The 72,089-nt window shown below is 41.7% G+C and overlaps 2 pseudogenes; both read right to left on the bottom strand.

Annotated features, from left to right (window-relative positions):
- Positions 1-42,683: 42,683 nt before the first annotated feature.
- LOC147439881 (uncharacterized) lies at positions 42,684-43,823 on the bottom strand (annotated as a pseudogene).
- A 582-nt stretch (positions 43,824-44,405) lies between these two features.
- On the bottom strand, positions 44,406-44,976 carry LOC147439880 (uncharacterized; annotated as a pseudogene).
- Between the last annotated feature and the right edge of the window lie 27,113 nt (positions 44,977-72,089).

Below are 72,089 nucleotides of genomic sequence, written 5' to 3'. Positions count from 1 at the left end.
TAGATCGTACAGAGTGAAAGCGATAGAAATGATCATCATGTGGGTTATTCATCTAGGATAGTATGTGAGAAATGTAGATATGAGAGAAGTGAAGAGATGAGAAGTTTCCCTCCCAAGCCCTATTCTTGCCCGTAGGCAATAAGGATACTGCGGGGAGAGATGTACCTGTAGAAAAGAGAACCTAGAATTTGCAAAGAGGATGAATTACTAAGAATGAGAGAGATAGGTTTGGTTAAGGAGATGAGATTAGATACATATATATATATATATATATATATATATATGTCGGATTAGAGATGAAAAAGAAAACAACAAGAAATCAAGAAAACATCAATCTAGAACACATCTTACTTGACAAACCCTTCGGCACCATTATTGATGGAGAGAGAAGAAGAGAGGAGCACTCCACTTTGATTGATATACCAAGTACAACACCTTCTTTGATTAGAGTTGATCTTCCAAGGATAGCGTACAAGAATGGCTAGTCTTCCTCTAAGAGAAAGTGTAGGCTTGGGCTTATGTTAATGGGGCTAAGTACAATTAGGCATTACTACTCACTCCCTCAAGAATTCCTCTCATCAATGGCTTGAATGCTTGAGTTCTTGTTTAAAAGATGGATTCTTACTACTATTCTAGCCGCTGGTAGTATTGTATTGCATGATATCTACCGCCTTTTTTGTTACTTGGAAAACCTGTCGTATTGAGGTAATGCTAAATTGTTGCATTTTTCGAACCTATGTACTGGGTTATGTTGCTTTCATGGGTTGGAACATGTTACGTGACTTACTTTGAACGACCTGATCAATATGGCATTTACATTCAAGCAATATTTTTTGTTTTGGATGAGCTAGGCCTCTACCTTTTGGCTAGCCATTAGTGGATGACTAATTTGATTAAAATTACATTGGACTTCATTACAACATCAATTCTATAATTAGAAGGAAATTTCTTTTAATTAACAAGAGAACCTCACTACTATAACGTTTGTAAAAAAAACTCATGTTGTTTTGGATTCTTGGGGGATTATACCACTCTGATTAGAAGGTGGAATCTATCACTTAGATTGGAAGTAATAATCAAGACTATAAAACATAAAAGTTTTACTAATGACCTAGCTTGTTTAAAGTAAAAAAAATCTTTAAGATGGACATGGATAACAACTGGTATGGTCCATTGATACGTGTAAAACACATCCAAAGCTAACTGAGTTGTTGTCTTGTTTGGATGGATGCAGGTAAGGAATCTATCTTATCTTGGAAGGTTTCTTTACTTTGGCAAGCTACCCTACTTTGGATAGAACACTCACTGATGACTTGGGAAGTTCTTTTACTTTCTGCATACTAAAAGGGGATCTCTTTCCTACAAACATCGTACTTAAATAATTCTAATTCTGAGTTGTTTTTGTACATATATAGTCCTTGATTCCATGGCTAGCTGTCTTTTGAATGTAAAAGTTCAATTATGTCTTATTAATTAAGATTTAACAGCTACACACACATCCTATACATAAGGTTTTTCTTTTTTGAGGGAAACTGGGATGCTGGCCTTGGAAATTCTCTTCGAAATTGAGTTCTAAATTGGGCCCACAGTTTGTAATCCCTTGACCGGTTGACTAGTGTTAGGTGGTCCCTTTTAGACTCTTTTTCTGGTTCCCTACTCACGGCTACTATAGTCTTTGACTTTTTTGATTGAAGGTTTGCAGGCCCAAAAAATATTAGAATTTGTGTTATACTTCTATTTATGTTGACTCTATTCCTTTTCAGGACCGTTCACCTTATAGAATGACAGCTCGCATGAGCACTAATCACCACCCTGAGAATCATGCAAAGATTCTTGAACAGATTAAGCTTTACCTTAAGGACCGTAAACCAAAGAATGCCTTGGCAGTTAGATCTAGACCTTTCCTCTCTAGGAAGGCCAAAGATTGTATTACCTACTATGGCAAATATAAGTGAACCTCACCTTACTGTTTTTGCAGACTCTTGCTCTCTCACAAGGATTGGAACTAACCTCGGAGCCCCTCTCAGTGGCCTCTTCTCTTGTGCTTAGATGTATTAGCAGCTTGGATGCTTCGCAACTAATTTATGATTCGGCACTTACCTCTGACAAAAAACTATATGTCTTGCATATGCTGTCGTTTAATGACTCGGTTAAGATTTTAGCAACTTTGGACAAAGACTCCACGGAAGGAGTAAATTTAATTTCCCAATATATTTTCCAACTTCCTCTTTTATCCTCAGAGTATCACCAAGAGCTTGCTTTGTTCTTCTCCTCTGGTGCGGATCTAACTAACTTCCTTAGAAAGTTATGTGGGCTTAATCCCTCTTTCGTCTGTGCACTAGCCACTCCTTCTATTCCTCAAACTGGTGGTATCTTTTGTCGAGATACTACGGCCCTTGAAGCTGTTAAGGAATTTCAGAGTAATCTTTGCTCCCTCAATGACTCAAACCTCCTTGAAATGTTGCTCAAAATCTCTAAAGTTTTTCCTGTCTTGCCCGTGAGACAAATTGAAATTGAATCCCTCGGGGTTGACCATCAACTTTGGGTTCTGCCTAACAAAGCTTTCTTAGCTCCTATTTTAAGTGAGACCTGGGTTTACCTTGCCAACCTCCCTGCCTCTAATGTGGAAGATTGCATACTCAAGATTATTAAAGGTGGGAAATTCTTGGATAAAGGTGAGCTCATCAAAGCGCCCTTCAACCTCAATCTCATCGACCACTCCAAGTGCCCCTCAAATACAGGCCTGTACATCCGTACCAAAGGAAACATGGAATTCGTAAAGAGTAACCCTGATTTTTACACAGAGTCCATCTGGAATGTCTTTCATCCTTATGTGAAATATCCTTGCAGATTTCTTGACGCTAAAGCCTCTTCTGAATCCAACATCATGTGGTTTGATCATGCCATCTGGTTCATTCTCAACCATTTGGACTTACTGTTCCCGGAGAAACCTGTGGACTTTCATCTTTCCCTCATTTGCTCTTGGTTAGGTGGCCAGGCTAAGCAGATTGTAATTGCACAGATTGCCTTCAATATCTTCCGTGGACTTATGCATGATATCTTGAAGGAGTTAAAAGCTGATGAACCTGGCCTATACTTAACAACTTATGCTAACTTTAAAGGTGTTAAGCTCATCACTAGTCTTCTTAAACCTTGTATTGATGAGGATGACTCCCATGCTCTCAAACGGGCTAACTCTTTGATCACTCCCAACTCCTTCACTTCCTTCTTAACACCTAGTTCATCCTCTAACCGACGAAAAGCTCGTAGCTTTACAAGAGGGAGAGGCATATCTCCTCCCATTAGAAACGTCCCTGAATTTTAACCCCTGGGTGTATTGCAGGTCGCTACAAGCCCTTGTGGAAGAAGAAATCTCAACAAAGAGGATCCGGAATATGGTTTCGTCTACATACACTGTCTCTTTCACAATGTACTCCTCGATTGGATTCAACCTAAAAATCTGTTTTGTGAGTGCTTTGATCTATTTTTTGGTAATCACAAGCTACTCAACAATATACTCATAGGATGGAAATATCATTATCCCATAAAAAGGTTGATCTATAATAATGACTTTCTTCGGCAGGACTCTGTCCCTCATTGTACATGTGTTCAGTTTACCACATTTTGCAGAATTTTTGAGGATTTTGGTAACCATGTTTGCACTTGTGATCTTAGCATTATTAAAAATACTAAATACGTAGACTTTTGGCCAAAGGGCTCAATCATATACCTAACTTTCCAAAAAACCCTTACCTTGCCTTATCAGCTATACTAAGCTGTCTTACTGACCTTGTCAGTGCTCTCCGACTGGAGATGGCAGTCCTACCGGACTTAAGGGAAGTAGTGAATGAATGCTTCCTTCGTAAAATTTCACAACTTCCTAATAATTGGCTATCATCTGAAGACTCTTGTCTTACTTCTCAGCTAGCTCTTGATTTTCAAAGCAACTTTGATAAATGGTTTGTTGTCGAGCTTGAAAAAAGCTCTAACTGTCCCACTATTATTTGCAAATACCTGGCTTGGAAAGCTGCTCGTAATCGAGTATCTGGTAAGGAGTTCTGTCATATTAACAATACACCTCAAACTATTTCCAATAAAATTTCTAAACACTTAGGACTGCTTGGCTACTCAGTGCTGAACACTAAGCTACCAGTGCTTTTTCCTACTTATAAAATCCATAAGCATAAGTTCAGGTGGATATCTGATGCCTCCAATTGTATCTTTACTGATATCACCAAGGATATTACTCTTTGCCTTGACCTTATTCTATATGAATTTGAGCTCATTTGTGCCACTAAAAAAAATATTTGCCAGAACTTCTTAAATGTCCAGTATAATCCCTTCTGGCTTACTAAACACTCTACGGAGGTTTCACTTAACCTTCCTCAACATATCTTCCACATCTTTACTGCTGACATCACACAATGTTACAAAAATATTCCACTGAATGGTGATCTTGGCCTTAAGACTGTTCTGGCCAAGGTAATAAATTTGGCTTTTACCTATGCTAAAAGGGAAAAGCTTTTTTACATCTCTCTTTCCAAAAAACCTACGTGGATTCACTTATCTCACTCTGTGCGCACCCCCTACACTTTAATGAAGCAAAGCTTTGCTCTTATATCTCCTGGCTGCTGAATAACTACACTATTGTTTCAGGTGGCCTTTGCTTTAACCAATGCCTTGGCATCCCCATGGGTTTTTCATGCTCTCCGCTTATGTGTAATATTTACCTTGCCTTCTTTGAATACAAGTGGTGTCTCAAGACCATGGAAACCTACAAAAATAAACTTCCACAATTCAAACATGCTTATAGATACATGGATGACTTACTAAGTATCAACAATAGGGAATTCCCCAATGAAATTTGTCTGATTTACCCTCGCTGCCTGAAAGTGGAACCTACCTCTCTCCTTGAAACCTCCACACCCAATGGGGCTTTCTGCACATCTGTCCAATTTCTTAACCTCTTTATATCCCTTCATACCCCATCTATTGGTGGGTACGATCTTAGGTTTGTTTGGAAAAGGGATCTCCTGAATCTGCCTCTCATTGAATTCATTAAAAAGAATAGCAATAGGCCCTACAAAGCTGCTATTAGCTCGTGTGTCTACCTACTACACTTAATTTGCTATTCTTCCTCTAGCCCTTCCCTTGCCTGGGAGGAGGTCTTTTTGCTAATAAAAAAGTATTACCTTAACGGGTTTAATAGGAATTAGATCTGTAACACTATCATACAGGCTCTCACCCATCATAACTGGCTGGGGTTACAATTTAAAAAAGAGAATCTCATTTCTCTTATAAGGTAGTAGGCCCATACACAATGGGCCTACTACCGACCCATTGTGCATGGTGCTTGGGATAGGGCGCGTACACACACACACACACACACACACACACACACACACACACACACACACACACACACACACACACACACACACACTACGATACTATATGTATCCTGAGTAGAATTTATTTATTTTTCCACCCCACACACACTCCCCCAACCCCCCCCCCACACACACACACACACACACACATTGATATGATAGGACACTTTTTACTGCTTAACATGCCATATAATGGGACCCGTCCCTTGAATAATTAAACGTGTAAGCTTCTTCTCGAGTGTCGAGCTTGAGTAACTCCTTGTTCACATTACACTGAGAAGGCGGCCTCTTCTTCTCTCTGGCTATGGATCTCCCCTCGCGAGGGTATCTGCGTGCCGCTTGATGATTTCACACAATCAAGGGCGGATTGGCTCACTCATTACTCAAGCTCAAAACACGTGTAGTGTAGCCTATTTAAACAAGGTGAGGGCGCACCTTTCCGCTCACTTAGCCTTTGATTTGTTTTGTTGTGTGTTGTTACTGCCTACTTGACGGATTGAGCTATGGAGCTCGCTACTCAAACTTCTCAGGTGCTTTCTTTGGCCTTTACTTGCCTTACTGCCAGTTCTGTTTAAAAATATAAGCAGTTAGCAGTACCCTGTCATTTCGTTGATTTGCATGATTAGGAATAGGGTCGTCAGAAGCTTTGTGGGGTTTGTTTTTTTATGCTTATAGATGTGACTGGTTTTTTCGACAGTCGCTACACCAAGGCTCTTGTACACTATACTTATTGCTCTTGAACATTAATGGTATGATGGTACTTAGCATGGGATTTGGTTGCTAAAAGTAGTTGATATCCACTGTTGGATTACAGTCGAGGGGTTTTTGCCTACTGGTTTTCTGGAATGAGACTGCGTGCAACACATGCATCTCTCTACTATGTATTTTTTAGGCTTTTTTCAAGCCACTGCAGGTCTTTTCGACTATTGTCTAAACTGGTTTTTGGCTTTAAACTGGTTTGCTTGATTAAAAGAGGTTATTCTTTGGCTTTGTAGCATTCAAACCATTGGGTACCTTGTGTTACTATGCGGGAAAAGATTGACATCATGCACATTTGACAACATGGCTGGGGTTCTGAAGGTAAGTATATGGCAGTAACTTTGGGCTTGGCATATGGAAAGAACCCGAACTATGGCTCTTTATATGATGTGCCTCATTTAAAAGATGGATTCTTACTACTATTCTAGCCATTGGTAGTATTGTATTGCATGATATCTACCGCATTTTTGTTACTTGGAAAAACCTGTCGTATGGAGGTAATGCTAAACTGTTGCATTTTTTGGACCTATGTACTGGGTTATGTTGCTTTCATTGGTCGAAACATGTTACGTGACTTACTTTGAACGACCTGATCAGTATGGCATTTACATTCAAGCAATCTTTTTTGTTTTGGATGAGCTAGGCCTCTACCTTTTGGCTAGCCATTAGTGGATTACTACTTTGATTAAATTTACATTGGACTTCATTACAACATCAATTATATAATTAGAAGGAAATTTCTTTTAATTACCAATAGAACTTCACTACTATAACTTTTGTAAAAAAAACTCATGTTGTTTTGGATTCTTGGGGGATTATACCACTCTGATTAGAAGGTGGAATCTATCACTTAGATTGGAAGTAATAATTAAGGCTATAAAACATAAAAGTTTACTAATGACCTAGCTTGTTTAAAGTAAAAAAATTCTTTAAGATGGACATGGATAACAAATGGTATGGTCCATTGATACGTGTAAAACACATCCGAGGCTAACTGAATTGTTGTCTTGTTTGGATGTATGCAGGTAGGGACTCTATCTTATCTTGGAAGGTTTCTTTACTTTGGCAAGCTACCCTACTTTGGATGGAACACTCACTGATGACTTGGGAAGTTCTTTTACTTTCTGCATACTTAAAGGGGATCTCTTTCCTACAAACATTGTACTTAAATAATTCTAATACTAAGTTATTTTTGTACATATCTAGTCCTTGATTCCATGGCCAGGTGTCTTTTGAATGTAAAAGTTCAATTATGTCTTATTAATTAAGGTTTGACAGCTACACACACACACACACACACACACACACACACACACACACACACACACACACACACACACACACACACACACACTTATCTAGCTAACAATTCATTGGCCAACCCTTGGTTGACTGCTTCCCTCTTTGGTGATCTCGCTCTCGCTATCTGGATGACAGGGACTTGGGTAAACCTTTGCTGGCTATAGATAATGCTTGAATGCATTGGTATACGTTATCCACAATCTGCTCAGTTTGAAAAAAAAATGACTCATGACACACCAATACCGACAAAAATACCTCATTGGACTTTTCCATAATTCTATGACTCGTCCACTTGAAATATATCTGATGATAATATTAGTACTTGGATTTATTTCTATCACCCTTGTGTGGTAGATTGGGTATGCCATTTCTCTCTTGAATAACCAGTCTTGAGTTCAACTCTTGTCAGATAGAGCCTTGTGGTCTCTTGGGATATTTTAATACGATGATAAAATCCTATTCTTCTTTTTCTTCTTTAATGGGATTAACTGAGTTCCCACTTGTTAGCTTGTATCGATAATACTGTTCACACATGGACTCCTTCATGGTGGTCTCCCACTCCAATTGGTTGATTCTAATGTGTGGTTTACAAACACTTACCCTCACATGCACCTACCCACATGATGGGTGCGTGGTTCTTTGAAATGCTTAATGCTCGCCACACCTTATCTCTACAATAGATAGCCTTGCATACATTAGTGCAATCAAACATGCAGCATTGTGCACACGGCCTCTGTCAAAGCTTGCTCTTGGCTCGTCACAATCTCCTCTCAGCAGCGATCGTTCATCCCTTTGCCTCTCTGCGCATCGAGATCACATGCCTATTTTGAAAGGATTCTTGCCTTTGCTGTGCTGCGAATGTGGCTATGAACCAAACCCGGATGTTTTCTTCACTGCAAGCATTGCTCATGGTCGTCCATAACCGGCAGTCTTGGTTCGTGCTTCTCACCACCTCTATGCATCTGTTATGATTTGATAAGCAACACTCGCACGCACACACACACTCACTCACTCACACAGGCAGATCCACTCAACACACACACACACACACACACACACACACACACACACACACACACACACACACACACACACACACAGATTGTAGAATGCTTTTAGAATACACTCACCCTTTGGGGAGTATCAACAAAGAGAATACAATCATCACAGAGTGTTGATTATCAGTCACAGATTTGAGTAGCAAGCAAGGTAGCCCGTGCGGCTACTATGGATCAGGATTCCATGATACACACTAGTCCTTGCCGGATATCGACATCTGCTAATAGCTTCCATTCTTGCAATAATCAACCCAGTGGAGTCAACGACATAAGAATCAATCATCAAAGGCATTCTCGCTTTTGTAATCCGTTCGAACACATGACTCAAGCTAGCATTCAGCTATACAGGTAGGTGTGCATGCACCTACTTAGAATCTGGTGATATTTTAAGTCTCCAAGACAAGCATGCTAAGGAAATCTTGTTTAAAGTTTTTTTATATATAGATCATTATGCTGGACTGTTTGGTGGCTTTGTCTGAAGAAAAAGCATTGAAGTTATAAATGTTTCACACATTACATTGCAGGACAGAAAAAGATGTGTTGACCTGGCCTAAAAATCTGTCTTAGTGTGTTTTGAGAAAGATAGCAATTTGGCCTTTTGTACAACAGTTAATTTTGCAAAATAAGATGCATAAACTTATATACTTAAATGCATTGAGAAATCTATGGTTTAACGACTTTTGCTTTCAAAAATTAAGAAGGAATTTGGGCATAAGCCATGAATGGCGAGCCGTAAACCTCTCGTGGAGGGTCCCATTGTGAGATGGCAAAAACTGAAATTTTGAAAATTTGTTTGATTTACAAACAAGATGCTGCCCAATTTTTGCCAGGCAGGTAATGGTAACCGTACCTATTGAGAACTTGGTCTCTTTGATTCAGTGACATAGTGACTCTTACTTAGAAAAGCATAGTGTCTCCTGCTAAAGTGACAATGATGGGTAAGTTATATAGATGGTGGCAAAGACCAGTCGTAGATAGAATCTTTGGTAAATATGATATTGCTTATGATTTTTTAACCTTATCCTCTTGTTGAATGCTTTAAGAGAGGTTGAGTTCATAGAGCTTTGAGAAAGCTATTTCAAATGGCACAAAGTGATGCCCTAAATTGGTTAGAGTTGCTTACATAAAACCTTTGGAACAACAAATACACACTTAGTTTTTTAAGCATTAGCATAGTGAACATAAATAGTTTTTGGTTGAACATTTGTATCTCATTGAATTTGCAGTCTTTAAAGAAGATTCTGGTCTGTAATAATACAAAAAAATGTTTGAAGTTTAAAGTGGAAGTTGCAACTCGAAACTGGTAAAACATGTAGTTTTTTTTGCCATGGTATGAGACAAAGGAATAACATCTATCTATGTTGTTGAATGCCTTAAACCTCTCGTGAGGGTCTCCTTGAGATGGTGATAGCTGAAATTTTTGTAAATTCGTTAAGAATACAAACGAAATGCTGTTCGATTTTTGATAGAATTACTTATATTGTTTGTAAGACAAATGCCGAAAGTAAGCTTCTTGAAACTCTGAGACTGACAGGGAATGGAGATAGGTTCGGGGTTTATGTGATTCATAAAATTCCGAATTGGTTTCATAATCATGACTATCACTTGTTGCTATGGGATGCATAGCATCTAGCATGCTGTAAACACACTCTTAAATGATAAACCCCGGGTTTTTGGCATAAAAACACATAGATAGGTACCTACGGAGAATTAGGTTAATTTTTGTATCATGCATGGTCGTAGATACTAGCACTACTTTGAGTCTACTCAGTGAATATTGGGATACACATGACTATACACTCAGAGGTTACATTACTTATATTCTCAACTTAACAGTTAATCCTAATGGTAAGCGGTAAACTAGGTCTATAGGTGTGACATGGATGACAATTGGATCCAGTGTCGACACCTGCAAAACGCATAAACATAGCCAGTTCTAACTGAGTGTTTTTGTATGGATGCAGGTAACAACTGGATCCTTCTCCATGTAGAGGTAGTGGAAGCTCATCCCAAAGGGTGGACACAGAGAGATACAACACTAAGATATCAATTTGTAATAATCAAAGATCAATTTTTTGATCTAAATGACTGTATTATCCATTCAAAACGGAATGTTGTATTGGTGTATATGAAGTGATAGTTGAGGTTTATGACATCTTGTTGTTATTTAATATATTATTTAATACAATTGTCTAAGTATGGTTCAAATATGAGGGGATTTTCATACTTAAACACACACACACACACACACACACACACACACACACACACACACACACACACACACACACACACACAAAAGAGAGTTTCTGTTAGAAGTGGAAGCAACCTTTGCACTTCTTCGCCCTGTCCCTTTCCAACATTCGGATGATAAGCGTCTGCATATCTTCCAGGTCGATGATCCCTGGTTACATCTAGAACGGCATACAGGTAGGTGCTTATGCACCTACTCAGTACATTTAAAATTTTTGGATTCTCTAAAAATTGGTATGTCTTCATTATTAAGCATACAAGTATGTATTCTAGAAAAGATTGTGTCGATATTCAAGGAAATTTTTTCTTTATCGGATTGCATTTACCTGGCTACTTACCTATACATAGTTCATAGCATAGATTCCATGCCATGGTATTGAACATTGTGGTGACTCTACCATACTTTAGGGTTTGGAAGCGGATTTGTGTAACATTAGAACTGGTTTTTTGATGCACTTTTTGGGTCCTATAATGCATTTGAATGATGTTCTACTGTTATTTTTGGAAAAATGGTCATGCACAAGCAAATTGCTGGCATAATTCGTGCTTAGTTGAAAGTTAATAAAAACTATTTTTTTAGTTACTCATTTGGATCTACATTCAGTCATAGAAGGATTTGAGAAGTCTCAACGAAAAGTTAAGGAAAAGGTTTTTTTACTCATTTGGATCTATATTTAGTCATAGGAGGTATATTCCTAATACTGGTGTGTATTCCCTCTAAGCCAAAAATGGTACAGGATAATGATAAAGTTTGCGTATTTTCACTTTCGATGCACTTTCTGATGCACTTTCTGGGTCCTATAAGTCTACCTCTCTTTGGTTTTAATAATAATTGCAGGCTTTGTATGCTGACTTTACAGATCAATTTAAACATCCGCCTCACAACATGGTTTTGGTAGGCCTGATTTGGGGATCCATTGGCATTGGTGTCTGCTTGGGTTGCTAACTACGTTAGTCATTTGGTTAATGAAAGATCTTGAGCAAGATGTTACTACCTGGTTCAAACTTCTTTTTACTACATGGTTTTTGCAGTTGATGTTGGCCTTTTTCACATTTATGGTGGTAGGTGTATGACTATAGCTGTATGGTTGTAGCTGAGTATATTCACTTTAGTAAATTCAGTAATGGGAACTGCTTTTCAACACTTTTCTCTTTGTTGAATAGATGCATAACTTTTGAAATTAGTGTTAGTGGTTTACTTTGAATATACTCCAATGGTTTTTAAAAGATCCTTAATCCTTACGTGAGGATCTCAGATGAGATGGCATTGGACTGGACTTTTGAAAATTGATTCAATTTACAAAGGAGATGTTGTCCGATTTTTTTTGGAATTAAATAATTTAAACATTATCGTAAATAAATGGCTGATTCTTTAAACTTAATATTTGATCTATGTTATGGTGCTACTTTTTGTTGTAATTTTTGACACCAATAACAAGGGGAGGGAGTCGTTGACACCTGTCTTCCCAAGTAATGGCAATTTTGACAGGCTTGTGTTTCTTGGATGGTGATAGGTAAGAGATTCTTTCCTTGGGATTACAATGATAACTGCAACAATAACAAAAGATCATCCACTGTTCGGTTATTTTTATTATTGATAGATGACGCTTGTATATGATTCTTTGATAATAACATGTAATACACTATATGTCAGTATCAAGTCTAAATGTCAATTGTAGTCTTAACTTTATCTACTTGTTATCTAATGTATACATAAGGTTTGGTTATTTACATGTTGACTGGTCTCTAGTCCCATTGTATGGTTCAAGAGTTTGTGAAATCAAACTATTGTTAGGTAATCTTCCTTAAACACACACATCAAACTATTGTTAGATAATCTTCCTTGAACCAGAATTTGGAATGAGAGCTTTCTATCTCATTCCAAATTCTGGTTCAGATTCCCTTATCAAACCCTTGAGCCTCTTTTGACGCAACCCACACATGTATTTGGTATATGTATCTTCCTCGGCACATATTCTCTAATGATACTTGCATACACTTTGATGTCTCTCTCAAGCCTGTATCGGTTAAATTGGATATTGAATCTTGATGCATCAAGGACTTTGACATATACATAAGTTTTATATAAGTTTATTACTCTGCAAAAAATGTTGGAACTCTATGAGAAGTGAATTCCATGTAACTACCCCACCTACCTTTCCTTTGGTCCTAGTTGTCTAAGGCCTTTTTTGGCACTTGGCAGATAAAAACAAATGCTCATTTACTTCTCATGTGCATGCATCTACACACACACACACACACACACACACACACACACACACGCACACACACACACACACACACCCTCCACAAGACTCACAAGGAGGATTTAAAAATGGGAACTCAGTGTCTCTCCCTATCTTTTTTTGTGAACCCTATCAAGAGCGGTTTTTGTCCCTGGCTACACATGCTCATCCTTTTAATAGCATCACATTCTTTGTGATAGCCTTGTACACACATACACACATGCATTGACCTGTGCTCTCTGTACACACATGCACACTCTGTACACATGCACACCCTCCCATCGGCTACACATAGTGGTAGATCTTGCTCTCTCTCTTACACAGATCTACACACACACACACACACACACACACACACACACACACACACACACACACATACACACACACACACACACACGGGCCATCGCTCATGAGTTATGCTTTACCTTGTTGCTCACATCAGTGGAGAATAAAACCACACAAGTTGTCCGCAACTACCTCAACTTCTCATGCTCGCATCCTGGCTTGCCATATTGTATGAATATTTCATGCAAACAGGGTTGGAATATTCCTCCATCCTTACGTACTCGGAGCATCCTCTACACTCTGTTGTTGAGCATGACAATAATGCATGGAAGCAGCCTTCTCACTTCTTTGACCTGTCCCTTTCCAACATTTGGATGATAAGCATCAGCATCTCTTCACCAGGTCGATGATCCCTGGTTACATCTGGAACGACATACAAATAGGTGTTTATGCACCTACTCAGTACATTTAATATTTTTGGTTTCGCTAAAAATCGCTCCGTCTTCATTATTAAGCATGCATGTATATATTCTGGAAAAGATTTGTGTAGACATTCAAGGAACTTTGACCTTTGTTTGATTGCATTTACCTGGCTACCTACCTATACCATAGCATAGATTCCATGCCATGGTATTGAACAATGTGGTGACTCTACCAGACTTTAGGGTTTGGAAGCAGATTTGTGTAACATTTGAACTGGTCTTTGAGGCACTTTTTGGGTCCTATAATGCATTCGAATGATGTTCTACTGTTATTTTTGAAAAAAATGGTTAGATGCACAAGCAAATTGCTGGCATAATTTGTGCTTATACCCGATCCCCCAATGCTGGGTTGTTAATACATTACATTATTGACATAATCTGACAATTTCTTATCACTGCTCATTTGATTTGGAAGCAGGGCACGTAGTTTATGGTTTGACATCTAAAGACGACTCTGCTGAAAATTGGTGAAAACTGATCTTTTAACTACTCATTTGGATATATATTCAGTCATGTGTACATAGGACGATATGATGCGTTTTGGCATTGAGTAATATGGGTTGCTGAACCCTGCTGAGAATGATAGACACAATTGAATATTCTATACTAACTATAGAGTCAGGTAATTATGCACATTAGGCACAATTATGGTGTTTTTTTTGATAGGCAACATACGAGCTATTTTTGCATATATTGCTTGATTATAAATATAGATACGTGGCATTTGGAAAGTGGGACACATACATGTTGGGAATAATTTTCATGCTATAGTTGATCTATAGACCTCCTTTGTGACATGGCTATACCTCAAGGGATTGATATCAATTACTTAGAAATGACTTTATATGCTGCTTCAATTCATCGTTTTGAATGCTTCAAGGCAATCTTTTTACAACTGCATATGGTACTATCTTTTGGATATCTCAATTATAGCTACATATAATATGGCTTCTAGGAACGGTTTTGGATTGGGTATTGACTTTTTTAGTGGAGAATGCAATGAGGCAGAATTAAAACTCTAATGGTTTTAATGGCATTGGACTGTACTTTTGAAAATTGACTTGAAATACAAAGGAGATGCTGTTCGATTTTTTTTGGAATTAAATGATTTAAAAATTATTGTAAATAAATGGCTCATTCTTTAAAGTTAATAATTGATCTATGTTTTGGTGTTAGTTTTTGTTGTAATTTTTGACATCAATAACAAGGGGAGGGAGTCGTTGACACCTGTATTCCCAAGTAATGCCAGTTCTGACATGCTTGTGTGTCTTGGATGGTGATAGGTAAGAGATTCTTTCCTTGGGATTACAAAGACAACTGAAGCAATAACTGAAGATCGTCCACTGTTCGATTATTTTGATTAGTGACAGATGACCCTTGTATATGACTCTTTGATAAAAACATGTAATACACTATATGTTGATAGCCGTTTTTCGGCTCTCCATAATTTCCATAGTAAGTTACTCCACCCTACCAAATTCACCCAAACGCTATGGCTATCCCTACCATTTCACTGTACATAGGCGTGTGTGAGTTAGGGGGCTTTTCCCATATCTTCTTAAAAACCCTCAGCTAGCTAGTCACTGGGCTAGTTGAACCAAAAAAATAAAAAAATAAAAGTATATTATGGCCTCTTTGTGTGTAAATATTTCATTGTATATATGGCCTAAATATAGGGATTTTTAATAATTATTTTGGTATTTTATTTAAATATTTCTACTTAGGTGTGTGTTTTATTAAACCTATGTACACCTTCTTTCATCCTCTTACACCATAATTATATTTTTTGCCAATATGTACATACTCTAACCTCATATTTTTCCTTTATACAAATCACTCCCACATTTTCACCCTCACCCTCGTGAAAACAAAAAATTGATTTCTACTCATTGGTTACGTTTATTATATTATTTACTTGCATACCTTTTCCTCTTTCACCCAAAATAATTCAAGGAGGGACCATATCATATGATTCCAATATCTTTCCATATCCATAACTCCTCCATATTTTTATTATTATTTTTACTCATTATTCTAACACCATGTGCTCATTGAGCTAAAGTCCATGAATAGTCCATACATTAGTCCCACCATGTATATATTTCTTTGTTCACCAATAATCCTCCTCCATGCATGGGTCAAGGGCAACTTGGATGCTTTGTATTATAATATGACAAAGGAGGGGCTCACTCTTGGATGCATTGTACAAATTCAACAAAGGAGGGGGCCACTAAAAGACTTTTGGAGCTACCAGCGGTGAGCTATGATTTTTTGAGTGGACCCCAGTCTACCCACTTTTCTCACAAGTAGCCCTTAGTCTTCTCTCACCCTTCCACACACCTACTCACTCTTACACATCCCTCCCTCTCCTTCCCTCACTCAAACCTGCAATTTCCATGGCTTCTCCCACCCTCTTCACCATTACTCTTCTCTCTCATCCCTATAGTTCTTTTATGAACCTCTACATACATACACCCTCTCCATGTCTCTCTCTATTGCTTCTATGTTACAATTTCATTTACCTCTCCTAAAAATATCTAAAATTCAGCATCTTAACCATGATAACTTGTGCAAATTGAGGATTTTTCATCAACAAATCCTCTTTTCATCGTGGTGGTCAACCGTGGCGGCGGCGTAAAGAAGCGAAGAAGAAAACCAGCGGTCATTTTTTCCACAATCTACACAAGGGTGAGTTCAAGCTTCTTCAAAGCTTCACCATCTCAATGATTCTCTTTTAATTCACCCCTCTTCCTTCATCAAATCAACTCATTCTACCCATTGTAAATGTATCACTAACAATTCTAGTGATTATTACCACTAACAACTAACTTCTCTTGTAAAAATGCACCCACACTATCAACATATGGAGTAGGCAACCGCACAAGTAAACCAAATTCACTCACTCCCATGGAAGTTTCTCTCCTTTCACCACATCAATAATTCTCTTACTTGAGCCCACATCCATGTGACTCAAGAGAAAAGAGAGACTCCATTCTCATTTGAAATTCATAAAAATTCATAATCCTTGATCTTTCCTAATAAAATTGATTAGACTTAATCCTAATCAAGGCTTCTAAAACCTATAAATAGAACCCATTCCTCCTTGTAAAAGACATCACTATACCATTGCACACTAGATTGAGCGTACCACACGCCAGTTCTATCTTGGTTGTAAAGAGAGAGTAAGCTTTCTATACACCATCACCTTGGTGCATAGAAAAGCTTGAGCTAGTTTGAGTGAGTGCGAGTAGAAGATATTCTTCCTACCATTGTTGTATCTACCCCAACATCAATGAATTGGTAGTTTTGGGTGCAATTCATGTCCAAAGGCTCACACTTCTCCTCCAATTTGGCTTGGCAAACTCATTCAGCTTCATAAGGTGACTTGTTTCATTGAAGGTTGTTGTTTTGTTGCTTGTGATTCATTGGCTATTGTTTGGCTACCATTGTAAGAGGGTGGATGGTGAGAGGGCTCCCATAAACCTAAGACAATGTGCTAGTGATGCTATTACCAAATCTTGTCACTTGATTCCGCAAGCTCTAAGTTCCTTTTTGTGCAAAATATAAAGTTGAAGCTAAGTTGTACACCATCTCTCTCTCTCTCTCTCTCTCTCTCTCTCTCTCTCTCTCTCTCTCTCTCTCTCTCGTGTTTTAGTGTGTGAGAGTGTTTCATTGGTGTTAGGGTTAGTGTAAATTCCTTGCTTGTTTGTGGGTTGCTCTAACGATTCTCCTCTTTTGCGTCCTAGTTCGCTCTTAAACTAGGTGGTGCCCCTTGTGTAGTTGGGATTTGGCTGTGGTTTGTTGTTTTGGTTTGTGTTGTGTTGTGCCCCAGCCCCATTGAGCAGCACGGGAGCCTTGAAGGGTGTCTAGAGGTTGCTCTTCTTGTTGCCCGCCCCAGACCGCCTCAATGTCTGTATCTAGTTGAAATGTCAATTGTAGTCTTAACTTTATCTACTTGTTATCTAATGTATACATAAGATTTGATTATTTACATGTTGAGTGGTCTCTAGTCCCATTGTATGGTTCAATAGTTTGTGAAATCAAACTATTGTTAGATAATCTTTCTTAACACACACACACACACACACACACACACACACACACACACACACACACACACACACACACACACAATCTATATAGTAGAGAACTCATTTCTTTTTATCATTTGATATCCTTGGAGCATCTCTCCTAATGGTTAAGATAGTACAATTAAAATCTAAAAGGTTGCAGGTCTTTCCTACTCTCACAATCATCTCTTAATCATCTGGCATATGAACACTAGTGGCTAATAGTATGCCGATTTTACTTTTATATGACTTTCATAAGCGTTCAATGCTACTTGCCAGATACCACCTTCCATCATATGTTCAGTCCAATAATATAATGTTATTTAATTATATCCCTAAAATGGGGTTCCACACTTGGCTTGTAACATGCTTGAGAAGACTATGGCTATTTGGCAGGCTTACCTTTTGTGGAGGCTCTCCAACTTGATATAGCTTGATGTTTTTATTGCCCACCATACTCCTTGGACTTTGTTTTCCTAAGCTGCCGGCTTACTATTTGTAGTGGTCTCCAACCTAATTTAGCATATGGTGTTTATTGTGTACCAAATACACCTTTGCTCGATGCGGCTCTCTCTTGACTCTCTCTACATAAACACATGCCAAACCCTCTGACATTCCTCTGCTCACCCATCTTGGTAGAAACCATCACAGGCTCTCTCCCCCCTTGCTGTATCACATGTTCTCTCTCTCTCTCTCTCTCTCTCTCTCTCTCTCTCTCTCTCTCTCTCTCTCTCTCTCTCTCTCTCTCTCGATCAACGAGGTTCTTTAATGAAGGCTTGCCATCATCTTAAGAACACCATGCAGCTTTGTGTCTCTAACCTTCTCAACACCTCGAATTATGAGAGTTGCGTTTCTACGCCTGGCCTGACATAGCTCTCGGATTTCATCATTTGCTTACTTACTCTATTCACAACATTAATGGTTCTCCAAGTGCTTAGTTGGTTTTTTTTCCCAAATGGGTGGTTCACCTACTTTCTTTGATTAAAGGTGAGCATATTGAACTCACGATATATTTTTAGATCTATGGCCTATGGCCGCAACTATTGTACTGGCATGATCTGTCAAAAACTACATAGTGATGTTGCCCTTTATCTTGGCGAAAACAGCTAACTCTCTTTCTCTCTCTCTCTCTCTCTCTCACACACACACACACACACACACATACACACACACATACACGCTAGCGTGTGTATGTCTTTTCCTACTCGCCATACCCTGGTGCCTTGCTTGCTTATCATGGACAATCCTCGCAGGATCAGGGACAGTCCTCGCATGAACATAATCAATTAGCAAAGGTGGACATACTGTGGCGGACATGCGAGCTCTTTGGATCGATTTGCTCTTGCATATTGAGCACTTTATCAACCCTTCTCAGGTAGAAATTTTCTCTCTTTTTGGGATCAAGGAAGTGATGGCTATTGCTTGCCCCTTTCCAGCATGAATGCCCACAATTCCTCGAGCTCACTTGCACATCATGTTTGCCATCGAACCCTAAGTAAGAACCCTCATTAAAGGGTTGAAACACACACACACACACACACACACACACACACACACACACACACACACACACACACACACACACACACACACACACACACAAACACAAGAGAGCTCCTGGCAGGATTGAACACCCACTTAAATTTCCTCTTATGCATGAACTTCCAGCATTTCAGACACACAGTTATGTCGGCATCACAATTACCTCGGATCATAGTAACCCACATTAGGGATCCCATCTTCATTCTCTCTACAAAATACTATAACTAGTGGCTAGAGGGTCATGGTGTGCTTACAGAGTGCCAATACTTTTTCGGAAACACACAACGATCTTCATATTCGAGTAGGTTTAACCACATAAGCTCCAATATTTGGATGACCAAATGTCAACATATCTTCATCTGGTCGATGATCCTTAAACCACATGAGGGTCGACAAACAGGTAGGTTCTTATGCACCTATTCCTCGGTACTTTTGAATTTTTGCATTTACATTTACATAAGTTGCATACACAGGTTTTTTTTAAAAATGGCTTGTTAAAGACATATAGATGTTATATGTGATTTTGATTAAGTGTAGAATGCATTGAGTCAGAATTGAAATTCTAATGGTTTTCTAGCTGAACATACATACTCATGACACATGAATTCAGGCTTTTCGGACATGAATAAATTTTTTTTATAATACCGAGGTGCTTTTTTATCCTTGGTTGGTACTTGGAGGTTGAGTACCAGCTCTAGGTTGATATGACACATGAACTTCAGGTTTTTCAGACATGAATAAAAATGGTTTTTTTTGGAAATGTGGATTGAACAAGCAAAATACTGCCATATTTTTGCAAAATTTTGGGTGGAAATTCATCACTTGTTACTTAAGCTGTAGATATAGTATGTCTTTTGTTTGTTAAATAACATTTAAAACATGCGGTAACGATCATACATGAGTTTACAACGAGTGGAAACACTCATATCTAGTTATGGTTATTGTAATTGGATTTTATGAGGTTCGGCTTGATGACTTCAAGCTGACTAAGAAGTTACTTTGGTATACACGGATCGAGACTTTGAACCTTAAAGAAAACTCTGAAATTCATTTTAATGGATGAGGTTTAAAAGCATGGTGTGACATACTTTTTGTGGCTGACAGTACTTAGTTGATGGAATGCTGGCTTTTTTCTATGGCTCTTAACTACATCTCCATGGGAATGACATCATTGTTGGTGGTAAAAGAAACATAAAATGTTTTTTGTTGATTAGAAGCATAACTTTTGAAATTAGCGTTAGTGTTGTACTTTGAAAACACCCCAATGCTGTCCGATTTTTCCTGGAATTAGATAATGTAAACATTATCGTAAATAAATTTCTCATTCTTTGAACTTAATATTTGATCTATGTTATGATGTTAGTTTTTGTTGTAATTTTTGACACCAATAGAAGGGGAGGGAGTCGTTGACACCTGTCTTCCCAGGTAATGCCAGTTCTGACACGCTTGTGTTTCTTGGATGGTGATAGGTAAGAGACTCTTTCCTTGGGATTACAACAACAACTGCAGCAATAACAGAAGATCGTCCACTGTTTGGTTATTTCTATTAGTGATAGATGACTTCATTTATGCTTTGGCAATAGCTATGCATCTATTGTTGGTTAAACGGATGCAAATTATGCGGGTTGCAAAGACAATATGAGATCTATGTCTAGCTTAAGGTGGAAAGGTACATAGTGTACAACATGTTTTAGGTACGTACATAATATACTACCATACTGAACCACCTTTTAGGTACGTAATAAGTACGTACCATTTGTAAAAAACCCATGTTTTAGTGAAAAACCCATAGACTCATAAACAAATTTACATTACAAATTACAATGCTGAAAATAAACATATTGATAATTGGACATAAAACTCAAATGCCTCAAGCCTCAATGATAAATCATAAGACCAAGTTCAACTACAAGCAAACTGTCTCTGGTGTCAACAAGAAGACGACACTATAAATGCTATACAAATTGGAACAAAACAATGAAACACAGGTACAAACTCAACTACAAGCATAATGTCTATGGCATCAGCCACAAGCCGACACTGTATATGCCATACAAATTGAACCAAAATAATGAAATACAATGAAAGTCTTTGCTGCTCTCCAAAGCATGCACATAGGCTATTAGGAGACATGCCTATAGCATCAAAAGTCTGTATAAGATGCCAAAGATGAATTGTTGGAAGAGAGCATGCCCCCATCATCAAGGACATTGCCCTCTTCATCAAACTGTGGCTGAACAAAAATGGCATCTAGAACAAGCACCTCTACACCACTAGCCTCCTTAGAGAAATTAGAAATCTCGGTGTGAATGATCTGGACAACTTTATTTGCTTACATGTGAGAGGAGAGAATATGAAGCTTCCCCCTATGAATATTCTTTTGTCTCATAGTGTCAAGATCTGGAAGGATCAAGCGTAGAGGAATGATAAGAGCTCGTGCATGTGATCTAGTCACATGACAATCCACACTCTCAAGCTCTCTATGCAGCTCTCTTAGAATGGCCTCCTGATCGTCTCTAATCTGTCTGTCCATCTCCTTTGGAGCGGGATTATCTACCATCTTGAGTTGTGTGTCACATCCACCTGTTGAAGAGTAAAATTAATGGTAGTGAACAAAAAATTTATAATATGTGTTTATGCCAGCAGCCATACACCAAAATCATTTACCTGTTTGGGTTGCCCCAATGATTGGTTACTCTGCATGAGCCTTATGTTAGCTCTACAAAACACCAGATTCTCCAACTGAAAAGTGCTAAGGCAATTTTGAATCTATGTGTGAATTGTTACCATATACATGTGGTAGTGATGTGTGTGAACACACTAGGACCGTCGGGGCATTTTTTCCCTCTTTAGGAGGTTTTTTTCCCCCATGCATTGTATATACGCCCATCACTCTAGGGCTAACTATCTTTCCATTGCACACTAAGTAACACTCTCTCTATTGTGTGCCTTGAGCTTCCTTCGTCTTCTCCAAGCTGTGTGTGTTTCTCTGCAACCCTAATTCCAACAATTGGTATCAGAGCAGGTCACGTCCTCCCGGGCTTAGTCGCCAGCTGCTCCAGCACACGCTTGCTCACTTTCTCCGATTTCAGTGAGCTTTGGCGAGCGTTCGCAGGTCGACAAATATTTTCGGGCTCATTTCGGCCTCCATTTCCACTACGGGCAGTACTGCACAGGCTATTTCATCATTTTGTGCAGATTTTTTGTCAGTGCCGTTTTTTGCATAACAGGTGCCTTATAGTCTTCTACGGTTTGTGCTATATAGCACAAGTTGTTCCCGCTCCATTTCTCCTATTTTCTAGCAGTTTTCACATCAGGTGCAGCATTTACCATGGCTGACAACAACAACACAGATGTGTTCAAGATGTTTGCTGCTGAGGACAGGTTGGATGGGGACAACTACCCTATGTGGGCTTATATGATGCAACATGTTCTTGTGTCAAAAGGTGTCTGGAACATTGTGCAGGGCATTGATGTACGTCCTGGTTCTGAAGATGTAGGCGATGTTGAGGATGTTGTAGGTCTTGCTGCAAGGATTGCACCTGTTAGAGTTGTTTTGCCTACGGCAAAACAAGCTCGTTGGGATGTTAAGGATGCGCAGGCTCATGCATTGATTGCGTTGTCTGTGAAGCGCACCATTATTCCTCACATCCGTTCAGCAAAATCTGCAAAACAGGCTTGGGATATTCTAGCAGGTCTTTATGCAAGCCGCAATGAGGCTAAAATTGCTTTGCTGCGTAAAGAGCTAGAGTCGAAGATTATGCATGAGGAAGATGATATGGACACTTTCCTTGCTAGTGTCAAGGATATCAATGAGCAACTCATTTCTGCAGGTGAAGTCATTTCGGACAGTTCCCTTGTGCAGACTGTTCTTGATGCCTTACCAGATTCCTACCAGACTTTTGCTAGTACTTGGAGACTGATGACCCAAGGAAATCCTGAAGTTGTCAAGTTTGATGCATTATGCACATTGCTGTTGCAAGAGTCACTTTCTAGAAAAAACAGGACTAGGCAGCGTGCAGTTGAACAGGCTTTTATTGCTTCTCAAAGAAAGGGTGGTAACAGTAATGCAGCCACTTCTTATGGTTCTGCTGCGAGTGGCAAAAATTCTGTTCCTAATGCTTCTGGTGGCAGCACATCGTCTGGCAATTCTGGTGATAAGGGCAAAAAGAAGATGCGTTGCCATTATTGTAAAGCCAATGATCACTTGATCAAGTCGTGTCCTAAGTTGAAGGCCAAAGAGGCTAAGAAGAAAGAGGGTGGTTCCACTACAAATGCTGGTTCCACTACAAATGCAGCCATTGTTGAGTCTTCTGTGAAAGGAGATTGTGATGCTGATGTTGATGCAGAATGGGCTTTTAGTGCAGAGTGCACTTACAATCCTGCTGTCCATGATGCATGCTTGTCAGTTGCTGCAGATTCACATGTGTGGTATTTCGACAGTGGTGCTACAAAGCACATTACCTCACATCGTGAATTGTTTACCTCTCTCGAGTCTGTCCCTCATGGGAATTCAGTCACTTGTGCGAACAACGCCTCTTATCCAGTTCAGGGAGTTGGAAAGGTTGTGCTCACTGCTGCTTATGGCAGTTCCTTCACACTTGTTGATGCACTTTATGTACCTGGGATCAAGAAGAATCTCTTGTCTGTATCCGCACTTGCTAGACTTGGACTTGTAGTCAAATTTGTGGATGACAGATGTACAGTTCATGATCTCAGTTTTGGTGATGAAATTGTTGCATCTGGGCTCTTGTGACGTGGGCTGTATAAGCTCACTTTGTATGACAAGTGTGGACAAAATTTTGCAAATGCTGTTGTAGATTCAAGGGCTATTTCAAATGCAAAACTTTGGCATGCACGTTTTGGTCATCTGAATTTTGCCAGTTTGCTGCGTTTGCAGAAATCTGATATGGTTGCTTCTTTGCCGCCTCTTGAAGCACCTGTCAAACATGTTTGTGAAGGCTGTATTCTGGGTAAAATGCAGCGTTCTAAGTTTCCAAAGGATGGTTCAGTTAGGGCCACATGCAAATTGCAGCTTGTGCATAGTGATGTTTGTGGGCCCATGCAAACTCCGTCTTTGGGCAATTACCTGTACTTCGTGACTTTCATTGATGATTACTCCAGGCATGCATGGGTATTTCCGCTTAAAGCGAAGTCCGAAGTTTTTATGTGCTTCAAACAATTTTTGGCTATGGCTGAAAATGTCTCAAAATGTACTATGGGCACCCTCCGTTCCGATCGAGGGGGGGAGTATATGTCTCATGAATTTAATGCATTTCTGGCTAGTCGTGGGATAAAACACCAATGTACAGTGCCTTATACACCTCAGCAAAATGGTGTTGCTGAGAGGAAAAATAGGTCACTAACGGAAATGGCACGATGTATGGTCAAAAGTCAAGCTTTGCCGCATTCTTTTTGGCTTGAGGCCATCATGTGTGCCACTTATGTACTTAACAGGTGTCCTACGAAAGCTTTGCAGTCTATTACTCCATATGAAGCATGGCATGATAGAAAACCTTCTATTGAGCACATGCGTGTTTTTGGCTATTTGGCATATGCTTTGGTGCCACAAGTGCAGCGCAGAAAATTGGATGATAAGGCTGTCAAATGTATTTTTGTTGGTTATAGTGCTGAAAGCAAAGGTTACAGGTTGTATCATCCGCAAACAAAACGTATTCTGGTTTCACGGGATGTAGTGTTTGTGGAAGACTCTGTTCAGCCCTTGCTGTCATGTACTAGAGACAGTAATGTAAGCTCACAGGACATTTATGACACTTTGTTGCCTCTTTTCAGTGGTGGAAATACGAATGTAAGTTCCAATGAGGCAAATGTACAGCCTATGGGGGTTTCTGAAAATGTTTTAGAACAGCCTATTACTGATGCAGATGTACATGATGTACTTGATGAGGAAAGGGCTGAAAATGAGCAGGCTAGAGGTATGCCAAAATGGCTGGTGCACACTTTGCGTGACAGTAAATTGGATGCACCTTTATCTAGTCGTACTCGTTCAGGCTCTCGCCATGCATCTTATGCATCAGATTGTTATGCTTTGGCTGTGTCTAGTTTACATGATGTTGAGGAGCCTCTGTCTTTTGATGAAGCACAGAATTCAGAAAATTGGATTGCTGCCATGAAATCAGAATATGATGCACTTATAGAGAATGACACATGGACTTTATGTGATTTGCCTCCTGGCAAAAAGGCCATTGGTACGAAGTGGGTTTACAAGTTGAAACGCAAGCCGGATGGTGAGATTGATCGCCATAAGGCTCGACTTGTTGCAAAGGGTTATGCACAACAAAAAGGCATAGATTATGAAGAGACTTTTGCTCCCGCTTGTCGTATGACTACTGTGCTTATTCTATGTGCATTGGCAGCTCATTTTGGTTGGGATGTACATCAATCAGACATTGAAACTGCTTTCTTGAATGGTGACATATTTGAGGAAGTTTATGTAACGCAGCCTCACGGTTTTGTCATAAAAGGACAAGAGGACAAAGTGTGCAAATGTAAGAAGGCTTTGTATGGGTTGAAGCAATCTCCTCGTGCTTGGTATGAGAAAGCTGACACTCATTTGGTTAAACGAGGCTTTCGTAACAGTCCAACAGAAAGCACATTGTATGTAAAGCGTGAGGATGATGTATTTCTCATTGTGGTTCTTTATGTTGATGATTTGCTGATCACTGGACCAAATGAGAGACATATTGCTGAATTTAAGGCTGATTTGAATGCTACTTTCAAGATGAAAGATTTGGGGCTGTTGCATCATTACTTGGGTATACAGTTTAAGCAGTGTGATGGTGGTATTGCCTTGTGTCAGAAAAGTTACATAGAGACATTGGTATGTAAGTTTGGACTTGAGGATTGCAAACCTATTGCCACTCCCATGGAAACAGGTTTGAAGTTGAGTCTACATGATGCTGACGATCCTGCTGATGTCACTCTTTAACAAACTGCTGTTGGCTGCCTCATTTATGTATGCAACACGAGGCCAGATATTCAGTTTGCAGTCTCGCAGGTCAGCAGATTTATGCATAGCCCAGGGTCTAAGCATTGGCAGGCTGTCAAGAGGATTTTCCGCTACCTTAGTGGAACTTTACATCTTGGCTTGTTTTATCCCAAGGGGGGATCATTGCCGCCAGACTTACATGCTTTTTCGGACTTAGATTGGGCTGGTTGTTTTGACACGCGAGTGTCCACAAGTGGTTTTTGTTTCATGCTTGGCAGTTCATGTATATCATGGTTGAGCAAGAAGCAACCTACTGTGGCCACTTCGAGTTGTGAGGCTGAGTACAAGGCAGTCTTCACAGCTACGGTTGAGTGTGTATGGCTCAGACGCCTTATGGCTGACTTGGGTGTTGGACAGGACACTGCCAACACTATCTACACTGACAGTCGGAGCGCATTGGCAGTTGCGAGGAACCCAGTTTTTCATGCTCGCACAAAGCACATGCAGGTGCATTACCACTATGTCAGGGAGAGGCTCTCAGCAGGAGAGATCAGCTTGGCTTATGTGCCAACACAGGACAACCTTGCAGATCTTTTCACAAAGGCATTGTCTCGTGAGAAGCTTGAAGCTTTCCGCAAAGCTTTGGGCTTACTCCCCTTTGTGGACTGATCTTGTCCTCAGGGCATGGCACTTCCCTTTACTCATGTGCCAGCTCTTGTTCACCGCATCACTCCAGGGGGGATTTGTTACCATATACATGTGGTAGTGATGTGTGTGAACACACTAGGACCGCCGGGCATTTTTTCCCTCTTTAGGAGGTTTTTTTCCCCCGTGCGTTGTATATACGCCCATCACTCTAGGGCTAACTATCTTTCCATTGCACACTAAGTAACACTCTCTCTATTGTGTGCCTTGAGCTTCCTTCGTCTTCTCCAAGCTGTGTGTGTTTCTCTGCAACCCTAATTCCAACATGAATGAGAGAGTAAGAGCTCCAATTGCGCTCACATACTCCAGTCGAGTAATCTTGTGTACGGAATTAAGTGGAATTTATGGTCACATTATAATATAAAGACAAAAAAGTATAATGTTAAATGGGCTCTTACTTGAGAAAGAACACAAACAGCTTGGCGTGAGAGGTTAGGAAGACCAACCCTCCCTTAAGAGTGGCACCACGTCAACAAAAACTTTGTGGATTTCTTCCTCAAGGCTACTGCCCTCGTAAAAGAAGTGCCGATGTTGTTCATGTAGTTGGTGGACTCCTTGTCTATCCGAAGCTGATCATCCTCTGAAAACATGAGCCCAACATACTCAGATTGTTTTGTGCTGAGGAGGGTATCACTCCATAGCTCTGGCGACCTATAAAGAGGATGAAGCATGGTGGCCATCGCATGGATGGGATGGCTCATGAAAGTCCATTGTCTCTCCACACACTCCTATATATTGGATCAGCTGAAAATTGAGTTGAGTATAGCAATTAGAGTCCATATTGTACACTCAATCATTGATAGATAGTATCATAGTAGTACATAAAGGGGGAACCTCTTACCGATCAATAGTCAACAAGGAGCATTTGGAGATGTGGTCTTTCATCTACAAAAATAGATGAAAGACTAGACCCAAGGTCGATCCCTCCATATCTCTATGTCAAAGGAGGACTAAAGTGGCACTAAAAGAGCATGCACCTCCTGCCAAAAACTCTCGTCAAGGATCTACCTCTGCAAGTGCTTTGTAGGCTCCTCCTAGGATTTAAACATGTGCCGCCATCTTTGATCCGTGGTTGTTTGTAGGAGTGGATCTATAAGCTTGTATAGCCTATGCAAAACCAAGTGAATGTATGCAAACTTGGTTTTGGAAGGTCGCACCATATCCAAAGTGCTATGGCTGCAAAAAATAGCAAGAGCCTGATGATTTTTGCAGAAGAACATGGTGACCTTTGTAGCATGTACAACTATGTGTTGCACCCATGAAAGTTTCCCAATATCCTCCATAAGAAAATCTAAACAATGCGCAACACATGGAGTCCACACTATGCCGGGAAACTCTTCCTTGACCATCATTCCCATTGCCTTGCAATTTTCCGCATTATCTGTCACCACCTGCACAACATTCTCCTTGCCAATCTCCTCTATCGCTACTTTGATGTGATCATATATAAACTCAACTATGATTTTCTCCCCTGTTTTTCTTGCATCCACAACATGCAAGACATGCAAGAAATAGGTGCCCAAACAAGAGGACAATATTTATTATGTGGAGTTTGCAAATGTCGAATCACCCATCTGAGATAATGGTGCATCCAAACTCCTTCCATCCTGCTTTCACTAGAGCAAGTGCCTTTTCAATTGAGGCCTTTTTCTCATCTAACATGGTGGTCTGCATCTTGGTGTAATCAAGACCGGTCCATGTGTCAGTAGGCCCAACATGTGCAATTGCTTTTACCATTCTTTTCCATTGATATGTGTGCAAAACATTGAAAGATATGTTGCACTCAATAAGAGTGTGGCATATCTCCATCTTTGCCACCCTCTAATGCTCTTTAGTCCAAGCTTGCAAAGAGATGTGATTAGGCAAAGTGGTCTGCTTTAGTTTGTCAGATGTACCTGTATCACGTGGCAAGAGGTCATCATCATCATTGCCAACGCGTGCCCTCTTCCTGCTAGCAAGGGGGTTACGTGGCAGATGAACCTTCCTCGACTTGTGACTATGTACCTAGGCTCTCCAAGTCTCCAACAAAAGCATCGTGTAAAGCATCCTGCATGCTGGGAGCACCTTGCACTGTAGGTGCACCATCCAAAAAATACTCCTCAATGAGTTCTCCCTCAAAGGCTTTGGTATTTTTTCACATGCATCAATATGATCAGTGCACCCAATGCTGGTCAAGTGCCTCTTGACTCGCGTTATGGTACTGGTGTGTTGGACCCCGCAATACTTGCATTGCCATAAGCGCATGCGAGAACTGTTGGCGGATCGCCGCGATCGGACGATGTAGCGAAGTGAGAACTCAAACCAACATACAATATGTCAATCCGAGGGCGTAGCTGACCCGATTAGTGCATGGAAACATCGCATGCTATGTCCTAGACGACAAAGCAAGGAGGAGGAAGGGTCACGAATGTCCTACAGGCGAAACAGATGCAGAAACTGCAAAAGTCTCCTACGAGCGTATCGGGCTCTCTAATGGTCAAATGGACATGTAACGAAGTCCAATCATCATGAAACTTAGGAACCTAGGCCTTAAGACTATGGGGAATGCGTTTCCAGGTTCAAATCCGACATTTCAAAAAATGGCCTATATGGACAACCGCAATTGCCGCCACACCTAACCTCACTCAAATCGAATGATTGAGGGCTTGGAAGGCGTAGCTTTACCACCTAGAACCTATGTCTATGATCGGGATCGCAATACACATCACACATAACGCACAATGAGAAAAACACACAAGAGGGCGACCTAGAGCTTCAACCGCTCATTGCGTCGCGTACACACACTCAAAACCAACATCATGATCATCAACATGAAGCTAAGAGCATATAGAAGCAATGTATGAAAGGTCTTTGCGTTAGCATACTTGTGGGCAAAACCGTGAGCGCGCAGGCGTAGGTGAGCTCTCTTCACCAAGCTCCCAGAAATTACAAGTGAGTTGTGTGTGAAAAATAGAGCTTTTGGCTTATATACCTACTTCCAAATTGGTTCACAAATGATAATTAGAGCGGGGGTTTGAGATTACTGATCACTGGAGTCCGGCTATGGCTCATCTAATCATTTACAGGGATTTACAAGGCTTTATGGGCTCGGAACAAGTCCCGTCATTTAAAAATAATCTCGTCATTTAAATTACAACGCCGGCTCCAGGCACAAAAATGTTGTACACACATACACATGGGTTTGAAGGGGACTCCTGCTTATCCTCTGCTCTTTATCGACATCTTTTGACGGTCATTCCGTACTCCCGTCAACACTCCCTCCTTCCCGTTTCTTGTCGTCCCCGACAAGACTTGTCTTTGCTTAGTTGCTTTCCTCTGGGTCGGCTTTCTTCTGCTGCTTAAGATACTCGTTGAAGGCGAGCATTATCTGTTCCAGTTGGTCTTCTTCTCGTGGCCTTGAAATCCTCGAGAATGGAGTATCTCGGTCATGAAGTGTGAAGGCCACAAAATGGGCGTGCAAGTCCTTGCATGCAGACATGAAGACCGTGGAATCATACTCGAAGAAGCCTGTATAGAATGCTTCTTCGAATGTCTACATGTAGGTGCTTGGCAAGAACATGATGCAGGCAAACATGCCAAATATGATCTTCATTTTCAGGGTGTCATTGAGGTTGAACACCAGGCCTTTCGTTCCTTCTAGGAACGTCGTCCACCGCAATCTTGTGTGCTCCGTGTTTCTGAAGGTGTTGATGCAAGCAGACAACATGTGACAGATTTTCAACGTCATTTTGCATGCTATGTCGTGCTTGCCCTTCACTTGGCTGATCATTTGAGCGATGGCCTTGCGCATGTATCCAATGGAAGGCCCTTCCTTCGGCTCACCGAACACAGGGTAGTTTAGCCAATGCGGATGATTGTTGACCGCTGGGTCAACAACACAACATAACTCAAGTTTCGTACCAAAGTCTTATCTTTTGCGAGTTATGAAATGCTGCGGATTATGGCTATAAACGTCATTAGTAATGAGTAGTTATTCTAGTTTCAGAAGCCGGGGTGCAATGGCACTTCCAGATTGTAAATACAAAGCCATTTGACCCTTTCAACCCCATTTTTGGTTAAACCTAAGGTAGCCTTAGTATATAAGGTACCTAGGTCATTTTGTAAAAAGACTTTTTATCATAATTAAAACTTTAGCTCTGCCGTCTACTGTGTGGGAGAGAGAAAGAGAGTGAGCGTGAGCTTCATCCTCTCGCTACGCCCGGCTCCCTCAACACATTGGAGATCTGACGGCACCATTGCTACAGGCTCGAGGAGAGCTACGCGACAATGACAAGCATTCCACGTGAGACGAAGCGCACACGCCGACGCATCTACGAGCTATTTGTGGCTGTAAGTGTATCAAACGATGTCTGTTTTCTGCGTGCTAGTAGTCTATAGAATCGTGCTGACATAAGCTACGCATAGGTACTCATAAATTTCAGTTTCGGGCACTTTCAAAATTCTGCTCTGTCATCCTACGCGTTTTCCGTAGATGGGTTTAGAGTGAGGGTTTTGAGTGTAGAAGCTTAGGGACAGGTGTATCCTAGTGAGGGGATGTTGTTCCTTAAGTTTTGTATGAATCTGACATGATTAGTTGAGTTACCTTCCGTATCTGTGTATGTGGCTAGGTGGTGAAGTTGAGAGCAGTGAGGTTCTTGATTGTGGTTTAGTTGGCCTTCCAAAGTGTTGTATGTGTAGGATGGTCTCAGCCTGACAAGCTTAAGAGATTTCCTCCGTGTGCCTATCGTGTCATCTGTGTTCTCGATTGACATTATGTTGATCTAAGTAGTGTTTGCATGCACTTCATGGGTGTGTGAGTCGCTTCCGTCCAACATTGGCGCCGCTGCCGGGGACACAAGGACCTAAGTAGGTTTCCTACTAACACTCGTGTGATGGTTGCTTGATTTAGTTTCGGCTAAAGAAAGCGTTTTTCTTAAGTGGATCCGGAAGAGGATATTCTGCGATCAAGTGGATAGCCAGGAAGCGTGTGTCTTGCCGAGGGTCTGCGACTAGATAGGTTTAGTTAGGATCTGTGGATTAGAGTAGTTGTTGGTGGTCGAGTGATTTGTGAGGTGATAAAAGCGTTTACTAGTTCGTGTGTGGCAAGGAAGCGTTTTTTCTACTCATAGATGCAAAACCCCATATGATTTGTAGGAGTAGCTTTAGGTAATTGATCTGATTCTGATTTAGAGCTATTCAGCATTGAATTATTTGCTAAAGTGCTTGATTGCATTTGAAATCACGAAAAAGTGTGCTTTTGAGGGTAAAAATGCATTAAACAAGCTTTCGTGGATATTTTTGTATGACTGGCTGCTGCTGTGCATATAAAAGAGCATTTGCAAGGGTTCTGTGAAGAAAACCTGCAATTCTGTAAACATAGACATCCTACGCGTAGGATGTCCGAAAGGGGTTTTGGAGACGAAATTTGAAATTCTGAGTTGACCAGTGTGTTCAGAGGGTAGGTTTTACCCTATTTTCATATTGACTTGGGTGTTTTTCCCTATTTTTGTTGACCAAAAGCCAAAAGGCGGAGTCAGAAAACGTAAAATTTCAGCAAAGGCTTAATTGAGTGATTTTTGCATGTTTTTGCAATTGTGAAGCATACTTGCACTTACTGAGAGCATAAGGAAGCATCAGGGACACTTCAGTCTCAAAAAATCAGTAGTAGATATCCTGCACGTAGGATGTCTACTACAGGGTGATCTGGGCACTTTTTTGAAATTCTGAGTTGACCAGTGTGTTTAGAAGGTAGGTTTTACCCTATTTTCACATGGAAAGTGGAAATTTGACCAAATTTTGACAGATCAAAGCCAAAAGACGAGAATTGCCAGACATCCTACCCAAATTGTGTCCAAGGCCTAATTTGGAGACCAAACCATAGGATGACTCTATAGGCATGTTCTAAATGTTGTATTGAGTGCATGTGATAAATTTCATCACATTTGGGTCAGTGAAAGGGAAGATTGAGCAGACTTTAGCATTTTTGACTGAAAAAGGCAAGAACAGCTAAAAATTGGGACTTTTGAAATCCAAACCAAAATCTAAGCATACCACTGGGTTGCTGACATCAAGGGGAAGCTGAGGGACAAGTCTGGGGTCAAACAGGACAAAAAGACATACTACGCGTAGGATGTCTTCTGTGTGATTTTGGACTCTAAACAAATATCTGAGCATACCATAGTGATCAGCACCTTAAGGAGAGTCCGTGGTTCAAATTTGGGGCAATTCTGAGCAGCTAGACATCCTACACGTAGGATGTCTAAGGCATAATTTAGAGGCCAAAATTCTATTGTGACCATACCATGCTGTCATTTAGCCTTAGGCAAGTCTCCTAGTCAATTTTGGTCCAATTTGGAGTTGATTTGACTTAAGAATTCATCAGAACAGACATCAGGCTTCTGGAACAGATTCTTGATCATTTGACCAGCCTATAGGTGTCAGAATCAAAAAGTAAAAATAGCTGTGAGATTAGCACATCAAGGGGAAGCTACAGTGCAAGTTTGAGCTGAAACAGAGCAGTTAGACATCCTACGCGTAGGATGTCTCCAGCTTGATTTAGGACTCCAAAACAACTTATGAGCACACCACTGTGATCAGCACATCAAGGAGAAGCTGGGGTGAAAATTTCAAGTCATTCTGAGCAAAAAGACATCCTACGTGTAGGATGTCTCAAGGCCATTTTTACATCCAAATTAAAATCTGAGCATACCATTGTGTTGCTGGACTCAAGGGGAGTCTCTGGACCAAGTTTTGTTAAATTCTGAGCATATAGACATACTATGCGTAGGATGTCTCTAGGCCAGTTTTAGGGTCCAACTGTACTTTTGACCATTCAGGAGTGTTCGAAGTCTCACAGAGATCCCAAATCTTTTTTCAAAATTGAATTTGGACTCATTTTGACCAGTCTAAATTGCATTTCACTATTTTGGCCATAACTTTCACAAACGGTATCAGATCGGAAAAGTTTTTATATCAAAACGTAGCCTGAGAGCGGCTCTACAGATCTTAGAGCAAAACTTGAACTACATATGTGCAACCATTTAGTTCAACTTTGAAAAAAACGTCGTTTGAGGCCTCAAAATTCATCCGCAAGTTAGGGGTGTCTAAAAGCGACAATTTGTGAGAATTATGACGAAACGGTTGCGGTTTTGGACATAGTTTCGACTTTTCCCTAACCAAAGCACTTGAACACAGTGGACTAAGTCTACTTGAACTAAGCAAAATCTCTTAAGCCTAGAAATCATGTCTACCCTAGATTCAAACGCAGCTTACACAAGCTTGGAGATCCCGACGATAGAGGAATATCCTCCCACAATGGATCTTCCAAACTTACAATTGATAAAGACCCATCTTGTTGAGAGAGTTTGGATGATTGGTCATGAGAGTGAAGGACTATATAGATACATTGATGACAATGAGGTCAATCTTTATAGGTGCTCATATCCATACCTAGAAGAGATAACGGATTACAAGCGCTTATATGTCTACACATACGGAGTCGACTGTCAATGGAGATCTATAGTTGTCGACAAGTATGGACGAGAATACAGAGTTGTACAAAGCACAAATCCACAGACTGTTCGAGAAAGAGGTGGATATTTGGTCAATGAAGGACCGCAAATGCCTCCACCAAACACGAGAATTCCTATAGGAATTCCAAGAAGAGAGCCACCAGGATTCCCTTCAAGAGAGATAACGGGAGAAGGATTGGGAGAGTCTCTGGTTAGACTTGTAGACAATCGACGAGTAAGACCATCCCAAGTCTAGAAATGGGTAAAGAAAATACTCCGGAGATAAAGATCCGAGAGATCACGTAACGGCTTTTAAAAGAGTGATTAGAGCAGAGGAAGTTTCAAATTTTGCGACACAGTTTGCGGGATTTGGATTGACTCTAGAAGATGATGCAGCTACATGGTTCGACTCGGTGGAAAACTGGGATTTTGAGACCCTAGATGAGTTGTTTGAGGAGTTTATTGAAGAATTCTCGCCAAAGGCATTGCTCACAACACGGTCTCACAAATTCATAGATTCAAACAGAAAGAGGATGAATCAGTACGCAAAGCATCATTATGGCTCAAGAGATATGTTAAGCTCTGTCCGAGAGTGGAATTACCTACGCAAGCACGACTGATGCTGATCTTTATCCAGGGAATGAGAGATGCGGGCCTTCAGAAGGATCTGCATATGATAAGGAGGATGACGCTAAACGAGTTGATCAAAGAAGCTCTTTATCTAGTGGATAACTCTGAGGCATACAAAGAAAAGGACTTAAAGAGTCAAGGAGACGACACATCCTCTCAGCACAGTGTTTCATAGATAAGTGAGTACATTGCCAAGCCAACGACACCTATTGATCAAGAAAAGCTTATCGACGACTTGGTCAAGAGGTTGATTCCTCTTGTAAGCTCTGGTTCGGGAGAGCCGAAGTGGTGTGACATTGAGAGAAAATGGACGAACCATACGGAGGAAGAGTGCTATTATAGCATGGAAAATTCTAGGGAGAGGTATGTACAACGTGTTCCAGAAGCACATATTCCACCTAGATACATTACGGGGAATGCGCCAGGACCAATAGGAGTTTTAAGGCCACAACTTGTCTTAGGACAACAACCTCCGCTGCCAGGTGCTAGAATGCCGGTAGACATGAGATACATGCCAATGATGGAAGCATCAAATAAACCAACGTCAGTACCAGCTACAATGTGGTATAGCAACCAAAGTGAGTACTACCCTTCGGAGCAACAAAATATGAGAGAAACACATGGAGTGGTGAGGCCAGTACAACCTCCACCTCCTGGGTTTCAGTCAAAAGAAAGAAGGTATGATATGGACGAAAGGACATTGCTATTCATTGCAAATAGCGGCTTATCTAGGTCAAAGCTTGCTTATATCCAAGAGGAAATGCTAAAAGAATCTCCTCAACCAGAGACAAATTGTCACAAAAGTCGTGACAACCACTTGGTCAAACAATGTCCTCATACGGAGATCACTGAAGTAAATGCCTATTGTCTTGAGTGTGGCATCACTCACTTGATCCTCGATTGCCCGAACCAAACCAAATCAGGAAAATCATGACAAATGTATCAGGGATTGTTCAGCTCCCTAGTAGCTCAGAAAATGAAAATGTTGTACCAGTTCAAGTGGTTACGAGAGCACAACCTCAAAAGAAAGCTGATGAGAATCCAGAGACAAAGAACACGGAAAGTGACCCGAGTCCAAAGATAGATGATGGACCAAAGACAGACGCACTTAGTCAGAAAACCAAGAGCAAACGAAATAGTTGGAAAGCTAGAAAGACTAGGATGAAAGCACGCAGGGAACGAGAACAAAAATCCCTAGCTGAGAAGCTTACCGAAGCTGAGGAGAAGATAAAACAACATGAGGAAAAGGAGGCACCTTCTCTTACACAGATGGTTAAACCTCTAGAAGAACCATCCACGGATGAGAAACCGAGAAGTGCTAGTTCAGGAGGATCTTTGTTGGCAGAGAAGGTTAATGAGACATAAGATGCCCTCTTGAAAGACTATGATGTGAGGCTCAAAAACAACCAAACCCAAGAACACAGGTGGATGACATATCCCTATGCGGAACTAGAAAAGCAAAGGTTTGAAATGTGCCATAAAATGATTCAAACAGCCCAAGCTTTACTAGAACCACTAGGTGCAAAACCTGAGGATGTGATCCGTGTCATGCCTACACAAGTAATCCCACCAAACGAGGAACTAAAAGAGCCAGATTCTAGTCATGAGCACAGACCAAACCTCAAAGACCCAGCATTAGAACCAAGGATAGTACTGAATACCACGGATAACTCTTTCGAGGGATTTCACCAAGCTATACCTGAGGATGGTAAAGAGATAGATGGTCTTGACGAATTGTGGAAACAAGTCAGAGAGGCAAATGAAGCCGATGACCTAAGAAGACGAGTCGACAAGACTGGTGATGAACGAGGAGTGTTTCTACCACCAATAGAGGAATTTGAGACTGGATCTCAAATTTGAGACTGGAATTTGAGACTGGATCTCAAATGAATCTAGACGTGCAATCGTGTTGGGGCCACAAAGGATCTGTACAATCTATGGATAGTCAACCCCAATCGCTAAGAACACTACCGTCCTACATGGGAGAGTACGAGACCAAGTCAGATGTGGTTGTAGTCCCATCACAGAGACTGTCTCCCAACAAGGCCATAGATTCAAAGGGGCTAGTAGATATTCTATCTACCCCAGTCACCTGTACAATAATGTTAGCCGAGTTGCTCAGAATAAGACCAAACATGTGGGCTAATGTGGGTAAATGTCTAGAGAAATTTGGTGTAAAAACCCCAATGACTCGAATCGAGGAAGGCATCAAAGAGCTTGAAATGCCTCAACTAAATACTAGGCCAGTACCATTAAACAAGGTGGGCAAGTATTACGTGGGAGAAGATGGAAACACCACCCTTCCTTTGGAATTCAATGGTGTAAAAACCATGGCAATCCTTGACAGTGGAGCTGGTGTGGCCATTGCAACCAAAGAGGTTTGGAAAAAGTGGGGAAAACCTGCCTTGAGATCCACACGAATGACCCTACAGCTTGCTAACGGACACAAGGAAAAGCCCCTAGGACTGCTAGAAAAAGTACTTGTTACTTCTTGTGGCATTGAATATGAACACACTTTTGCTGTTGTTGACTTTGGCAAGAAGAACAACTATGACATCATTCTGGGAAGACCATTCATGCGACAATTGAAAATGGTCCAAGATTGGGGTTATGACCATATATACCTGAGACATATGGAAACCATAACAAAGATAAACTTGAGGGACCATAGCTATAGGGATGTGATGAGAACACCGGTTGAGGAGTTTGATTCCGCCACAGTTGCAGGATCAGAACTTCCAGCTTGGTTAGGTAAGCCTAAAGACCTGTGGATGTGTGGAGCTTCACAATGTGGTAGCTTGAAACGTGAGGAATGTATCTTAGAGCGTGTTATAGAAAATATGGACTATATCCAAGAACCATTTCCTGAAGAAGAGTTAGAGCCTTTTGGATGGGAACACATCTTGGCTACTCTGGACGTGTGCGTCGTGGAGGTCGCTCCCACAACAAAGTTTTGTCATGAAAATGGCTATGATGTCGTTCCTTATTTTGCAGTGAGTGTAATCCAGGAAAACGAAGAGATCCAGACATCACCAAGCTCTCGAAATAAGGAGTAAACAAAGAAATGTGGAGAATCAAAAGATGAAGAAGATGACGAGTTCTATGACTCTGTAGAACACTTCGAGCTTCAAGAAGATCAACGACCCGGGAATCAATGTCATCGCTACACGAATAAAGTGCATCAAAAGTGGATTCCAAAGTCCTCGGTGAAGACACAACCACCACAAGCATCCTCATACATGGCTCCTAATAAGGATGCAAAGACTCAGCTAGGAGGAATACGACAAGAGCAACGAGCTAACAGTGCTCTAATTAATGGGCTAGAAAAGTCCTCCAAGAAACTACCACCCACGAGCAAACAGACAGTAACTTTTCACTACCAGCCAAAAAATCAAGGGAAAGTACAAGAAGTCAACCTTGCTGAGGATAGTAGCGATAGTGATGAATCTTACGACATCCCCTATCATCAACTCAGGCCATCACTATCACCAACCCCTTCAGCAACAACAACCATGATAGGTCAAAAGAACAGGACAACAAGCCAAAGCCAAAAAGCTTGACAAATCTGGATACCAAAAAGCCAGATCGGCCAAAAATACATATGGATCAAGAAGACAAATATCTCTAATGACAAATCACAAGATCCAACACCAAAACAAAAACAAGGAAAGCGTGCACGAACGGGTAAGAATATCACAAAGTCGCAAGCTTTCACAACTCAGGTTTGGGCTCCAAAGAAGTTGATTCAAGCACAAAAAAGTCAGGAATTCATTTGGATTCCAAAACAACCACAATATCAACTTTCAAAGCCTGAATCCCGTCCCCAACCAAGCGTACAAGGGTTAAAGCAAAGACCATTGTCGGCTCACACAACAAAAAGGTGGATCCCAAAGAAGTCTCTTCAAACACAAATGAAGCACGGGCAAGTATGGGTTCCCAAACGAGCGTCAGCAACAAAACAACCAATAATCGCAAAGAAATGGGTCCCAAAGAAGAACAACAAAACTGCTGTCAGTGCATCGCCGCTTGAATTTCTTACAATTCTTCCTACGATTATAGTACAGTTAGAAGAGAGCAAGTCGATTCAATCAAGCAACGATACAGGAGCTTCAAAGACCATTACATTGCTTAGAATAGGAAGCCTCGCCAACAAATGCCAATAAGCAAATTGCTTATACCCACATCTTGCACAACATAAATCTTTTCCATGCATTGACTGTGTATGCATAATAGGGCTACATTACAAGGCATGCATAGGCACAACTTTTACTTGCCCAAGCACAACACATACCCTTTGCGAGACCCTGTCGTAAAGGATGACTCCAAATAGGAAAGGGGGAGCCATTCTGAATGCGGACCTAACATTATGACTATTAGAGGGAAATGTTTTGTGAGATGCATTGAATTTTTGCGTTTTATTGTGATAATTTTTTGACGCAATTTAGAGTATATTCCCTCATAGTAGTGTTACAGAGGAGTATGGGGACAAAATCCATATATGAGCCCCTAGGGACATGTGTATAGTGTACATAGCATTTAGATTTCTATTTGAATGTTTTCTTTTGATGAGTTGTTTTAAGATTTTCTTTGTTTATAAGAAAAAAAATTTCCATAATCCACATGAAGAAAAGACTAATGAGAGGCCTGAGCACTACAAAGAGAAGAAGGTACAGGGAAACGATGAAACTTCACGAAGTATGTCTCAACAGCCACTACAACAGCCGAAGAACTTGTCACAAAGCAGTGTCAACATGCAACCGACAAGTCATACAAGTCAGAATTGAGTAGCTACGCCACAAAATGAGTGAGGTATTAGTCCCAAAGCTTCAAGTAATATTCTCTGTGGTCTAAGCGTCTTAGCTATTCTAGGTACTGCTCTAGCTGGAAGAGTTGAGCATATTTACGTTGTGTCGCTCATGCTGGTATAGGTGAGCAAAAGAGTCGAAGTCTAAGTACTTACGTCTGGTGAAGTGAAGGAGAAGGTCCAAAAGACACTCACGTAATGCGCACAGTGAGATACGAGTGGAGAAACTTCTACATCCAAAACCCTTCTTGGAAAGGTGGAAGCTATTGAGACATCTTTTGATGTCACATGTGCTACATTTATTCCTCGAAACACCCATCATCTCCTTCTTTCACATTGCATGCTTTTGTTGACAAAATTTCTCATATGCATATAGAGTGTCCCATAATTGGCACTTGCATCAGGCACTCTTTCCGTGTTTCACCCAAGCACTCACCTTTCATGAACATGTACTTCACGTTCAACTAATGAACTCCAATAAGAGCGTATACCAAAGGCATTTTTTTCCCACCGGGTTTTTTCCCTTTGGTCATCCAGGTTTCAGACCCTAATCTAAGGACACCTATCACCATCCTCTTGTACATATTCCTTCTACATCAACAATAAGGAAATGCTACTCAAATCAATTGACAAATGAATTGGAGCACCAATTTCAGATCATAGCATACTTCTCCTCAATGGCGAGTCAAAGAATGACCTACAATGACAACGCTGCAGACAACACTAACAACATGATTGCACAAGAACAAAGAAGTCCCCAATGAAGAAGAGCAGACATAAAAGTAATCAGAGGATCTCAAAAGATGAATGGTTACGATGATAGATGTCCGCTCTAATGGATCATAGTTCATGTTGTGGTTCGACAAAGATACAAGCAGTGCAACAGATGAAGCCAAAACAACAGCAAAGTGTTGACCGCTGGGTCAACAACACAACATAACTCAAGAACAAAGAAGTCCTCAATGACAAAGAGCAGATATAAGGGTATTCAGAGGATCTCAAAAGATTGTCCTTGATAATGCGCATCGAATGCTCGGCAGGGTTTTGAACCTCAAATTAGAATAATTAAGTACTGGATTCGGTCTGACAGACAGACTTTGCATTAGAGTGCAACTTGGCCAAAAGAAGTTAAGGCTTTAGCCATACAATTTCTACAAAAACCTTACAAAGTTGTCATTGGTTCACAAGATCAGAAAGCCAATCACTCAATTCTACAGATTGTAGAAGTTGTTTCTGAGAATCACAAATACTCCGAATTGACAGATTTGCTGGAGCAAGTGATGGATGGAGCTTTCTCTATCCATGATGATAAGAGTCAAGTTAAACGACATTGGGTTCTTTTTGAATTTAGATATGGCAGTAGACCTATAATGACAAAAACAGATGCTGCAGCTCGGAGCATGGATGTGAAAGACATAAAGTTCGTCATCAATTATGATTTTCCTGAATCATGTGAAGACTATGTACATCGGATTGGACGAACAAGACAAGCTACTACAAAGGCTATAGTCTATACTTTCTTTACAACAACAAAATGAAAGCAAAGACCACATCGCCATCGACAATCAGGTCATGTCGGGGACGACATGAATGCGGAAGGGGGGAATGTTGACCGCTGGGTGAACAACACAACATAACTCAAGTTTCGTACCAAAGTCTTATCTTTTGCGAGTTATGAAATGCTGCAGATTATGGCTATAAACGACATTTGTAATGAGTAGTTATTCTAGTTTCAGAAGTCGGGGTGCAATGGCACTTCCAGATTGTAAATACAAAGCCATTTGACCCTTTCAACCCCATTTTTGGTTAAACCTAAGGTAGCCTTAGTATATAAGGTACCTAGGTCATTTTGTAAAAAGACTTTTTATCATAATCAAAACTTTAGCGCTGCCGTCTACTGTGTGGGAGAGAGAAAGAGAGTGAGCGTGAGCTTCATCCTCTCGCTACGCCCGGCTCGCTCAACACATTGGAGATCTGACTGCACCATTGCTGTAGGCTCGAGGAGAGCTATGCGACAACGCCAAGCATTCCACGCGAGACAAAGCGCACACGCCGACGCATCTATGAGATATTTGTGGCCGTAAGTGTATCAAACGATGTCTGTTTTCTGCGTGCTAGTAGTCTATAGAATCGTGGTGACATAAGCTACGCATAGGTACTCATAAATTTCAGTTTCGGGCACTTTCAAAATTCTGCTCTGTCATCCTACGCGTTTTCCGCAGATGGGTTTAGAGTGAGGGTTTTGAGTGTAGAAGCTTAGGGACAGGTGTATCCTAGTGAGGGGATGGTGTTCCTTAAGTTTCGTATGAATCTGACATGATTAGGTGAGTTACCTTCCGTATCTATGTATGTGGCTAGGTGGTGAAGTTGAGAGTAGTGAGGTTCTTGATTGTGGTTTAGTTGGCCTTCCAAAGTGTTGTATGTGTAGGATGGTCTCAGCCTGACAAGCTTAAGAGATTTCCTCCGTGTGCCTATCGTGTTATCTGTGTCCTCGATTGACATTATGTTGATCTAGATAGTGTTTGCATGCACTTCATGGGTGTGTGAGTCGCTTCCGTCCAACAATGATCTTGAATCACCTGTTCAAAATCTTCCCATCTCCTGCGTCTGAGTATGGGGCAAAAAGTAGGGTCGATTTGAATATGGTGGGGAGCAAAGGAGTTAATGGTGGCACTCTGTTTGTTCTTTTCCAAATACTCCTCCTTCCATTCTGGTCTAAGATCCTTTAAGCTTTGCGCATCCCACCCACTCAAATCTACTGTGCCATAGGATCCTTCGTTGTCTGGCAGCAGCCACGACCTTCTGTGTGGTGAGCCAATGGTCGGCAGATAGGGCTCGGACTTCTCTGGGCCTTTTTACACCTGGGGCAGTAGATGTCCCTGCCTCCTCCTGCTCTTGTTTGTCGTGGCCGGTGTCTATTGGCTCTGTCTCCGCCTCTTCGACAGCTACTACTTCTCCTTTTTCTCTTGGCGGTAGGCTCTGAATGCGCTCTACTTTAGCAAGCTGTAACCGGAGGTCCAAGACTTCTTTTGTTATGTTCTCCAGTGTAGTGTTTAGGGTCTGTAAGTCCTCCTCTCGATCTTTTTTCGCTTTGTGTAGGGCTTCCTCCATTGCTGCCTTGGCTGTTTGTTCTGTTTCGTATTTCTCCCTTAGATTGTCATTCTTTGCACGGAGAGCTGTGACCAGTTCTTGTTCTGTAGATAGAATAAGCATTGGATTCTCTAGGAAGGGATCCAACTGCCTAGCTTGATCCACTACTCTTTGTTTAAGTGCATCGATGGCCACTTGCTGGTGCCGAGCAACCTTCGCTGATTCCGTTGCACTTTTGTGGGCTTGCTCATAAAGTTTTTCTTTATTTTTGAGCGCCAGTTTCGTGCTCTGTGCCACACTAGCCTGCAGATCCTTATGAGCCTTCTCATCTTCATATTGCTTATGATATCTGTCTCTTTCCTGGCTTATGCGCTCGATCTGGGCTTCTCTTCTTTTTAAATCCTCGAGGAGCGCCATATTCGTCTTTTCTAGCTCTTCGTTAGCCTTGCGCAACTCCTCGGCTTCTTTGTTCCGTGCCTCCACCTCCTTCTCTTTGTTTTTCAATTCTGTACTAATACTGGCGACGGCCAGCAGGCTAAGATCTGCATTGTTTTCTTGCTCCTTCTTGAGCACCATGACCGTCCGCACGTCTTCTTTAGCTATTTCTTATGCCAGCTTCTGAATGAGGGCTGACCTAGGCACGTTTGTAGTGAGGAGTTGAAACTGGGGTGGGATAGAGATTGTTTGGCTAGTGGAGGCCTCTTCTTCCTTCTTCTCTTCTACCTCTTGCCGTGGACCCAGAGTCATTGGACTTACGTCCGTCATTATTGCATCGGGTGCCACCGGCGCATCTTCTTGCTTGTCTCTGATTCTTCGGAAAATAGGCGTCATGAGGACCGCCTCCTGTTTGCTTTTTTACCACTCCTGCATAATTTTCTTTACGTCCTTGAACACAGGTTCTTCTTCCAGGCCTGGTGTAGTTGATGTGGAGGGTGTGGCCTCCGTCCCCAAGTTTTCTTGTGTTGTTTGCAAGCCTTCGGGAGGCACATTTGCTCCCGTTACCTGTTTATTTTTGGTTTGTTCTGCCACAGAGTCAATCATCATGGGGTCTTCTTGCATTTTTAGCAAGCCCTCCGATTGCTCTCCTTGTGTAGATGGTTTACCCGTTTCTGTTTTAGTGTGTTCACAGGTGCACATTTTGATCCGTTCGACTTCTGCGGCTTCTTCTTCTGTCATTTCCATTTCTATAATTGAAACTTCTGCCGTTAAAGCCTGTAGGCTAAATCCCATGGCCGCTTTTGCCTCATCATAAGAATATCCGGCCGCCATAAGGTCTCCTAGCGTCAAGGCTGCCTACTGTTCTGCTGTTAATGGCCTTGGTAATATTGGCTCTTCTAGTTGGAAGGCCTATGGTTTCTCCTTTGTTCTCTCTGTCCGTAAACTCCGGTGTTTCTAACAATGTGATGGGCTGGAGGGTGGGTGTAGGGCTTGCTGAACTTCGTTCTAGAGAAATGTCAATCATAAGTTGCGCTGCCGGCTCTCCCTCTATTCTGTTAAGTTCTTCTTGCAAAGGGTGGGGAGTCTCGGGTGGCACTTCTTCTTCGTCTTTTTCTTTGCCCTTCTCTTCTACAGTTGGCTTTTCAATTTCCGGTGTAGGCTCTACATCTTTGTTTGTGGTTTCTACTTTCTTAGTCAACTTTGCCGTTTGCTCTTCCTTTGCCGCAACTGGCTTCTCTGCCTCCTTGACGGGTGTTTCAATTGGTGTCTCAGTTGTTACTGGTGGCTTGACATCCATCTTTTTCTTTGTTCTGAGCTCTCTGGGCTTGTCTGTGGCTTCTTCAAGAGCCTTTCTTGCCTTCTTGTCTGTGGCTTCTTCAAGAGCCTTTCTTGCCTTCTTGGCTGCCTGCTCCAACTTCGCAGGGCTTACGGCCGGTCTTTTGGGTGCTAGCCCCTTTGCTTTGATCCTCTCGCGCATCATTTCCATTAGGTTCTTTTTACGTTCTTCTTTTTGTTCTTTCTCCTCCACTCTCTTGTCTTGTTGGGTCTCTTTCCTCTTTTGGAATTTCTCCAGCGTTGCCTTAGCAGACGCTTCCGTCTTTTCCATCTTTTGTTGTAACACAATCTTGGGCTTTCGTTCCAGTTGCCCCTCCTCTTCTTCAGCTAGCTCCACGTTCTCTTCATCACTTTCTGAAAGAATTTACTCGGAGCTGCTGGCTTCTTCATCATGGAGGTATTCGGATTGGGTGGTCTTCTTTGGTTTCTTTACTTTGGGTTTAACAGAGGAGGATGGAGCTGCGCGGCCTCTTGTTGTCGGTGCTCTTATCAACTCGGCCCATGCATCTGAAGTTGGGGCCTCCTGTATCTGATCTCCTTCTCCTACTAGGTGAGCGGTTATATTTGTTAGCACTTCAACTCCACCTAGGATAGGTTTCCCTGCAGGCTTGTCCCACTGCCTTCTCTCTGCTACTGCTAGCAGCCTATCAAATGCCCATTTGGCAAAAGCGCGTGCACCAATCATTGGCCGTAAAGGCATCTCATCTCTTTTAAGTGGTACTTTGGTCCTTTGGCAGTCATCGCAGTGCTTAACATACTCCTCAGCGTCCATGTATAATGTAAGCCACCAGATTCCTGCGGTTAAGACAATTTTAGCCATCTTGTCGCCCGAAAAATGGCCTCCTGATACACCTCCGTGTGCTTGCTCTAGAATTGGCAAAAATTCGTTTTCCGTTGCACACAACCCGAGTTGGTCATCTTTTCCTCGCTTATAGAGCTGTCCTTTAATCAAAGCATAGTCTCTGGCCTCTAGCTCTATAGATCTCTGTCTAGCCTTGGAAATATTCTCTGGTAACGTACGTGTGGTGAGGTAATCCACCATGTACTGGCTCCATTGGGGAGCTATGTTTACTTGGAATAATGTGGCGTGTTCCACTGGCGGTTTGGCTTGACAAGTTGCGCACTTGCTAACGTATTCGTGCACTTCACTGAGCATGCAAGGCCAATACACTCCAAGTCTTTGCATCCGTTGGTAGGTCTTTTCTTTCGAGCAATGAAATCCGAAGTCCTGCTCATGGGCCTCTTGAAGGTAAGTGTCATACTCCTCAGGACTTATACACAAGCGTAGGATCTTATCTGAACCATATTGATACATGCATCCGGCAATGATTTGGAAATTCTTGGCTTTCTCAATATTCTGTTGCTTGTAGACGAGGTTTGTTCTATCAAAGATACCTCTATAACTCAAAAGAGTTACGATTGTTTGTGACCATTTAGGGATCATTTCAATGTTGAAAAGATATGTGTCAGGCATGTCATCATCAACCCCTATTGGTGCTTCTCCGTTGGTTATCCTAGAAAGATGGTCGGCCCGTAGATGGGTTTTTCCTTTCTTTACCACGACTGTGAAGTCAAATTCTAGCAGTACTATAAACCATCTTACTATGCGTCCCGTACTGCATGGCTTGTTTACTAGGTAGAGAAGGGCTTGATGGTCCGTGAAGAACACAAACTTGTTGGCCAAAAGACTATGCCTAAATTTCTTCACTGCATATATCATGCCTAATCCCTCTCTCTCCGTGGTGGTGTAGTTTTTCTCGGCACAATTCAACTGCCGGCTTGCATAGTAGATTGGAAAATCCATTGTTCCTTCACCAGGTTGTGCCAAAACACACCCAATGGCATATGCCGAAGTATCTATGTGAACATGGAAAATTTTGTTCCAATCTGGTGCTTTTAAAACCGGTGCTGAGATCAGCGCTTCCTTGAGTTTCGCGAAGGATGTTTCACATTCGCCAGTCCATACTAATACTACGATCAACCTATAAAGAGGCTGTGCAATAATTCCGTATAAGTAGATGAACCTCCAGTAATATCCACAGTGTCCTATAAAGGACTGAACCTCCTTCATGTTTCTTGGCCTTGGCAACTCAATAATGACCTTGATCTTGTCGAGATCAGTCGATATGCCATTTTTTGATACTATGTGCCCTAGGATTCTACCTTGTCTAACCATGAAAACACATTTCTCCGGGTTTAGGCAGATCTTGTAAGTCCTGCACTTCTCAAAAACCTTTCTTAGATGTTCTATGTGCTTCAAAAGAGAATATACACAAAGGTCATCCATATAGATCTCTAAGAATATGCGTAGATATTCCTTGAATGCGTGGGCCATAAGCCTTTGGAATGTTGCGGGGGCATTTGTAAGGCCAAACGGCATTACTCTGAAAGCGTATATGCCAAACTTTGTAGCAAATGCCGTCTTGTGCTGATCTTCTTGCGCGATCACAAGTTGATAGTAGCCTGAGAACTCATCCAGAAAGGAATAAGCCTGTTTTCCTACTACTCTTTCTAAGAGATGTTCCGTAATTGGTAAGGGATAGTTATCTCTTATCGTAGCTGCGTTTACCTTTTTGAGATTGACACATACTCGCAATTTACTATTCTTTTTGGGCACGATCACGATAGGTGACACCCAGTTAGTATGCTCTATCTCGTAGATAAACTCAGCTTCTTTAAGTCTATCTATCTCTTCCTTGATGCGTTTGACAAACATATCGTTATACGTATAAGGACGTTGTCTGCTTGGCTTTGCGTCTGGCTTCAAGGGGATTGTATGTTGGCAGACACTAGGGTCTATTCCCTTGAGGCCTTGGTATGACCACGCGAAGACATCCTTATATTCTTTGAGAAGACTGATGAGAAGTTCTTCTTCCTCAGGGCTTAGTTCTGTGGCTATGTAGACCGGCTTAGGATCCTCTCTTGGCTCTGCTAGGTCTATCTTCTTGGCGTCCTCCGGCCCGTCGTAATACTTCTCCTGTGTCCTTTCTCTCATGGGTTGTGCTACTACGAGCTTCCTATTATGTATGGTGTACTTTTTGAAGTGCGAAGGTACACTAATATTATCCTTCTTGTCCTCATCACTCTCCATTTTCGTTGTCCATACTTCACTCAAGGTTTTCTTAAGCTCTCTGTACTTGTTTCTCCTCTCAACCTTGGTCCATGGGGGGTCTCCTACTCTAATCACCTATGGCTGGTTGGATTTCCTGCTCCCATTCTCTGACCTACTTGCTTCTTTTTCTTTTTTCTGTTGTTTCCTGGCGGTTTCTCGCGTTGGCGCGTCCTTGTGGCCTAGGAATCTACCCGTTATTTTGTCCTTGGCACAATCCGTTGCGTTGACCAACAATAAGAACTGTTTCTTGCCATGAATTTTAGGCATGGGGTTTGGTCTTGGCTGGTTGGCGGTCCTTTTTCTTTTATAGTGACGTTGGCGTCGAGGTTTTTGATTTGGAAGGTCGTAAAACCTGACATCTGCTACCGTTTCTTCTTCGTCACTAGGGCCTTCTGAGCACTCACCGTCTGCCTCTTCTTTTGGGTCTAGGTGCTCTAAGGAGTCGTAGAATTCGTCCTCTACCTCTTTCTCTCCCTCGTTCTCATTTGTGTTGCCTTCAAGGCCGATTTTCGAAGTGGTTTCCTCGGAATCCAATACCGCATTTACCATATAGTATGGTACCAAATCGAAGCCTTTCTCGTCACAAAATTTTGTCGTTGGCTTGGCCTCGATGGCACACACATCCAAAGTGGCTAAAATCTGCTCCCATTCTAGAGGTTCCAACGCATCTTCTGGGAAAGGGTCTGGGATATAATCTTTATCTTCGATAGCCCTCTCCAAGATACATTCCTCTCGTTTTAGGCTTCCGCAGTGCGAAGCTCCACACATCCACAACTCCTTTGGTTGTCCTAGCCAGGCGGGAATTTTCGATCCTCCTATGGTAGCCGAATCAAAATCCTCCACCGGCGTTCTCGTCACGTCTCTATAGCTGTGGTCTTTCAAGTTAATTCTAGTGGTCGTCTCCATGTGGTGCAAGTAAATATAATTTTAATCCCAATCCTGGACTATCTTCAATTGCCTCATGAAGGGTCGTCCTAGAATGATGTCGTAATTATTTTTCTTGCAGAAATCCACAATTGCAAAAGTATGCTCGTATTCGATCCCTCACGACAAAACTACCACTTTTTCTAGAAGTCCTAAGGGCCTTTCTACGTATCCGTCTGCAAGTTGTAGCTTCATCCTTGTCGCCCTTAGTGCAGGTTTTCCCCACTTCTTCAACACTTTCTTGGTGGCTATGGCAACTCCCGCTCCACTGTCTAGGATCGCCATTGTCATTACACCTTCGCATTCTACCGGAAGCATGGTGTTTCCTTCTTCGCCTTCGCAATAATCTCCTACCTTGTTCAAAGGTACCGGCTCCGTGTTTGCGTATGGCTTCTCAATCTCCTGGATTCCTTCTCTGATCTTCGCGGTTGGATCCGTCACTCTGAACTTTTCTATGCATTCTCCTACATTTGACCACATCCTTGGTCGGATTTTCAATAATTCTGCCAATGTGATGGTGCAAGTCACTAATGTTGATAGGATATCCACTAGCCCCTTTGAATCGATGATTTTTGGCGCTAGATGCCTGTGATGAGAGGGCACGACCCTGACCTCGGAACTGACCTCATACCTCGGGGGATTCACCATGAAAAACTTACCGCACCACGTAAGTGCAAGGGAGGGGGTTTTTTTGACAAGTTACATAAGTGTATAAGTTAGGGGCAGGCCCCCAATAATTTATCTCCCAAGCTTAAAAATAAGGGAGGGGGTATCATATTTATTGGGGAGGGGGGGAGAAGTGATAAAAGGAAAAAATGAGAGGAAGTTTTTGTGTTTCAAAATCATGTCTTCCCAAAAGATTCTCCCCTCGAACTTGTGAGTCAATAGCTACAGAGATACATGCAAGAACTAAGACTGCTTTGTATCAATTGCTTGTTTTGTGATTATAATTCATTTGTTGAAGGATAGAATCTATAAAGATTTTGTATAGATGAAAATTTACACGAAGAACCTAACACAACTTTATAACCATATCTTTTGAGTGATTTAGATGGGTCAAATTCGACGAGTAGCTAGAGTGCAGGCTGAACGGGCTCATATTTTGAAAGTCAAACTAAGACACATTGAGGGTATATCTAGTTATCAACAAAAGTGGTGGTTCCTTAGTACATTGCAAGCCACTATGCTACACGCTCTTTGACTAGTTTTACTCAGCTAGATCATGTGAGACCTAAAATTCATATGTAAGATAGGGGTATGGTAGTTTTTTGCATTGAGTTGTCGTATAAGCATAGAAAGGGGGGTCATATTCCCTAATATGAGTCGTATGTAGGGGTTTTATCAAATTTGTCCGCTCGCAGGTGGCATCCCATTTTGTATATAGAGTGAATCCCTCGGGCCTCATACTCACCCATGTAGGATGGTAAAGTCCTCAACGAATGTGGTCGACTCTCTATGGATATCTCAGAACCTCTATCTCCGTAACATGATTGCATTTCTAGGTTTATTTGTGACCTTGCCTCGAATTCCTTTATGGGAGCAGAAGGTAATGTGTCGCTACCGTCCTTGGGGTCTCTAACTGCTCTCCATAACTCCTCTGGCCATTGATCTTCCACTATGGGTTCGTATGGAGGAAAATTCCTAAATGATTCGTCGGTGGTGTTAGGAACTATCCTAAGATCCTCTGGCTCTTCTCTCGTTTCGGTTTCTTTATTCTCATGCCTAGGTCTCTCCGATTCTTTTCTCTCTTCTTCCCTAGGCTCTTCTGGTCTTACCTCTTCTGGTATTGGTGGTGATGGGGATGACTACCTCTCTTCTTGGGGGTACAACTAAAGGTTCTAGCAGGGCTTGGGCTGTCTCTACCATCTTTTGACACATTTCCAGCCTTTGCTTTTCCAATTTTGCGTAAGGATATGTCATCCATCTCCGTGCCTGTGTTTGATCTTTCTTGAGCCTAGCTTCATAAGCCTGTAGGAGGGCATCCATTTGTTCGTGTACCTTTTCTACAAGAATAGATCCTCCCGTGCTTGCGCTTTTTGGCTCCTCTACCACCACTAGTTTTGCTGGGGTAGGAATAATTTCTTCCACCCTTGGTGTCCTATCCGCTTCTTGTTTCTTGAGCTTCTCTTTCGTTTGCTCAAGTTCCTCGGCTAAGGATTTCTGTTCACGTTCTCTCCTAGCCTTCATCCTAATCTTCCTAGCCCTTGGCTAGGTGTTTCCTCTCTCGGAGACTCGTCACTCTTTTCTTCTACCACCTTCTGAGCCTGTGCTCTTGTTATCACCTGGACCGATATCACTTTCTCATTCTCGGATCCACTTGTAGACGGAATAGCCTCTATGACGTTCAAGGTGGCCTTCCCTCTAGGTTCTGGGTTTTTTGGGCAATCTATGATCAGATGAGTGACCCCACATTCCATGCAATAGGCATTGATCCTTACAATTTCCTTGTGAGGCCAATCCTTCATCAAATGATCGCCACTGCATTTAAAACAAGGTCCTCTTACGGGCGGTGATGCCCCTTGCATCTGTCTCTGCGGATAAGTAGGTTTTGGTCTCTTGATTCCGCCATTTGCTATGAATAGCAACGTGCGTTCGTCCATTTGGTACCTACCTTCTCCGATCGCACTCAATTTAGATGGCACTACGGGACTAGGCGTACTCCAAGGTTCTGGTGTAAAAAACTCTTCTGAGGCATGATAACCATGCTGTCCACCGCTAGGTTCCTCATAGTATGCCGGGCTAGGCACTAATGCCTGCTAATCTGATTCCTCCATTGTAGGCGCGTATCGTACTGCGACAGGCCTTGTTCCTAGTAAGGGAGGTTGTTGCCCTAACACTGGCTGTGGCCTCTCTATTCCTACGGGTCCTGGAAGATTCCCTACTGCGTATCTTGGCGGTGGTGGCGCGTGAGCTTGTGCTACTGGGGCTGGTGGCGCATACTGCCAATCTCGCACGTACCCTTTGTTAGAATAGCACTCCTCTGTCGTGTGATTCGTCCACTTTTGTTCCACTGCGCACCACTTAGGTGATCTCAACGCTTGTTGAGGAAGCGTCAGGCAATGCTGAGTGAGATGATCACCTCCACATGTGTAGCATCGCTTCGGTTGTCTAGGAGGCGGTTGCATCCTTCTAACCACTTCCTCTATAAGTTTTTCTTGGCTCATTGGTGTCTCGATTTTTGGTGTTGTTTTCGCAGATTTTGTGGCACTATTTTGGGATGATGCATCATCGTCAGCGTCTCTGGGATTCCCAATACCATATACTACACAATTATCTACCAAGTAGAGGGCCTCTTTGACTAGCTCGTTCAAGCTAATACACCGTTTCATATGCAAATCTTTCTGGAGATCCGCAATTCGGAGGCCTTTTGTACAGATAAGCATTAGCCTTGACTGCGTGGGTAGTTCGTTGTCTGGACAGAACTTCACGTATTGCTTTAGCCTCAAGGCTGCTTTCCTCACCGTTTCCCCTTCTTTTTGTTTGAATTTGTGAATTTGCGAGACAGTATTGTGGGTGATTCCCCGTTGGGAGAATTCCTCTATGAATTCGTCGAACATTTCTTGAATCGTCGCAAACTCTCGTCTCTCGACCGAATCAAACCAAGTAGCAGCGTTGTCTTCTAACGTCAACCCAAATCCGGCAAACTGTGTGGGAAAATCAAGGACTTCCTCTACACGGATTACTCGTATGAAGGCCGCTACCTGATCCCTTGGATCCTTGTCTATTGAATACTTCTTGTTGACCCACTTCTGGACCTGAGAAGGTCTAATTCTCCTATGATCCATGACCCTCACCATCTGGCCTTCCAGAGCCCTATTCATTGGTGCTCCTGGTCTTATCCCTCGGATCGGATCTATCTCTTCGTCCAACCCTTGACCTCTTATTGGCCTAGCAATGGGTCTCTCTGGCCTTGGCACTCTTTCAGCCCTGGCTCTTTCTACCGCTGGCGTACCCATTGTTGCTCTATCCGTCATGAAAGCTCTACTCTCACCATGATAACTATACGATGGCAGTGGCGGTGGTTCCAATGGCCCTATCATGACCGTATGTCCACCTCTGATATGGCTCCTTCCTGGTGCGTTATCTCGGTGCAACCAAGAACTTAACGACTGCGGGTCTGTTGTAGGCTCTATAGGTGCATGCACCGTATGCCATGGAGACTCTACTACTCTTTTCCTCTCTAGTTGACTCGTGACGATATCCATTTCATCACTAAAAGGATTGACACTATGGCTGGGTGTTGGTCTTGGCCCGGGTCTAGCTCCTGGAGCAAATCCAAATGCTTCGTAGATCGGCATTTTTTCCATTTCTTTGAGATCCATGGGCTGATACTCATGTCCATACTTATCCGCATATAGAAGTTCACTTCCATGGTATGTTTCGTAGGAGAAGAGGTACAAGACCTTCTCCATACCCAACTCTCTAAGCTGAGGTTCTGTGCAACGAAAGTAGGAGTTGGTCCGCCCCTCTTCGTGCTCGTAAATTCCTTCCTCACTTTGGTCTGTCATAACCCTTTTTACCTGATAGCGGGAAAAAGAGCAGTGCAATTGGGTGGCCTCTGTACTCGTGCACACTCCACAAACCACGCCTCATGCAAACAAGCAAAGAACAAAACAAAGGGGGCACCACCCTAAATTAAGAGGTTTAGGGACCTCACACATAGTGCACATAGGCAAGTGATACTTCTGGCATTATGATGGCATCAAAACATATGGCAAAACACATAGAAACGAAGCTTAGGGACCTTATGTAGCATATATATACACAAGACATCAGCTTAACAATACAACGGCATTTGATCATACATAACAAGGATATAGAAAAGCAAGCCAAGGATGGCATAATCCCTTGTCAAAAACAATCAACCCAGCAAGTAGGTATGATCCTACTAGCAACACATCAATACCTTAGAGAATGATGGCAAGGATGGTGGCCATGGAGCATGAGAGAAGACTCCTCATTTAGGTTTTAGGGCTAGTAATGTAGCATACTAGAGGGAGAGAGAGTAGAGCTCCATCCATAGCTCCTCGTTGTGAGCAATGTCGTCATAGCTTCGTTGCTTGGTGAAGTGGGTGAAGTGTTGGTTTTGAGTGAGAGAAGGCCTCCTTATATAGGTTTCTGAGAGGGTTTAGGATTAGGGATAAACATGCTTAAATCCGCTGATTGGGGTTACTTTTTGCTTAGGGTGGTCAACAGATTGAGGTCACCTGATATGTCACCATCAAGATATTCTCTAGAGTGATGTGAGAGGGGAGGATAAATGTTGATTTTTCTGATTGTGACACATGGGGATAAGGCCTTGACCAGCATTTAAGAGCAGGTAAGGTGGCTGTTGAAACTGGAGGTTCTGCACATGTCAGGGGGGACCTGCGGGGGGGGGGGGGGGGGTGGCAGCTGGGTCCTCCTGAATATCAAATTCTCAAAAAATCCTCAACCATGGCTTCTTTTGACATGTGTTCTTTGAAAAAATCAGCATGTCTCTTTTCAACTCAAAAGTCTTTATCCCTGTTGACTCACCTTTACCATAAGATTTTCCCCTTTTCTCCACCTGTAACTGCATTGTTGATGCCCAATCACTGCTTCTAGTAACAGTGAACTGTTACCTACCAAATACTTATGGTGCAGTAAAAAATATTTACCATGGGTAAAAAAAGTTACTGTAGGTAAAAAGTGATTTGTATTTACCATGTAGGTGAAAAATATTTACTGTAGGTAAAAAATATTTACTGTGGTAAAAAATATTTACTGTCGGTAAAAAAATGAAAACGGAGTATGCTGTGCTGTGAGTCCACACGAACATCCTCGTGTAAATTTCACTAGAAATTCACACCTAGAATGGGCTATTCTGTAAGATATAGGTTGTAGGCATGCATAAGAGCTCGTTCCCACGTATCTTCTGTCCATGGCACTTTTTACTCTTTGGTGCTTGTGAAGTAGATTTTTCTTCTCTTTCGAGATCCCTTGGACTAGAGTATCCTCATCTCCCTAACAACTAACTGTGCCTTTATTGCATCTTCAGAAGGGGTCCTAAAAACCATGCATCATATAGCCCTCCCCCTTAAGCTAGAGGTATTTGATGCCTCTAGCTGGTGGCTGTGCTACAATAGGGTTCTCTTGAATACTTACCCACCTAGTACCAATTGAATTTGCCATGTTACTGCTTTCTTGGCTGATGCACCCTGTTTAGTCCTTTCTGATGAATAATTGTATCCATCCATGACTAACAACTAGTCTCCTAGACCCTTGAAAGCCATACTGTCAATATCCGCTTTCACTGGTAGCATTCTCTTTTTTTCTTTTTTTCTTCTCTTTTTTTTTTTTTTTTGCCCAACCCCTCGTTGAGCATTCATGCTCAACCATAGTATTATTTAGGTAAAAGATGACTGTATAGAGAGAATTATATAACATAGAGCTATAGACTGTATAAGAAAAATGATAGTATAGTGGCTATATAGATAGGATAGAGATAGAGAAAAAAGCATCTGCTACTGCATCACCCTCCAGGGTCAAATGGAAAGCTCAAAGCTCCCCCACGCACGGTGTAGAATCCACCTGGATCAAAAGTAAAGCATTGCTCATTGCCATCAACCTGTAAAACATGTATATCCAAGCCTTCCTTTGCACTTGTAGGCCAATAGACAGGCCACCCTTCCAGCTCTTTATAGCACGGAGCTTCGTCACCCTGCATCCATAATCCTTCGTGTCCACTATAAGCATACTTGCCATCACTTGAGAAACCTGAATCATAAGCAGCTATCCTACCATCTGCTACAGAACCCTCCATGGTATAGTCCACTTCAAAAAAACCTCGCCATTGACACAAAAATATATGTAAAGCAACCTCCAATAACACATGTATCCATAGCATCACATAACATAGCAAGACCCTGCCATTTGCCTCCACTTGCTGCATAGCCAAGCAAACCTGATCACTTTTCAAACCTGTATCCAAGCCCTCCACAACCATCTCTTTATACTCAGAAACATGACCTACTAGAGCTTCAACCTGTGCAAATACCTCATCACCAACAAGGTTGACGACAGCTTCCTTTAATTGGATATGGTGTTGGGTTACCGTCACTCCTTTAATGTGCTCGTAATGAGTTATAAAGAGGCCAGCATGCTTCTTTAGTACCTGCAAATAGGGTTCTCTCTCTTCTTCTAGTAGGTCCTTAGCTAGCATCTCCTCTAAGCCTGTGGCTTCTTCCTTGTTTAGAGAGTCTTGACCACCTTCTCCTTCTGGGTTTCGCAGTATTATACCCATGACTTCCAAAGAGCTAGCATCCTCCTCAGATGACTCATCCTCAGATGAAGAGCAGCTACTTGTGCTCCATTCATCCATAGAAGTCTTCATCTCTAGGTCTTGTTGTCTACCCTGCTTCATGTCATACACAATTTTTTGTTGCTTGCCACCTACCTTATGATTTGGTCGCAACTCAAGGGAACCTGTCTCCCAATCTTGCCTAGCTTTCATAGCCATAAGCCAAGGTCTTCCAAGGATTAGCGGATAGCCCTCCCCCTTATTTGGGATCACATAAGCATCAATTGAGATTGCAACACCAAAAGCTGAAACCTTCACTCCATTAACCTTTCCCACACAAGCCACCCTTACATTATTTGCCATCTTAGCTTGTAAGGAAGTTTGCTCGTTTACTTCCAAACCCAACCTGTGCATTAATTTCTCTTTCATAACACAAATCTCGGCTCCACCATCTACGTACACATTGGAGACTCGCTGACTCTTAATCTCTGCATCAATGACTGGCACGATATCCTTCATGCCTCTTGCACTAATAGACCCAACTGACTTTGCCTTAGCCCTCCTGGTGCTGACCATCTTAGACCAGGTTCTACGCATCTTTGGGGAAAGGTGGAGGAGTTGCTGCCATGAAATCTTTGGTCCTTTCTTACTCACATCTGCTACCAGGTCGTAAGGTATGGATCCTACCCCAAGTGGATAGTCTTCTACTCCTATGTGCCTCCTTGACCTACTCTTCCTTTTCTTGTCTCCTATCACTTGGGAGGAACCCTCATTCCCTTTATCCGGCTCTGAAGCTTCCATTTCATTAGTTCTTTGTCTCCTAACTCTCTTTATTGGCATGGCAACAGCTTCCTCCATTTTTTCTTTCCCTTTATCCTTACCATTGTCAAGACTTATGACAGAGACAGCCCTGTCCTCCCCTCCCGATGGTAGTGGAGGGATCTCTACTGGTGCTTGTGGTGGTGCAGGAGGGGGTCTCAATATTTGGATTGGTGGAGCCACGTGTGCATTTTGTCCATTTAGTGGCCTAGCTCGAGGAGGAGTGACTTGCTGGCGAGGAGGCCGTCTTTGATTACCATTTCCTTGATAGCGTTGTGGATGGGGGCAATAATACATGCCGTGACCTACCTCTCCACAGTTGTAGCAAATGTACTCACGTGCATGCCTTTGTCCTTCTTGTCTATTTCGTTCATTTCCTGGCTGGGGAGCCCTTACACCTTAAACCAGATTGATGGACAGCTCTCTAGTTGAGACAAGGAAGGTGGACACTATCTCATAGTCAGAGACCCAGAAAATTACAATTAGTACGGAGACAACATGGCAAGGGGAAAGATGGTTACGGAACGAGAGGACCAACCACCTCATGTAGACCTTCCCGAGGCCACGTTTATCTTTGAAAAGAGGGTAATGATGCATGGTTTTTAGGACCCCTTCTGAAGATGCAATAAAGGCACAGTCAGTTGTTGGGGAGATGAGGATACTCTAGTCCAAGGGATCTCGAAAGAGAAGAAAAATCTACTTCACAAGCACAAAAGAGTAAAAAGTGCCATGGACAGAAGATACGTGGGAACGAGCTCTTATGCATGCCTACAACCTATATCTTACAGAATAGCCCATTCTAGGTGTGAATTTCTAGTGAAATTTACACGAGGATGTTCGTGTGGACTCACAGCACAGCATACTCCGTTTTCATTTTTTACCGACAGTAAATATTTTTTACCACAGTAAATATTTTTTATCTACAGTAAATATTTTTCACCTACATGGTAAATACAAATCACTTTTTACCTACAGTAACTTTTTTTACCCATGGTAAATATTTTTTACTGCACCATAAGTATTTGGTAGGTAACAGTTCACTGTTACTAGAAGCAGTGATTGGGCATCAACAATGCAGTTACAGGTGGAGAAAAGGGGAAAATCTTATGGTAAAGGTGAGTCAACAGGGATAAAGACTTTTGAGTTGAAAAGAGACATGCTGATTTTTTCAAAGAACACATGTCAAAAGAAGCCATGGTTGAGGATTTTTTGAGAATTTGATATTCAGGAGGACCCAGCTGCCACCCCCCCCTCCCCCGCAGGTCCCCCCTGACATGTGCAGAACCTCCAGTTTCAACAGCCACCTTACCTGCTCTTAAATGCTAGTCAAGGCCTTATCCCCATGTGTCACAATCAGAAAAATCAACATTTATCCTCCCCTCTCACATCACTCTAGAGAATATCTTGATGGTGACATATCAGGTGACGTCAATCTGTTGACCACCCTAAGCAAAAAGTAACCCCAATCAGCGGATTTAAGCATGTTTATCCCTAATCCTCAACCCTCTCAGAAACCTATATAAGGAGGCCTTCTCTCACTCAAAACCAACACTTCACCCACTTCACCAAGCAACGAAGCTATGACGACATTGCTCACAACGAGGAGCTATGGATGGAGCTCTACTCTCTCTCCCTCTAGTATGCTACATTACTAGCCCTAAAACCTAAATGAGGAGTCTTCTCTCATGCTCCATGGCCACCATCCTCGCCATCATTCTCTAAGGTATTGATGTGTTGCTAGTAGGATCATACCTACTTGCTGGGTTGATTGTTTTTGACAAGGGATTATGCCATCCTTGGCTTGCTTCTCTATATCCTTGTTATGTATGATCAGATGCCGTTGTATTGTTAAGCTGATGTCTTGAGTATATATATGCTACATAAGGTCCCTAAGCTTCGTTTCTATGTGTTTTGCCATATGTTTTGATGCCATCATAATGCTAGAAGTCTCACTTGCCTATGTGCACTATGTGTGAGGTCCCTAAACCTCTTAATTTAGGGTGGTGCCCCCTTTGTTTTGTTCTTTGCTTGTTTGCATGAGGCGTGGTTTGTGGAGTGTGCACGAGTACAGAGGCCACCCGATTGCACTGCTCTTTTTCCCGCTATCATTTTGGTGCCCCCACGAAAGAGGGCTACACAGACCTTCAGTCCACAAGCAATGAAGATGTGCAATCTACAACATGGACGAATGGCGTGAGGAGTTTGCAAATTGGAGAACAGAAGAGGAGGAGGCTTTAGAGGCCTTAAAAGCTTTCATCGAGGTCTTGTTACCAGGTTGCAGTGTCATTGAAATTCAAGAAGTAAGTTCTTCTACATGCCTTGTTCGTGATCGTCGCCAACGAAGGAGAGTAAGAAGAAGAGCTTGATATACCTCTCCTCTCAACCTATGAGTGCTCCAGAAACCTCCAACGCACACGAACTTGAAATATTCTACATCAACATACACGAAGGTACTGTGACACACATTAAGGGAAGAGAAAGCATCACCAGACCTCTCTTTCCTGAGGAGCGGACTAAGAGGAGGAAGATCACCTCTACACCTAAGTGGCCCAAGGCCGCAGTGCGTGCTCAAGCGTAAGGTAACATTTGGCTTAATCTCATTAATAAGGGATTACATGACGACTACAGGCAAGAAAAAGGCTAGTGATCAACCAACTTCAACCTCCAACTTGCAACCACAACTCTCACCCCTAAATCCTCCTGAAGCAAAGAGGCGAAGGCTTGCCTACAAAATTGCCGCCCGTCTGCGAGTGCTCCCAGTGCACTTTGTGAATCCAGACACCACCAATCCCAAGCCAACCTCCTGTCCGCGTGAAGATCGCTTTGGATATTGTCCAAAGTGCTTTGGAGACCGGGTGAAAAGCCTCCCTTCCCTACCTTTGCTGCTAATTTTCAAGAAGTTATCTCAATCTAAGGAAACTATCTTAGTTGATGATGTGCTGCACATTAATGGTGTCACTTTCATTCGTCATGCTGATTATGGTAATAGCATCCAATTGTTGCTTGCTAAAAGGCTCAGCATTGTACAAAGTGTTGCCATCACGCCTTACGTCTTCACAGATGCATCAGGAAGAGTCGAAGTGATCCGAGGTGTTGACCTTCTGTGGCTGATCAGGCTCATTGGTCCCAAGGTGGTGCAACTAAGCTAGGCTCTTGTGTGTAAGTATGGATGCCAATAATGAGAATGATGATCCCCGCATGTTTCCTTTCCATTTTGTGCGTCATATCCGTGTGAATATTTGTATTGATAGAAAAATCTTTTATCAGCAAAGAATAGCCCTGTTGTTTGGAGCCGAGAGACTTGGGGAAATCTTGCGCTCTCCTCATCCTGTCATTCTATCCTTACTAGACTATTACCATTCCTTTGATGTGTCGATCTTCATCCTATTTTGAGCTAAGTTGTGCTAAAGCTCCAAATTGTAATTACCATACTCTATTTTAAAATAAATTGGAGCTGTTTGTGTAATTGTTTACTCTCACTTATGGCCTTCCCTAATTTTTATGGTAAGCCCGGGGAGGTTGCTCCAGACTTTTTGGATAATTTGGAAATGGCCTTTCTGGTATCGGGAAGGGATGACGAAGCTACTAAGTTAAGGGCCTTTCCTTTGGTCTTGAGGGAAGGTGCAAAATTATGGTATCAAACTTTGGCACCTAAAGAAAGAAGAGACTGGGAGTCCTTAAAGATGGCCTTCATCGAAGAATTTCGCCGCCATGAGCCTCCAGAGGAGATATGGAGACAGCTCTTAGAGCTACGCCAAACATCACCCAATGACTATAGAAGCTATGAAGGAAAGTTTTCCAACCTGTGGGAGAAATGGTGTGCATCACTAGGTGAAGGAGAAAGGGCGCCAGAATGCCTAAAGAAGGACTGTTTCCTGGCAGGGCTTTACCCCATCCTTCGAGAAAAGGTAAAAGGTAAATTCTCAGATACCTTTGATAAAGCTATGACCTATGCAAGGGAGAAGGATAGGAAGTTAAAATTCCAAGCTCAACTACAAGGGAGAATGGAGCCTCCACCGCTAGCTCAACCTACGGCAGGGGTAGTAGCAGGGACAGGAGCAACAGACCAAGAGTCCTCTCAACAAGAATTACTTCAACAAATCACCCATCGTCATTAACCTGTACGTTTTCTAGACCTCTAGCAGGTTTCTCTTCAATGCAAACACACTTGCGTCCCCTATTATCGGAGTAAATGAGGGCTCCGTGCGCGTTTGTTCCTTCCAGAAAGATGGTGGTGTACCTAGGCGTTTGTGTCTGATACATGCTTACTGAGGTACCACCTACTTCTGCTATGGTTGTCAGGTGACCTCCTATGCGTAGGTCGGCCATCTCGTAAAGTGAGCGTTCCGAAGAAGTATCGGTGTCGCTACCTTCTTCTATGATTGGTGCAAGGGAATCTATCCCTGCTTGATTTACGATCCCTTCCGTGGATACCAAACTAGCTTGGTCACCTCCTGTCCTGAGATCTCTCGGCAAAAGTTTTCCTGACTGCAAATACATGAATTGACAAGAAAAGGTGCCTTGCAAACCAAACCTCTTGCCTGATTGGTCGGCTAGCAGTCGTCTGTGTCATCACCTAGGTGTCTGAGTGCTCCTGATACCTGTTTTTAGGCAAGTTGACAAAAACTTTGCCTCTCGGCCGTTTAAGAGTACTCACTGCAATTTACACACAAATTTGTACAAAAATTTTCAAAAAATTGCAGAATCTAGACCAAAAATTGTGTAGTTGGTCTTGAATTTTTCACGGAGTGTTTGACTATGATTCTGGAGTCTATTTTGAGCAACCAGGGTACCTATGGGATCCTTTCAAGGTGTACTAGGCACTGGTCTATTCACAGTTCCAAAATTCATCAAGTGGCAGCAACCGCGGTAGGTGCCAAAATGCTCTGTTTGGGCTCTAGTCAATTTCCACTGACTCCTTATGTCTTGCTGAGTCTCCTCAGCCTATGCATGAAGCTTTTGGACTCTTTTTGGGCAGTTTGGATATCAATCTATTGTTTCAGACTATGATTTGGTCTCTGGGCTGTTTGGAACTCTTCCACTTTTCCAAACTTGATGGGGAAAGTTGATATGGACTCCTTGTACTGTCAGCAACCTGGGGATATGGTCAAATTTCCAAAATCATGAAAGTGGCAGCAACCGAGGTTGCTGCCAAAATCACCTGCTGGCAATTTTGCTTATACCACTGGATAGCCTGCTCTCTGTGGAGTCTAATGACCCTATGTATGCCCAATTTGGACAAAGGTTGGGTTGCCAAATGCCAAAATTTCAACCAAAAAGTGCAACTTTGCAAAAATTGCTCCTTTGATCAAGATTTTGGGTATTTGATCCTGTGGAAAGTGATTTTGGGGTCCCTTGGACCTTGGGCACCTGTGGCTATGACCTGTTCCTTGAAATGAGCCAGGTGGCAGCAACCGCGGTTGGTGCCAACTGGGGCTTTTGCAACTTTGGATGCTTGCTGTGGGTTCCACACGTGTTGGGATTTCCAATGATGCCTTGCACTTGTCAATTAGACACTCCTAGCATGTACAACTTCAAGTTTTTGTATATCAAGACCGCTTCACAAAATTTGATCAATCTTTTCACAAATCAACTAAAAAAGAAACCAAATTTTCTAGATTAGCTTTACTAGTGCATATGCAAGTGTGCAAACAAGAAATTTTCAATTCGGCACTCAAAATCACAAAATACGCACACTTAGCGTTTTTGGTCACTTTATGGTATCAAAGAGTCACGTTATGGTATCCAAGGCGATCTTTGCACTCTCGTGACGCACCAAAATGATACCTAAACTAATGCTATTCCTAATGCTAAGCTATTAGGGGTGGTGGTGTGATATGCACAAGCAAATATGACGTAAACGACAAAAACGTAAAAAATTCTCTCAAGCAAAATCAACCGCAACACGCAAGCGATCTCCTAACTCCAAATGAGGACTCAATGCACCAAGCACTAAAACCACACTAGAGTATACTAACCTATAAGGTAACCTAAGAAGAACTCCGGTCTCCTCGGTCCACCTGAGATCTCGGTAAGCCTCACCGTCTCTCCTAACCTAAGATGTAAGCAAAAATAACTGGTAACACGCGGGAACGGATAGAGAAGAACCTCAGCGTGACTCCCTCTGTCTAGTGTAAGTCCTACGTTCCCCGGCAACGATGCCAATGTTGGCGGATCGCCGCGATCAGACGCTGTAGCGAAGCGAGAACTCAAACCAACATACAATATGTCAATCCGAGGGCATAGCTGACCCGACTAGTGCATGGAAACATCGCATGCTATGTCCTAGACGACAAAGCAAGGAGGAGGAAGAGTCACAAATGTCCTACAGGTGAAACAGATGTAGAAACTGCAAAATTCTCCTACGAGCGTATTGGGCTCTCTAATGGTCAAATGGACATGAAACGAAGTCCAATCATCATGAAACTTAGGAACCTAGGCCTTAAGACTATGGGGAATGCGTTTCCGGGCTCAAATCCGACATTTTGAAAAATGGCCTATATAGACAACCGCAATTTCCGCCACACCTAACCTCACTCAAATCGAATGATTGAGGGCTTGGAAGGCTTAGATTTACCACCTAGAACCTATGTCTATGATCGGAATAGCAATACACATCACACATAACGCACAATGAGCAGAACACACAAGAGGGAGACCTAGAGCTTCAACCGTTCATTGCGTCGCGTACACACACTCAAAACCAACATCATGATCATCAACATGAAGCTAAGAGCATATAGAAGCAACGTATGAAAGGTCTTTGCATTAGCATACTCGTGGGCGAAACCGTGAGCGCGCACGCATAGGTGAGCTCTCTTCACCAAGCTCCCAGAAATTACAAGTGAGTTGTGTGTGAAAAATAGAGCTTTTGGCTTATATACCTACTTCTAAATTGGCTCACAATTGATAATTAGAGCGGGGGTTTGAGATTACTGATCACTGTAATCATTTACAGGGATTTACAAAGCTTTATGGGCTCGGAACGAGTCTCGTCATTTAAATTACAACGCCGGCTCCAGGCGCAAAAATGTTGTACACACATACACATGGGTTTGAAGGGGACCCCTGCTTATCCTCTGCTCTTTATTGACATCTTTTGATGGTCATTCCGTACTCCCGTCAACAAGAACCTTGCTGGGAAGTGGTCATGATTACGCTTATCACATTAGTGTGGAGATGCCAGATGGGGTTGGTCTTGAACGGCATGATGAATTTTTGCAAAGAGTGCAAACACATGAGGAATAGAGGGAGGAGGGTCGTGAAGAGTACTCACAACGTAGGAATAAAGAGTGGAAGGAGCAAGAAAGAGAGCGGAGCTTAACTTTCTACACGGGAAAGGCTCAGGTACAAGTCTTTGTACTCCTATGAAGTTCACTCTGCAATTTGCTTTCTTTGGAAATCTAAAATCGTTACATGCAAGAAGTATTAAGCATGCAACCCTTGGTTATTAACCTTCCAAACCACCCAAAAGCCCAAAATGGCTTGCGTTCCAATTCCTCACCCTATCGCTACCAATTGGCCCCAATTGGACTGTTCCCACCGCACTAAACCGTACAGTACATACGAAACCGTACGATACAGTTGTATTGTATGGAAAGGTTTTGTACATACGTACGGTTGCAACCTTGGTCTGGCTACATTTTCATATTGTAGAAGGAGCCATTTTTTGGAGATCATCTTTGCAAGATTGTATGTCTTCTTCTACTATAGAGCCTGAGTACATTGCAATGCAAGATTCCAACAAAGAAGCTATATGGTTGGAATGTCTAATGGGAGATTCAAAAATTCAGCAGGTTCCAATTTTGCATTGTGATAGAGTGAGTGCCATTGCCTTGGCAAGAAATCCCGTGTTTCACTCCAAGTTGAAACATATTGAGGTGAGGTATCATTTCATTTGGAATGTATTGATGGATAAACAATTAGAGCTTATCAAGGTCCACACTGATGACAACCCATAAGATGTTCTTACAAAGAGTCTAGCTATGGAGTAGTTTGTGTAAGGCCAACGTCCTTATGCTCGTGTACATACAGGAAGGGGGAGAGGAACCAAGAAAGGGGAAATACCACTGAAGAAGGAGGGTATGCGTTTCTTTATTGTATAAGTATACAAGGGTTAAAAAAGAGTTATTGGGGTTAGGGTTAGTCAAGTTGGTTGGCCATAGGCCTTTACCAACAATCACCAACTTCAAGGCTAATGTGGTCGTAAGTGGTGGTGGTGATGATGACTAAAGTTAGTATGTACAATCGTGAAGCATGACAACTTTACCCTTGTACAAATCTATTCACCCTACACCCATTCACTCAGTATAGTGTGCAAATCGCTCCAACCTAGATTCTTGGTAAGAGCATCTGTTGGGTTGTCATCAGTGTAGACCTTGACAAGCTTCAAGCACTTATCCGTCAATGCGTCCCAAATGAGATGATACCTCACCTCAATGTGTTTTGACTCGAAGTGAAACATGGGATTCTTGGTAAGAGCATCTGTTGTCATCAGTGTAGACCTTGAAAAGCTCCAAGCACTTATCCTTCAAAGCGTCCTAATGAGATGATACCTCACCTCAATGTGTTTTGACTTTGAGTGAAACACAGGATTCCTTGCCAAAGCAATGTCACTCTGACTATCATAATGCAAAATTGGAACTTGCTGATTTTTTTTCTCCCACTAAACATGCCAACCATATAGCTTCCTTGACACTACAACATACTCATCCTTTGTAGTGGAACAAGACATACAATCTTGGGGAGATGATCTCCAAGAAATGGCTCCTCTTGCAACTATGAAAATATAGCCAGATGTATATTTCCTACTATCTCTGCAACCCGCATAATCTACATTCGTATAACCAACAATAGATGCATCACTACTATTAAAGCATAAACATCTATTTGTTGTATCCTTCAAGTATATAAGGATGTGTTTCACCCCTATCCAATGCTGCTTACCAGGATTAGCCATATACCAACTAGCCACTCCCACTACAAATGCAATGTTGGCATCTTAACTATAGCAGAAGAATATGGCACGCTCACCATTTCTGCTCTCTCAACATATGATTTGGGAGAGTCACCCTTGCGAAGTTTTAGTATGATGGTAGTGGGGTATTCATTGCCTTCCCCCCTGCATATGACTGCTGGATATAGGATTCTTGAAACAACTCAAGAATTCCCTTTTTCCTGTCCCTCTTGGTACACATACCGAGAAAATGATATACTTCGCCCAAATCCTTCATAGCAAAGATTTTGCTCAACAGTTGCTTCAATTTGGCAATCTCCTCAGTGGACTTTCCTGAAATGAGTATGGCATCTATATATAAAATGAGAATAACTAAAGAATCATCACTAAGTTTCTTTGTATACAAGCATTGATCCTCTTGACTCCTAAAACCTTAGGATTGCATAAAAGCATCAACATTTTGAGACCACTTCCTTGAACGTTTCTTTAAGACGTAAAGTGAATTCTTGAGTTTCGCTCCTCTCTACTAGGCTGCTCAAAACCTTTAGGTTGCTTCATGTAAACATCCTCTTCTAGATCTTCTTGGACATTTATGCATACAGGAACCCACCTAGCCTGACACCACATTTTTAAGATATTTGTCCTCTTATTATTTTTTTGAGCTAGTGTATCTATACCTTGTGTGAATCTTGATTCCAAAGTAGCAGATCTATTTTGTGGGTTGTAATTATTTCATGATATCTGTAAAGGCCCATGTAAGCAAGGCACTAGCCATTTAGAAAACCATAGGTATAAAAGACCATTACCTTAGTATGAAAAGGGAGGCTTATCTTTTGGGAAAAAGCTACTATACATTGAGACGGTCCAGATCGAGCAACAAGCGAGGTGACCTCTAAACACCCTCAAAGCTCCTGTGTTGCTCAATTGGGACTGAGGAAACCACAAGCAGAAAAAACAACAACAATAAACCCACAGCCAAACAACGAAAGAAAGGGGCACCACCTAGTTATGGATACAAACTAGGACGCAAATAGTAGAATATTTTAGCAATACAAGCAAGAAGGAAGGGTACACTATCACTAATATCAATGCTAAAAATACACACAACAAACACACACAGAGAGAGAGAGTTTTGCGCAAGAATTAAGCTTCAATTTAAATGATTGGCACGGGTGTATAAACAGCTTGGAGGAGTGTCAAGATACACAATTAAGTTTGATGATGTTGCAATCTACACATTATCTTAGGGTTATGGGAACCCTCTCACCATACAACACTCTTATAATGTTTTCCCAAGCAACAAAAACAAACACAAAAGCTCTTGAGTCACATACAAGCAACAAATACTACAAACGAATCTCAAAATAAAAACGTGTCACCTTAAAGCAAATGAGGTGAGGTTGCCAAGCGTGAATTGAAGAGACTCAAGAGAGTTTTGAACAGTGGTTGCACCCAACTTATTGATTCAATTGATGTGCAAGAGTAGGTACAACTTTGATTGGAAGTTATGAATCACTCACTCCCTTGTAATGCTACAACTAGCTCAAAGAAGCTTTCCTATACACCACAAGTAACGGTGTATAGAGAGCTCACTCTCTCTCCCTACAACTTAAGATGGAGAATGATATGCTCAAAGTAGTGAGCAATAGTGTAGAGATCATGCTCTTTACAAAGGGAAAAGGGCTCTATTTATAGGTGAGGAGAGCCCTTATTAGGATTTTCTCCTAATCAACATTTACATAGAAAACCATGTTTATGAAATTTTTTATATGTTCTTATGAGAGTGGGGCTCTCTTGTCTCCTTAGTCACATGGATGTGGGCTCAAGAGGAGAGAATTATTGAGGTGAAATACAGAAGATTCTAGAGAGGTGAGTGATTTTTGGTGTGAGGTTGCCTACTCCAGGGTAGAGTAGAGTGGGTGCAAAAGGGTTAGCAGTTAATGTCAGTAATCACTAAAAAAAAGTTAGTTATATAATTACAATGGGTGGAATCACTTGAAGGGCTGAGGAAAGAGGGGTGAATGAGATGGATGAACCGTTGAGATGGTGAATCCTTGATGAATCTTGGACTCACGTATACGTAGCTTGTCAAAAGTGACCGTCATTCCTCTTCTTCTTCTTCTTCTTTTCATGCTGCCATCATAGTTTAAAACACCACAAAGTGAATCAGGGTTTTGTTGATAAAAAATCCCCATTTTGGAGAGATTAAGTATGGCTAGATTGCTGATTGTTTATGCATTCTTGAAAGGGTATAATAAAATCATAATATGGGAGTAATAGAGAGAGATATGGAGATGGTGGATGTAGGTAGAGCTTCAAACGAGAGCTATGGGTGTGAGAGGGGAGGGTAATGGTGAGGAGGGTGAGAGAAACCATGAAAGTTGCAGGTTTGAGTGAGGGATTAAGAGGAATGACTGTGTGTGTGTGTGTGTAGAAGTGTGAAAAGAAGTGCGAGAAGACTAGGGGTGACTTGTGAGAAAAAGTGGACAGACTGGGGTCCACCATAATATTCATATCTCATTGAAGGAAGCTCAAAAAGTTATGCAAAAAATTGAGGTAATTATTTACCTTGTGGGCTACGTTTTGTCTGTTGGCCACTCCTTCAAATTTTAAGCGAAAATAGGTGCCAAAAATCTCACCAAAAAGCTTGTTTTTTATGTCTACAAAAGTCTTTTAGTGGCCCCCTCCTTTGTTGAATTTGCACAATGCATCCAAGAGTGAGCCCCTCCTTTGTCATATCATGGTACAAAGCATCCAATTTATCTTTACACATGCATGGAGGAGGATTATTGGTGAATAAAGAAATATATACATGGTGGGACTAGTGTATGGGCAATTGATGGATTTTAGTTGAATGAACACATGGTGTTAGAATAATGAGTATATAATGAAAAAATATAAAAGAATTATGGATATGAAAAAAGATATTGGAATTATGTGATATGGTCCCTCTTTTGTATTATTCTGGGTGAAAGAGAAAATATATACAATGAAATATTTACACACAAAAGGGCCATAATATACTTTTCTTTCTTATTTTATTTATTTATTTTGGCTCAACTAGCCCAATGACTAGCTAATTGAGAATTTTTGAGGAGATATGGAAAAAGTTCCCTAACTCACACACGTCTATGTACAGTGAAAGGGTGAGGATAGCTACAATGTTTGGGTAATTTTGGTAAGGTGAGGTAGCTCACTATGGCAATCATGTGGATAGCCAAAAAATGGCTATCATTAGCCCCTCCCCTAGATAATGGTACATTTATGTACCATTTTTCGGACTCACAATATGTAGATCTTGTAACGTCTATCTTTGTCTGCTTTCATCTTTCCTGAAGGACCTTTGTTGTATGACTAGAAAACCTTGTGCACTGTGAAAGGTTCTCAGAGCCAATAGCATGATCTAATGAAGTGGTTGAGGAAACCTCCTCCATTAAAAAAGTTACCATAAGCACCCCCCAGGATCAAAGATCTTGAAATTTCTTTCCCAGAGAGAGATGTATGGTATGGAATCACTTACTGAATTTGGTTGAAGAAACTTGTAGATCTTATTGCTATCCATCATTGCATCCACCTCTATGAATGTGATATAAAAGATAGGTTGCTCTTCCTCTTGTGTAAAGTTGATGTATCTGCTGCGATCTTCAAGAGCTTGTATGAGCAAATCTCTAAACTGTAGCTCATAAAATTAATTCAACCTGGGTAGGCTCATCAAGTAAAAAATGCTATGACCTTCATGATTTGGGAAATCTTGATCCATGCTTCCAGCTGCTATTGGAAGGTATTGCAAATAGTTTACCGCATAAGTAGGTAATAGACAAAGATTCCTATTGCTTCCAACACATTGGAAGAGAATAGATTTTGGTATGGATTGATGAAATATCTACATGTAGCACTCAACAAGTTTTTATCTATGATGAAGACCAGAAGCATCACAATGTGCGACCTTGATACACCAAAGAACCAAATGAAGAAGGTTTGGAAACATCCGTTCATCACCAAGTATTCATGTCCTCTTCCACATTAAGAAGGTATGGTGCCCAAGATGAAAGGTATATGTGAAGAGAGGAGAAGTTGACTTTCAAGAGGCAAAACCCAATGTGAAGCTGATTGGGGCTTCAAAAGCTTGGATTTTCTTGCTAAGAGACTGTCCCATGAATGAAAATCCACCCACTAATACAACATTGGAGAGAATGATACCCTTTTGATAGTTTACTTTTATGATCCTATTTTTTCTACTCTCCCATGTTATTCATTCCCTTCTAAGCCCCCCCCCCCCCCCCCCCCCCCGGCAAGGTTGGAACTCCTCACATTGTACCACCTCAAAGGTTGATGGATTACTTTCTGATTTTGTGAAAACTTTGGCTTCTTGCATGATAGGGTCTTCCATGCTTAACATACATGGGTCATACCAATGCTCTTCATCATCCTCAAACACTTCTTGAAGATTATCCTCACATGGATTCAACCCACACTCTTCTAGTTTGTTTTGGAGTTGGCATTCCATGTACACAATCATCTCTTTATGATCAATGTGGTCTATGATCTCCCCACTTATGATTTCCTCTTCTTCTCCACTCTCTTCTTTTAGACAAGGCACAATCTCAGAACATTCTATAGGATCAAGGTTACCATCAAGCTCTTCATTCTCCATAGGGTCATGTTGCATAAAAGCTTTGTCTGCTCGGACTAGAAATTCATCCTCTGCCAAAAGGTTGGAAGTATCCATTATCGAATTATCATCAATGCCATTTGAGATATCTTACGTTGATTTTTGCATGCTTGTGATAAAGGTAGAAGAAAGAGATGCCACATTTGAATCTCGGCCACACACTTTAGCACTTGAATAATCAATTGGTGTGTAAACATCATCTTCAACATTCGTCAAAGTCGAAGGAGAGAAGTATGGAAAAGGAGATGATTTCTTGTTGATAGACACATTTTCCTGATGGTCAGCTGTTCCGCCATGATGGAAACCATTTGTGATGTAGTAGTACTTGTGAGCAATAGTGATCGCTTCTTAAAAGGTAGAGTGTCCACTACAAGTAACCTTAGTCTTTAGGAAAGGAGACAAACCCAAAATAAACTAATCCATTTTTACATAATCTAGAAATGTAGAATTAAATCCGCATCCTGCCCATTGACGAGAAAAAATCTCCTCATAAGCATAGTAGTCTTCACCATGTTGTTGAAGTCTCCTCAATGAAGCCCATGCTTTCTCTGTTGTTAGAACTTTAGAGAATCTGGTCTTCAAAGCTTTGGAAATTTGGGTATATCTGTCTTCAATCTAAGAAGACATACTCCAAACCCATTGCTCAGTGTTGCCTGTAAGGGATAGCAACATAAAATCCCCTTTTTCAATGTCATCCCTTTTGCTAAGGATATGGAAAACCATTCTATAATCAACAAGAAAATCATCAACATTTCTTCTACAATTCCAAAGAAGATTGGGATATCCTCAAAGGTATAGCATGTCATAGTCTCTAAATGCTAGAACCACACAGAGATTAGTTCCAAACAATCATTTTTGCTTATGACATGCAATAAACCACATAGAGTCTTGAAAGGAATTCCATCATAAATTCTAGATTCTTGTACGAAAATATTTTTCTTTAGTAGGTTATGCAAATCCATAGCATATTCTTGCCCAATTTTTAAGGTCTTGAAATCAAACTATGCACTCAAAACTATTTTGCTAAGTTGTGCTAAAACAATATGAAAACATGTACATCAAAGGATGCATGATAGTCAACAAGAGGCGGGATGACAGGATTTGGTGATGCGAGAATCTCGCTTACTCTTTGAGAACCAAACATGAAAACCCAAACCATACGTTGTTAAAAATGGATCTTTCTACTAAGTGCAACATTTATTCTAATGTGTGGAGTGAAATGGAAGGGGAAAACCTCTATTCCTGGGCCATTATCCATGGTCTATGCATGACCTAATGCTTAAAACAAAACAAAAATATAGATGTCCAAACTAAGGTCGTACCTAATGAGAGGCATAAGAAAAGGATTTACCAAAGCGTTTATCGCAGCCAACCTAAGAGGGCCCAAAATTCTACGAATTACTCATTGAAATTGTAATTTTGTGCTTACAATGATATGCACGTTTTGCCTTGCAATGGGAACAAATGGGTCATACAAGGTTTTGTGATTCATGCAACCTACTTGATTATGCTAA

This window comes from Adiantum capillus-veneris, chromosome 16 (assembly GCF_014529385.1).
Source record: "Adiantum capillus-veneris isolate H3 chromosome 16, ASM1452938v2, whole genome shotgun sequence".
In the NCBI taxonomy this organism is placed as follows: domain Eukaryota; kingdom Viridiplantae; phylum Streptophyta; class Polypodiopsida; order Polypodiales; family Pteridaceae; genus Adiantum; species Adiantum capillus-veneris.
This window is presented reverse-complemented; position numbering and strand designations above follow the sequence as displayed.